This window comes from Rutidosis leptorrhynchoides, chromosome 10, assembly GCF_046630445.1.
Source record: "Rutidosis leptorrhynchoides isolate AG116_Rl617_1_P2 chromosome 10, CSIRO_AGI_Rlap_v1, whole genome shotgun sequence".
Lineage (NCBI taxonomy): Eukaryota > Viridiplantae > Streptophyta > Magnoliopsida > Asterales > Asteraceae > Rutidosis > Rutidosis leptorrhynchoides.
In genome coordinates this window covers 115,494,524-115,566,612 of record NC_092342.1, presented here as the reverse complement: position 1 = coordinate 115,566,612, position 72,089 = coordinate 115,494,524, and the positions used below count along the sequence as shown (strand labels likewise).

The following is a 72,089-nucleotide window of genomic DNA, read 5'->3' as shown; positions in this document are numbered from 1 at the left end:
AGCTTGAGAAGCTAACGTAGATCTCACACCACCACCCCTAGTTGAAATGTTCACCGTTAGAAATTCTCCATCTACTCCTATCTCCCCCTCATGGCTATTCTGAGGATCAGAATCGTCATGTTCATCATCACGGTGAGGGCTTAGAGGAGAAGAGCAGGAAGTAAGCGGATGTCGTACTCGAGCGGAAACATTGCTTGAAGCGAAGTTCATCGAAGAACATCAAGATTGACTCTAGAAAACATACGACTGAAATATTCTTGCTCCAAAGCATCATAAAAATTTGGTGAACGCGAGGGTGATGGCGGTAAAGTAACAATAGGAACAGCAGCAGTAACATCGGTTGAAGGCGATGTCGGTGGAAGTGTTTGATTTACCGTGAGGGTAGCTAAGGATAAATGTGATGTATTATTCTTATATGTAGGGATGTACGTAATACTAGTCAGATTCGTGATATCCCCTTCTGATGGAGGTTGGGCAACAACCGGAGCTATAGCCGGCGAAGATTCTTTCGAATCACCCGCCTCCATGACTTTAGTCTCATGGGACTCTGACAAAGTAGCAGAACTACCCGTCAGTTTAGTTCTCGCAGAGATATTGCTATCTCCGACTCCTGAAGTCATTGACATACCATGAGGTGGCACATCTCTTTCAGTTAAAGACTCATTCCCCAAACCTTAAGATTCAGAATCCGGAGAAGAAGTGGTTTGAACCAATGGATCAACTTCTTGAACTAAAGGAACAGTCTGCTGGAAGTCTGATAAATATCCCGAAGGATTGTCATGTTGACTCGTTTCCATGGGACGTGGCAGATCTCCCTCATCAAGATAAGCCGGACCTCCAGACCCTGTTGTACGTTGAGGCACGAGAGGATTTCCAGCCGATACGCGGGGTGCCTTTTCAAGATTTTTCGGCTCCCCTTCGGCCGTTCTGGACTTCAATGATTAAGTTTCCTCAATCGATTAAGTCAACGCAGACTTTACTGCAGAGGAAGACTTTACTTCCTTAGATGCTGAAGCACCTTGCTTAGTAGGATTTATTATTAAGTCCTGTTTAGATTGGATGGGCTGATTGGTCTTTTTACCATCCGTGCGTTTAGATCTCTTGCCTACCGAAGCTTGCGCTTCATTTAGTGTAGGGCATACTGTTATTGTTGGATGTGATAAGGAGATGGGTGAGGGTGACCTAATAGGCTCTAGGTCTTGGTCCATATCACCAATGGTTGGAGTAACTGTTTGGCATACAATAGGAGTCGCAGTCCTAGATCTAGTTACTCGTAGGGTTGGCGGAGTCTGAATCATCTCATCAGGCATATATTGTGTTCTCTTAGGAGAATGTTCAGGAGATGATTAAATTGCTGATGAATTGGTGTCACTACTCTCAGGTGTAGTTGATAGGGTAGGTTCAATCCTAAGAGGACTAGGTTCCCTAATACTCACGGGTTGAGCTTGTTGTGCTACCCTGGGGCGTTTGAGGTTTATACTAAGTGGAGGATTAGTTGGCCCGGGTGGTTGTACTACAGGTTCTTCTACAACCTATGGGGCTGGAACCGCGGCTATTTCAACTTGTTCTTGTTGTACCGGGTTCGGAAGAGGTATTCCTACAGCCTCAAAGTAAGAACGTATTCGAGCGTCTTGAGGTTCAGCTAATCTCACTAACCAATTTGGAATTGGTTCAGTGAATCTATTGTCAGAAATCACCAGGGTATTCATCTTTAACTCCCCAAATCTCTTCATCTGTAATCCATGTGTACCTGGTACAAAAATATTTTCATTTCTGCAAGCAGTTATAGCATCATGGATAAAGATACAGAAAAACCTTTCACACGGGATGTAGGAACCCCTTGGTTTGTCTACTTGTGCTTGAACCAAATCCCACAAAAGTTCTGCATAATCCGGAGTTTCCACTCTTGTGAATGAGTAGAACAGCTTGAGCATTGGCACAGTTAAGCTGTCGGATCTACTCCTTGTTATCAACAATCATCTGTTGATGATCGAGAAGATCACATACCACCGAGAGTGCAAGTACTTCTTTTGGAACTTAGCTGGTGGAACATTGGTAGCTCCACTATAACTAAGCTGGAAGATTGAGTTCATCATCTGCTGAGTAGCAGGAAAAGCAGGAGCATTCTGTACAAGAGGAAGCTTAAAGATCCTCCTGAAGTCAGCTTTAGTGATACTCCTGAATCCTTGTACCCCTCTCAGCTCAAATTCAAATTTAGCTGGTTCTCCCTGTGGATTGGCAGCTGTAGGTTGTGTAGCCTCTACAAATCTTATTTTTCTATTAAAAAGCTCTAAGTCTGTGATTGGAACAGTAACTGTTGAGCTTAGAGCAGGCCATAAAGTATGCCTCTCTAGAATAGCAGTCCAGTAATTGCAAGAGATGTTGGTTTCAAAATTGATGAAGTGATTGTTCGCCATTTAGCTGTATAAATAAGAAATAGAAGACTACAAGATGTTATCATAAAGCACATATCTCTATTCTTATTTCCTTTGATAACCTTTGTATTTTTCATATTTTATAATTTTTATGGTATTTCTAAGTTATAAAAATCATTTATTCCATATATGTACTAACATTTGACAAACATGATATACATACGATATTCATCACATTACACCCTATCATTGTAGCGACCCGATAAAATCATCATTGACGGCGCCGTCTACGGTCCCGTTGCGTGGTCATAAGTCTTTAAAACAACGTTTGACCAAAATATGTCGCATTCATTTCAAATGTAAGGATGTTTCAAGGTTTACAAAAGTAGTTCAACGACTAGTTACATTACAATGTTTAATGTACAAATGAAACCTATGCGACACAATTTAAAAGTAAGTCAAAAGACGCTCCAAATATGCATGTATACTCGACATCCAAGCAAGTATCAAAAATAGAGTGCGGAAGCATGTATCACTTAGCGTTCAAGGACCTGAGAAAACATATAGAAAACTGTCAACGAAAAACGTTGGTGAAATCATAGGTTTAGTAAGTGAGTATGTAAGTTGAATCACAAGATTTATAATGTTGAAATAATAGTAAACCATTCTAAATTTTTTTATCAGCACCCAATTATCAAGGCTTAACTAACGTTACCCCATCACATAGTGTTAGAACATACACTTATTCTCAAAAATATATTTCATCCGCATAACGGTAGCGAAGCGTCCGAATGAGGGTTTGTCAAACCCATATGGCCATACAACATAAGTTCTCGCTTACACCCGGCAAGTGTAACTAATGATAATCAAATTGAGGATTTTTGTTCTAACTCGTACGTAGAATGTTTGTTTCCGTACTTGTGTTCACTTTGTAAAACGAAATGTTTATGTTTTCTCATCCCAAATGTAAGTTTAAAAGAGTAAAAGTGGGACTCTGATCTCACCCTGATTGCACGAATGTAATTGTACTTCACAAGTAAACGTGGGCAAGAACGTATGTTAGTGTCGACCTAAACAATAGGTTGTATCAATATCGGTAAAGCATGAAGTCGGTCAAAGTGTTCAATTAGTCCTATGGCTCGTTACGACTCGATTAATATAGCATGTGAGTCAATTTGTCAAGTTTCATGCAAGATATAAGTATAAACGCAAGTTAGAACGATTGCATAAGTGTTTGGTTAAGTTTGACTAAAAGTCAAACTTGGTCAAAGTAAAAGTCAACGGGGTCGGGTCGGGTTTCCGACCATTACACATAAAAACGTAGTCATATATAAGCATGTTGGCAAAATTTCATGTTAAACGGAGTTGCGAGTAAGCAGGAACGAAAGTGCAAAAATCAAAAATTGAGTTTGGTCAGGGGTTTTCTCGCTATAGAGAGATTTTGTACACACCAGGGCTCGCTATAGCGAGGCACCTGGTTTCAGGTGCTGTTGCTGAATTTTCAAGTGCACGAACCAAGCTTCTTTCAAACAAAACTAATGAACCGTAAACATTCAAAACACGTATCTTATATCATTGGAAAGGTAATTTAATGAGGAATACAACTAAAAACATTTCATCAAACAAAAATATCATTTTCAATAACCGAATTCTCGTCGAATGATCATTTAAAGCTCATTATCAAAGTTTCAAGTTCATAAAATGCATAAGATGATTCTTGAACTTAATACACACATATAATACGCCGTTTCGTAGGTAATTACACATACAATACTACTAAACACTTATAAACAACATTGCAAGGCTTTTAATGCATCAAAAATCACATTAAAGGCTACCAAACCCTAACTAACAATCATAAAATCCTTAATCATGTTAATGAGGCTTTTCCAAGTCAACTTGCATACCAAATTGAAGCTAGTAATGCTAGTAACACATTTAATACATGCACTTTTAACATATAACAACATATGATCAACCAAATCTCAAGATTAATCAAGCCACTTTTCAAGTTTAAGCTAGTTACATCAAAATGACAAGAACAAGCATATAAATCACATAATCATGTTAGACTTGAGCCATAGACACTAATTAACACACTTTTAAGTTTTAAAGATCAAGAACAAGAAATTTAGTGTTTTTAGAAAGTTACCCAAACGAGATGAAGTTGGTATGGATTCGAAGAGGAAGATGCAAGGATTCCGAATATGTAATTTGTTTTTATGTTGGCTTGCTAGATCGAAAATGGATGATGATTCTTTGAATTGGGTGTTGAGAGAAAAAGGGTGGAAGTATTAAAGTGGGGAGGTGAAATGAATGGAGGAGATGGAGCTTGACTAGTTGACCTAGTCAACTAGTTTGGCTCCTTGGCGAGTTTAGTCCCTCGAGTTTAAAAGCGGATGCGTGAATTACCTAAATGAAATATTTTTAAATACGCGTATTAACGGAAGATGTTATAATTATATAACGGACTTTAAAATAATAAAACGAAAAGTAGACAGAAAAAGGCGGGATGTTACAATCATGTAATATCAAATATATACCATAAGGAATCAGAACAACACTTAGTCAATTTTTTAACACAGTCCAAGAAGATTCGGTATTCATGAAAACTTTAGATTCAGTAACCAAATAAGCTTGAGTTTTCAATTCAAAGACAAGAATCAAATTATTTCAAAGTACCAAATAGTAGACTCGGTATCAAGCCAAGAACATATTCGATATCTTCAAAATTCACAGATAATCAGTCAAACATGTATATTCAGTCTCATATCATGCAAATTCATAACCATAATCAATTAACATCTCAATTAACATAGAAAAACATGTCAATCAATTGAACAGACTCGGTACTGTAGCAAGAACACATTCGATATGTACAGAATCCATCAAACAATCAATTAAACATGTAATCAGACTTGGTCAATTGATAGATCAATCAACTTAACACAGATTAGACTAGATTTCATGTCAATCAACCTAATCATTTGAGTTTAATCAAAGATTTAAGAACTCGGACTTCAGATATGGTATAATCAACAATTTCAAAATTAAATGTCATAATCTTGTTTTTATTGATCTTTTCTGGTTAATAATCATGTATTTATCTCAGATCTACATCATGTGAAACTTAAATTTGATTAAAACAACGAAATTTTAAAGATTTGAAGATAGAGAAGGACGGACTCGGTAGATTTGGCAGATTCGGTATGTTTAATCAGACTCGGTATGTAATTAAGAACAGTGAGAGAGAAAGTTTGACTTTGACCCTCCTTTTATAGATATTGAAGATTTTCAATTATTGGACTTTACCGAATGGGCCTATTTTACCGAAAGCAGTCCATTTTCAAATTTTAATCCATTTGACTTCAAATTTTGATAAATCTTTAACAAGATTTTTCAAGTTTATCACATTTTCAATGAAGAACATTTTTGAGACAATTTTTGAAAACTTTGAACTTACCGAATCTGCACTGTTGGTTGTCAGATTCGATAAAATGCTAAAAATAGCATTTATTCAGTGAAAACAATTCTTTTTATATTTTAACTTTTCCAATTTTTAAGAATTTTCTAAAAAACAAGATTTGTACTTAGAAAAACTTTGAATTATGTACAAAGTACAAATCTTCAGTGGTACCAAATGTTGAAACTGGTTGCATACTGAGATGTATACAAGCCTTAGTGAAATATTTCAGATATAAAACAAAGAATTTATGAATTCACTTTTGAAAAATCAATTTTATTTTCATTTTCTCCCTTTCTCCCCCTCAAAATGTGATATACAATAAAGTTTATCACCATTTTGACCTTTTGCAAGAAAAGTTAATAACCCCCCCCCCCCTCTTGAAATATGACATCAATCAGTTATCTCCCCCTTTCGTAACCATTGAAAAATAAACCCAGGAAGTTATCAGAAATCTAAAGGCTCCCCCTTGAAAGATAATATCTAAAGCAGAAGGTATCCGTTGCTCCCCCTAGAAAAGTATTACTCCCCCTAAACACATGATTCCAGGTATAAGTCCCAATGTAACTAAGAAAAGTTAAGCACTATACTCTACCATGCCAATCTCTTTGATCAAGAACTTTAGCCTAAGTTCATCTAAGGGTTTAGTGAACATATCAGCTAATTGCACTTTGGTAGGCACAAAGTATAACTCTACATCTCCTTTTTCAACATGGTCCTTAATGAAATGTTTAGTCTTAGAATGCTGAACTGGGTTGCTAGTTATGGAATTTGCGCTCTGTGAATCAAAGTATATCGGGGTCTTAGTTATCTTAAAGCCATAGTCCAAAAGTTGAGTTTGCATCTACAAAACTTGTGAACAACAGTGAGCTGCAGCAATATACTCAGACTCAGTTGTTGATAGTGAAACACAGTTTTGTTTCTTGGATAACCAACAAACTAACCTATTCCCCAACATCTGAATTGATTTAGATGTGCTTTTTCTATCAACATGGCAACCGCCATGATCTGCATCAGTATAAGCAGTGAGATTGAAATCATATCCATGTGGATACCAGATTCCAAGATTAGGAGTACCTTTCAGGTATTGAAAAATCCTAACCACCGCTTTGGAATGGGATTTATTAGGGTTCTACTGAAAGCGGGCACAAACAGTTACAGCAAGTGTAATGTCTGGTCTACTTGCAGTCAGATACATTAAAGAGCCAACCATGCTTCGATAAAGCATAACATCAAAGGGTTCCCATTAGCATCAGCATCCAGTAATGTCCTCATTGGGGTTTGTTATTGGTTTTATAGCAGTCATTTTAAAATATTTTAGCATATCATTGATATACTTTGTTTGACTGATAAAAATCCCGTTTGGTAACTGTTTTACTTGTAATCCCAAGAAGAAATTAAGCTGGTCAAGCATGCTCATTTTGAATTTGTTGGCCATAAGGTCACCAAATTCTTTTCATAGGGTCGGGGATGTGGAACCAAAAATAATATCATCAACGTAAATTTGAACCAAAAGAATGTGACCGTGGTTTTTACGGATGAAGAGCGTTGTATCAATCGTTCCATGAGAGAAGCCATTATCCAGCAAGTACTTTGTTAAGGTCTCGTACCATGCACGCGGTGCTTACTTCAGACCGTACAAAGCTTTCTCCAAGTAGTAGAACTAATCGCAATATTTAAAACGATCAAACTGATTGATCTCCTCTTGCATTGCTACCACCCAGTTCGGATCTTGTAAAGCTTGAGCAACCGTTGTTGGTTCAATCTTACTAAGAAAAGCAGTATACAGACACATATTTCGAGTAGCCCTTCGAGTTGAAACTGGAGCAGATGCATCTGAAAGGACCCGTTCATATACATTATAAACGATTCACAATAGTTGATTACATCATGAGGTATTTGACCTCTATATGATAAATTTTACAAAAATTGCATTTGTTTTTAAAAGACAAACTTTATTCACATCAAAAGTTGACGGCATGCATACCATTTTATAATATCCAACTATAAATGATCTAATCTGTCATTTACTTAATCATAATCTTTATTGAACTCAATGACTTGAATGAAACGTCTTTTGAAATATACCATGAATGACTCCAAGTAATATCTCTAAAATGAGCAAATGCACAGCGGAAGATTTCTTTCATACCTGAGAATAAACATGCTTTCAAGTGTTAACCAAAAGGTTGGTGAGTTCATTAGTTTATCATAAACGATCATTTTCATCATTTTAATAGACCACAAGATTTTCATTTCTCATAAATACACATCTCATATCAGGCATTTCGCAAATTGTATAGAGTTAAAAATCATTCATATGGATTGAACACCTGGCAACCGACGTTAACTTAATGCATATAATATCCCCAAAACAGAACCTCTCGTCTGTATAATAATCTCGAAGTACTAAAGCATTCGTACCCCGAATGGGACTTGTCAAGGTCCATAGATCTATCTTTAGGATTCGCGTCAACTAGGGGCCATTTCCCTAAATTCTTAGGTTACCAGACTTGAAGGGCGATATTCGGTTTAATAATCCAACCATAGAATGTAATTTTAAGTACTTGTGTCTATTTCGTAAAACATTTATAAAAGCAGTGCATGTATTCTCAGTCCCAAAAATATATATTGCAAAAGCATTTAAAAAAGGGAGCAAATAAAACTCACAATACTGTATTTTGTAGTAAAAATACATATGACGTCATTGAACAAGTGCAATGTTGGCCTTGGATTCACGAACCTATATTAATTATATATATTTATATGTTTGATCAATATCTGTCTAATAATTTAGGTCAAGTCGTAGTGTATCACAATCCTAATGCTCGAGACTAAATATGCAAAAGTCAACAAAATCATATTGACCAAAATGTCTTCCAAAATTTATACATGATTATTATATAGTTTAAATATAGTCGTTTTACTTATTTAAATATTTTTAATAGATTTTATTAAAGTAAATAATATAGTTCTTTTATTAATAAATAAAATTTTATATTAAAATTTATATAATAAAAATATACTTTTATATATCTTAAGTAATAAAATTTATAAAGTTCATTTAATATCATAAAAATAATATAATAGGTATTATTAATGTAATTATATTATACGTAGTAAAATATCTTTGTATCACATATTTATTTGATAAAATAATATTGATATTGATAATAATAATAATAATAATAATAAGTAAAAGTTGTATTATTTTGTAATAATTATTATTATTCTACTAATAAAAATAACAATAATTATATTTTCTAAAAATGATAAAATGATATTTTTTTTATTAAGAATAGTACTAAAATGATAATAATAATAATGATGTTTCATATTAATAATGATATTTTTATTAAAAATAATAATTTTAGTAAAAATGATAGTTTTAATATTAATAATACTTTTAATAATAATAATAGTAAAATTATGAAAATTATATTTTTCCTTTAAATCAATATCTTACAATATCATAATTTCATCATGATACTCATACTCATTATTTCCTAATCGCTTCGTTTAATAGCTTTTAGTCGTCTTTAATATCGCGTTCATATTAATAATAATAATAGTAATCATAATAATTAGATGTTACTAATATTAGTTTTAATTATAATAATACTAATAATAATAATATTAATGATAATACTAATAACTATTTGAATGATAATAATAATAATAATAATAATAATAATTATTATTATTATTATTATTATTATTATTATTATTATTATTATTATTATTATTATTATAATTATAACCTTAACGATAATAACGATAGTAATAATAATAAAAATAACAATTATATATTTTATTAATAACGACAATGATGATAATAATAATTATAATAATTAGATTATAACGACGATAATAACGATGATAATAATAATCATTTTTAATAATAATACAAAAATTCAATTGACTTTAACTTCTAAACCGTTCATCGAAACCATTCGATATCTAAATGAAAAGTTCTCAATTTTTCGATAGCTTTCCAATGACATGCATATCAAATACCTTATCTTAATAGCATATGTATTTAATTCAAGATTCGACATAACCTATCTAACGACAATAACGAATGTATAAGCATGCATAATCCTATATACTCGAGCACTAGTCAGGGATACACTAATAATATATAAAAGTTAAGTTATGAGTGCTCACGTATCAATATTGAGATTCAATATTGCAGGAAAAGTACGTAGACGCAACGAAGATGATAAACACTAGTTTGACTCACGAGCAATACTCCCGAACCATACCCATAACCTCCATAGCTATAACCCATAATTTCCTTAGCTCTGTCTCGCTCGAAAAAAAATTTCGAAATCACTCAGACAGCACTCCATCGTAATATTTTATGTATACTAATAATATATTAAAATAATACGGAGTAAATATATATGTAAATCGATTGAAAGAGTTTATAGAAAAATATTTTCAAGTTTCTATGAAATAATGAAACCTATTGAATTCTATTTATAATAGATTTTTGAATTATTAAAGTGAATTATTAAAGTATGAATTATTAAAGTGAATTATTAAAGTATGAATTATTAAAGTGAATTATTAAAGTATGAATTATTAAAGTGAATTATTAAAGTATGAATTATTAAAGTGAATTATTAAAGTATGAATTATTAAAGTGAATTATAAAAGTTAAAGTAAAGTAAAAATAAAGTAAAGGTAAAGTTTAAGTATAGTAAAAGTATAAAACTATGTACGTATAATACGCATATAAATATATATAATATTAATTTAAATCGTTATATATATTTAATATAAATATCGTTATCTTTATCATACTGGTTAAGTAATGAGTTGTCAAAAGTGGTTCTAGATATTTATAAAAGTTATATATGTTTTAATAATAATGTTCTTTTTAAACTGAAAACGTTTTTGTACGTTTGAAACTAAATCAAATAAATATGATAATTTTGTTTTTCCAAAACTAAATATATTTAAGAATCATTTTGTTTAAAGGTTAAAATAATGGAAATCGTTATATCATAAAATATTTTAGAAAAGTAGAATCATATATATTCATAATAGGTTTCAAGTTTTTAAATTACAGTCTGTTGGTGAAGCATGCGATAAAGTTCAAAGGTTAAATAAACGTATGAAATCATCTTAATGAAAAATGTCGAGTTACTTAACTTGTCGATATCCAACATCTAAGTTATTTACACTCAACGTTCTTACTTATAAATCACTTTACCATTTTCCGAATGTTGTCAAAAAGAATAGATTTCTTAAATCACAGTGGACCTCATAACATAGACCCGTAATCATATCACAATGTATCTGATAAATCAATCATTTGATATTATCTTCTAATTCCATCGATAAACATATTGAAACAAATATATTCATATAAAGTATTATACGTTTAATACTTTATTAATATTCTCAAGTTATAATATATATATATATATATATACATATTTATTTATATAAAACGGTTCTTGAATCATTGAAATTTGGCCGAGGTTATAATGAATGTATGAACACAATTTAAAATTCTTGAAATTTAACTTAACAAACTTTGCTTATCGTGTCAGAATAATATAAAGATAAAGTTTAAATTTGGTTGGAAATTTCCGGGTTGTCACAGTACCTACCTGTTAAAGAAATTTCGTACCGAAATTTGAATGGGATGGTCATGGCTGACAATAAGTATGTTTTCATGACGTATACGAGTTGGAAATTAGAGTTTTATTATCATCAAGTAATATAGATAAAGCAATTTGATTTTTGTGAAGAGTACGAGTGAAGTTATCACAAAAGAATGAAATAAGTAAATGCACGTTCTTTTCAACCATTGACATAGTCACGGTTGATTTTCGAAATTCAAGGAATTTAGAGAAAATCTTCGTAATAATATTTGGTTCTTCGGTAATTAAGGAAGTTAGGATCAGCTTTGATTGAATGCGATAATCTGTTTTGATTGCTCTGTCGGATATTTTACTATATAGCTACCCCCTTCGTTTCCTTATTTCCACAACTCACACCTTTTATTCTTTCTCCCTCAATTCATACTTTATAGCATTCGCTAATATGCTCCATCCAGTTCTGATTCTTGATATACTCCTAACTTTAATATCTGTCATTCTTCTTTTTCATTTGCCGCCGGAAGAATCTATTTACTTCTACTATACTCTTAGTTTTATAGTGTTTTTAGTTCTCCTTTGTCTTTATATTGCTATATGCATCGATATATATGATTTGTAATTTCTGGGTTGTTGTTGGGTTTTATATCTTCCCTTATACTTCAAAGTCCCTGCTTCTGTCTTCAATAATCATTGTCATCCACAGTTAATACTCCCTCCGATTTGCTGCGATTTATACTCCAATTTCTATTTTGGGGCTTTATCCTTTCGTTTCTTCTTCTTGCGATTAAGCATCGCTTGTAATGGTCCATAATTCGTAGATATAGATTTTGGAATGAACATTGTTAATGTTCTAAGAAGGAAATGGTAATGGCACGGTCTTGATTTGTTAAATTACTAGAATACCCTGGAAAACATCGAATCATCAAGAAATATTTTCTTAATATTTTAGAGGTTAAATAGAATACAAGAGTTGTGTAACATGGCACATGATGATGTTATGATCTGTGAATCATCACGTTTCATTTAAAAACTCAGCATGACTTACTGTAATATAATCACGTTGATCAAGTGTCATTATATTATACTAACTCATACTTCAGTTTCCAACACTACTTCAATAGTATACATATTTTAAATTCGAATTTTTCAGAATTTAGAAACTAAAATAGTTTCTTTTATGATGTAACACAGATAGCGCAAAGAGGTAAATGATTTCGAATAACAATAGTTATGAAGATATCTTCAGAAACATTAAAGATATTAATAATGAAAGATATGATGATATCTTAGAATATCTAAGATCAGAGGATGACGAAGAATATTATTCACAAGGGTTTGGAGTTAGGAGTAAGGTATTTGATAATAATTTCAGTAGACACTGAATCATTTGGATTCTTTGAAGGCAGGTTTAGTCTTTGTGATTTGTCCATAACCTCCTTCATGGTTTGCTTAATCCGTTTTCCAGTTCCAAACCTTCTCTTTTTCTGAGCTTTTCCAACACACTATCCTTTATTATCAAACTTTTGACTGTTAAGGTCGTTTACAGTTTTTGCTGCTTTATCAGCATTTTCCAAACTTCGGAGAACTAGTTCGCAGTTTAGGGTGTTTTTCAGAAACTTCACATTCAAAGTATATAAGTCTAGGAGATAGACGTTATATATACACCTATAACCGTTGGCGGAGACATGCTGCAAGATTTCAAAATACTGATTGCTGATTCCCAGTAATTAGCATGACAATTCTTGTTACAAGATGCGGATGAGTAAATGATGGGGTTTCGATAAATATAATGACTTTTTGAAAAGTCAAAGATCAGTGAATTTGTTGGTAAGTTTATTTCTAATGTGGTGAGACATAAAAGGTTCTCCGGTAACGATGACGAAAGGGCAACGTCTATATCAAGGTTATAATAAGACTGTTTCAACTGAAAAGTCGAAGTTGACTTGCTGAAGCTGTGACAAAACTGACTAATTTGAAAAGGAATCGCAAAGTCATTTTTGCTAATAAATTCCAAAGGGTCTGACACGGATACGTGTTAAATTATGACTCTGGTTTCGAGAGCTTTTCAGATGCAAGACTGTGGTTAATATGTGGTTGGATCATCATCTCGATTGTTCATTATTTGAAGTGTCTTCGGGAATTTCTAAGGGTTTTGAACGCAGATTGTAATAGTTAATATACATATGATGTTCTAGCACAGTTTTGAAGTCAAAGTATAGCTTGTGAAAGATGTAAGGATCTAAGAGTGATGATTTTGGTCATATCTCGAGTTGAATTTTGAGATTTTAAAATCATAATATGTAATTAAATTTTGAATGAGTATGGTTGTTTTGATTTCTATAAAAGAATGTATATTGTTGTGAAAGTAGGGAGTATAATGGATGATTTGCTGAATCAGATTCGAAGAATGTAACATATTAATTGTGAATTTACATATCTCTAGGGTATTACCTACCCGTTAAAAAAAATTTCACAACTAATATTTTGTACAAAAGAATTTTATTACAGTCTTTATGAAAATATATATATGTATATTTTCTTCAGGTGTAACATAGATTTAATGAGTTAATGTTAAATTAAACTCATTTGATTTACGGTTGTAACTAGAATTGAATATCCCTAAAGGCTTTAAAAATTACATAACTTTTACGGAGTATTTCTTTAATGACATTGAAATTATGAATCAATACTTCGTTATTTGTTGATGTATGATGTTCGGTTCGTGGAATTCTTGTGAATTTCGCAAAGTACAAATGATGTTATTTGAAAAGTTTCGAGTACATCGATGATGAAAGTGTAAAATCAAACATATATTTGAATAATACACTTGATTTATTATGAGATGAAATTTATTAAATTAAAACAGAGATTGTAGTTAACGATGGTTAAGTTGTTAAGGAAGGGTGTACATCTTAGCATATTAGTAATATGAATTTAATCGAGTAGTATCTACCCTTATTTAATTCATACATAATAGCTTAGTACGAAAGATTTATTTTGATCTCAAAATTTATATATATATATATATATATATATATATATATATATATATATATATATATATATATATATATATATATATATATATAATATACATATAATTTCTTCAGAGGAAATGAGTTAATACTTCATAACTCGTTGATACAATATACGCGTCATTGATTCGTAATGATGTCCACGGTGATTCTTGAACTGACGGAGTTTGTAATGTTACAGGTGCTGATGACACTGACGACACTGACTGTGATAGTGATGCTACGGTATTGTTGATGATGTTGGTAAAACAAGTCTAGCTTATAAATCACGCATCATTCTTGTCAGGGTTTCTACTCTTCCTTCTATCATTTCGATTCACTCATCTGATTTATGGTTAGGGTTAGAATAGATAATCTCTAAGACTTTAGAGATTACATAATCGCCGCGGAGTGTTTCTCCAATGAAGTTATGAATAAATACTTCATCGTTTGTTGTTGTTGGTATTCCTTGGTATCTACAGGGCATATGACATTGGTGCTCGTGGGACAGATTATAAAGTTGAGGTTTACGACGCGGTTGTGGTTGGGGGTGTAATGGTACTGTTGGCGTTGATGATGGTAGTACTGGTTATGCTGCTGGTGCTGCTTCTGGTGTTTGTAACCTTTGCACCATATTCTCCAAAGCCACTACCCGAGCGCGAAGCTCGTTGACTTCTTCTATTACACCGGGGTGATTGTCGGTTCGGACGAGCGGATAAATAAAATCTAAAATTTGATGTAGTATATAATCATGACGAGATACTCTGGAGATGAGAGAGAAAATGGTGTTTTGGACAGGTTCACCAGTAAGTGCTTCAGGTTCTTCGCCAAGAGGGCAATGTGGTGAATGGAAAGGATCGTCTTCTTCTTGTCGCCAATGATTGAGGAGGCTACGAACCCATCCTCAATTCATCCAAAATAGATGATGGTTGATTGGTTGATCCAATCCAGTCACACTGCTTTCGGAGCTTGAGTGGGATTCCATATCGGAATTCGAGGGACTTGAACTAATGACGAATTCCATTTCGTTCGATTTGAATAAAGGATTTTTCGATATGAAATGATTTTTCGGCTATCGGGTGGTATTCTAATTACATAGAATAACTATATATATAGCGCAAAAGATTTCGTAGATTACGGAGGAATTTACGGGATATGTTAGGCAAAGTTTACAGTAACAGAGATATGCTAAGATATGAATTTTGTCTATACAATATTCATGCAATCAATGCAGTAAGACGTGTCTAGACTAAGAATGATAAGCAGGCAATTTTCGACAAAAATGATAAGTAAAACTTTTGACAATGCAGACACGGTCGAAGTCCATACTCACTAATGCATCCTAACGACTATCAGTTAGATACACTAATGCAGACCTGGTTCGCTAAGACCACCGCTCTGATATCAACTGAAAGGACCCGTTCATATACATTATAAACGATTCACAATAGTTGATTACATCGCGAGGTATTTGACCTCTATATGATACATTTTACAAACATTGCATTTGTTTTTAAAAGACAAACTTTATTCACATCAAAAGTTGACGGCATGCATACCATTTCATAATATCCAACTATAAATGATCTAATCTGTAATTTACTTATTCATAATCTTTATTGAACTCAATGACTTGAATGCAACGTCTTTAGAAATATGTCATGAATGACTCCAAGTAATATCTCTAAAATGAGCAAATGCACAGCGGAAGATTTCTTTCATACCTGAGAATAAACATGCTTTCAAGTGTCAACCAAAAGGTTGGTGAGTTCATTAGTTTATCATAAACGATCATTTTCATCATTTTAATAGACCACAAGATTTTCATTTTTCATAAATACACATCTCATATCAGGCATTTCGCAAACTGCATAGAGTTAAAAATCATTCATATGGATTGAACACCTGGTAACCGACGTTAACTTAATGCATAGAATATCCCCAAAACAGAACCTCTCGTCTGTATAATAATCTCGAAGTACTAAAGCATTCTTACCCTGAATGGGACTTGTCAAGGTCCATAGATCTATCTTTAGGATTCGCGTCAACTAGGGGCCATTTCCCTAAATTCTTAGGTTACCAGACTTGAAGGGCGATATTCGGTTTAATAATCTAACCATAGAATGTAATTTTAAGTACTTGTGTCTATTTCGTAAAACATTTATAAAAGCAGCGCATGTATTCTCAGTCCCAAAAATATATATTGCAAAAGCATTTAAAAAGGGAGCAAATGAAACTCACAATACTGTATTTTGTAGTAAAAATACATATGACGTCATTGAACAAGTGCAATGTTGGCCTTGGATTCACGAACCTATATTAATTATATATATTTATATGTTTGATCAATATCTGTCTAACAATTTAGGTCAAGTCATAGTGTATCACAATCCTAATGCTCGAGACTAAATATGCAAAAGTCAACAAAATCATATTGACCAAAATGTCTTCCAAAATTTATACATGATTATTATATAGTTTAAATATAGTCGTTTTACTTATTTAAATATTTTTAATAGATTTTATTAAAGTAAATAATATAGTTCTTTTATTAATAAATAAAATTTTATATTAAAATTTATATAATAAAAATATACTTTTATATATCTTAAGTAATAAAATTTATAAAGTTCATTTAATATCATAAAAATAATATAATAGGTATTATTAATGTAATTATATTATACGTAGTAAAATATCTTTGTATCACATATTTATTTGATAAAATAATATTGATATTGATAATAATAATAATAATAATAATAAGTAAAAGTTGTATTATTTTGTAATAATTATTATTATTCTACTAATAAAAATAACAATAATTATATTTTCTAAAAATGATAAAATGATATTTTTTTTATTAAGAATAGTACTAAAATGATAATAATAATAATAATAATAATAATAATGTTTCATATTTATAATGATATTTTTATTAAAAATAATAAATTTAGTAAAAATGATAGTTTTAATATTAATAATACTTTTAATAATAATAATAGTAAAATAATGAAAATGATATTTTTCCTTTAAATCAATATCTTACAATATCCTAATTTTATCATGATACTCATACTCATTATTTCCTAATCACTTCATTTAATAGCTTTTAGTCGTCTTTTATATCGCGTTCATATTAATAATAATAATAATAATAATAGTAATCATAATAATTAGATGTTACTAATATTAGTTTTAATTATAAAAATACTAATAATAATAATATTAATGATAATACTAATAACTATTTGAATGATAATAATAATAATAATAATAATAATAATAATAATAATAATAATAATATAATAATAATAATATAATAATAATAATAATAATAATTATTATTATTATTATTATTATAATAATTATTATAACCTTAACGATAGTAATAATAATAAAAATAAAAATAATATCTTTTATTAATAACGACAATGATAATAATAATAATAATAATTATAATAATTAGATTATAACGAAGATAATAACGACGATAATAATAATCATTTTTAATAATAATACAAAAATTCAATTGACTTTAACTTCTAAACCGTTCATCGAAACCATTCGATATCTAAATGAAAAGTTCTTAATTTTTCTCTAGCTTTCCAATGACATGCATATCATATACCTTATCTTAATAGCATATGTATTTAATTCAAGATTCGACATAACCTATCTAACGACAATAACGAACGTATAAGCATGCATAATCCTATATACTCGAGCACTAGTCAGGGATACACTAATAATATATAAAAGTTAAGTTATGAGTGCTCACGTATCAATATTGAGATTCAATATTGCAGGAAAAGTACGTAGACGCAACGAAGATGATAAACACTAGTTTGACTCACGAGCAATACTCCCGAACCATACCCATAACCTCCATAGCTATAACCCATAATTTCCTTAGCTCTATCCTGCTCGAAAAACAATTTCGAAATAACTCGGACAGCACTCCGTCGTAATATTTTATGTATACTAATAATATCTTGAAATAATACGGAGTAAATATATATATGTAAATCGATTGAGAGAGTTTAGAGAAAAATATTTTCAAGTTTCTATGAAATAATGAAACCTATTGAATTCTATTTATAATAGATTTTTGAATTATTAAAGTGAATTATTAAAGTATGAATTATTAAGGTGAAGTATTAAAGTATGAATTATTAAAGTATAAATTATTAAAGTGAATTATTAAAGTATGAATTATTAAAGTGAATTATTAAAGTATATATATTAGTAAAGTGAATTATTAAAGTTAAAGTAAAGTAAAAATAAAGTAAAGGTAAAGTTTAAGTATAGTAAAAGTATAAAATTATGTACGTATAATACTCGTATAAATATATATAATATTAATTTAAATCGTTATATATATTTAATATAAATATCGTTATCTTTACCATACTGGTTAAGTAATGAATTATTAAAAGTGGTTTTAGATATTTATAAAAGTTATATATGTTTTAATAATAATGTTCTTTTTAAACTGAAAACGTTTTTGTACGTTTGAAACTAAATCAAATAAATATGATAATTTTGTTTTTCCAAAACTAAATATATTTAAGAATCATTTTGTTTAAAGGTTAAAATAATGGAAATCGTTATATCATAAAACGTTTTAGAAAAGTAGAATCATATATATTCATAATAAGTTTCAAGTTTTTAAATTACAGTCTGTTGGTGAAGCATGCGATAAAGTTCAAAGGTTAAATAAACGTATGAAATCATCTTAATGAAAAATGTCGAGTTACTTAACTTGTCGATATCCAACATCTAAGTTATTTACACTCCACATTCTTACTTATAAATCACTTTACCATTTTCCGAATGTTGTCAAAAAGAATAGATTTCTTAAATCACAGTGGACCTCATAACATAGACCCGTAATCATATCACAATGTATTTGATAAATCAATCATTTGATATTATCTTCTAATTCCATCGATAAACATATTGAAACAAATACATTCATATAAAGTATTATACGTTTAATACTTTATTAATATTCTCAAGTTATAATATATATATATATATATATACACATATATACATATATATACATATTTATTTATATAAAACGGTTCGTGAATCATTGAAATTTGGCCGAGGTTATAATGAATGTACAAACACAATTTAAAATTCTTGAGATTTAACTTAACAAACTTTGCTTATCGTGTCGGAATAATATAAAGATAAAGTTTAAATTTGGTTAGAAATTTTCGGGTTGTCACAGTATCACCAATGATAAGATCAATTGGATGACTTTTAGTCCATCGGTTATGATGTGGAAGAGGTTGTTCATTAGTGGTATCCATTGAAACATCAACCGTTGTTAACGTTGAGCCTTGATTCGCTTGTGCTGATGTAACACTTTCTAATGGATTCATTTGAGTATCTGGAGAAACAACTGGAGTTGTATCAATGGATGAATCTTGAATTGGTTCAAGATTATCAGCAGTAGGAGGTGGGAGGGAAGATGATGTAGCAACAGGTGAATCAATTGGTGTTGAATCTTCATCAAAGAGACTTGGTTGAGTCTCCACAGTAGTTGACTTTGATGGTGTAACCGTTACGGCTTGAACATTTGAATTCCGTTGAGGAGCATAAAGACTATCAAACAAGATATCCAGTTCCTTTGTGGTAACCATCGAAACACCTTCTTCAAGAATATTGAATTGTGCACGGAAGAAGTAGTAGCCAGGTTAGGATTGGGTTTTGAACCGAGTTGTTCAAAAGCCATTCCCGAAAATTCATCGAACTTGACATTGATGCTTTCCTTGATCGTCTTTGTCCGTTTGTGATAGACACGATAAGCAACTTTGTTAGAAGAATAACCGAGAAATATGGCCTGATCGCCATGAGGATCAAACTTTCCGAGGCTGTCAAAATCGTTAAGCACATAGCATATACAACTAAAGACACGGAAATATTTGGCATTCGGGCGTCTACCATATAATAACTCATAAGGAGTTTTGTCAAAACGTTTATTAACGATACAACGATTTTGGGTATAACATGCAGTTGAAATGGCCTCCCCCCAAATTTTTGGAGGTAGTTTGGAGTAGGCAAGCATCGTCCGAGCTTCCTCGCACAACGTACGATTACGTCATTCGACTACTCCATTCTGTTGAGGGGTCCGTACAGCAGAGAACTGATGTTCAATGTCTTGGTCTTTCAAATAACTATCAAGCAAGTCATTCTTAAATTCCGTCCCATTATAAGTTCTAATGCTCTTAACATGTTTGTTAAAAGAGCGTTGAGTCTTTTTGATGAACTCAATGATAATGGCGGGGGTTTCAGATTTGATCCTCAAAAGAAAAATCCATGTAAATCGTATATAGTCATCTACAATGACAAGCACATGTTTCCGGCCACCGAGGCTAGAAATTCTCATGGGTCCACATAAGTCCATATGCAATCAATGCAAAGACGATGAAGTACTGGGGTTTTGCTTAAGCGAATGATTGGTCCGTTTCAGCTTACCCATCGCACATGATGGACACACATGATGCTTATAATACTGAAAGCTAGGAATACCATCAACTAAGTCTTTAGAGACCAGTCGATTAATACCCTTGTAATTCAGGTGTAACATCCGGTGATTCCATAACCATGAATTTTCTTTTGTCGAACGGGTAGTTAAACACATGTTTCCATGTGATGGTGCATCATTGAGGTCAATAGTATAAAGTGAAGCACAATGTTTAACAACAAGGAGATCATTTCCATCGGTGGATTGCACTGAGCATTGACGATGTTCAAATAGAACTTTGAGATCTCCATCGCAGAATTGGCTGACACTAAACAAACTGCACCCCAAACCCTCAACATATGAGACCCGTTTGATCGTTATGCCATTTTTCACATAATATCCATATCCCGTTATCGTTGCAATCTAATCATTTCCGAATGTAACCGTTCCTAGAAATTTTTCAACGAAATTGACAAGCAAAGATTTATCGCTCATCATGTGTCGAGAGCAACCGGAATCGATATACCAAACACATACGTCGAAACCCTGTAAACATTAATTTCCTAGAGTTTAGGTACCCAAAGTTTCTTGGGTCCTCTACGATTAGTACCAGCAATAAACTTTGGATCAACAATGAGATAATCACGTACAACATAATGTAATTTAGACAATAAAGCATCATTTAAAACCACATTACATGAAGCATCATATGCAATATCAAGTTTTACATCATTATCAAAAGTCTTAACACACAGCTTATTCCATGTAGATGTTTTGTTCACAGAAGAAAATTGAAATACATGTGATGACTTCCTAGGTCGACTAGCAGATTTCTTTAGTTTGTTTGCTACTTTCTTAGTCGTTGACTTAGGAACCCATACAGACTTGTAAGTCAAGTTTGAATTATGGCCTGTGACACGAAAAACACATCTGTTAGTTAGACGTCCAAACTTTTTAGTTGACACATGAGATGATTGATTTTGCAAAATTTCCAATTTGATTTTACGTTCCTTTGTATCATACTCACTTAAATCAGGTTTAGGACTTGTGTGTTGTTTAGACTTGACTGATTTCTTTAAAAGACTCTCCTTTGATTTATTTGACATTGGAATCATAGGAATCTTTTCAGTTGACACAGAACCATCTTGAGAATGAACTTTCTTTACAACAAATTATGTTGAAGGTACAACTTTTGAAATACGGTTACCAAATTGAGAACGTAGAGGATTTTTAAGAATAGTAATAGGTTTAGCATCCTTAGATGTTGTTGACCCTTTCCCATTCTTAGAAATCTCACCAACACATTCAGACACATTGGTTTTAACAGTAGATGGTTGCTTAAGTGTGTTAGCCTGTTTTAGTTGAATTATCTTTTGTTTTAAGCTTTTAATCTCAAGACATAATTCCTCAGCAAAAACTATCACTTCTCCTTCCTTAAAATCATAAGTACATTCTTTCTTAGGAAGTGGGGGTAATTTATCACACAAAGCAAACATTTTTTCTAAAGAGTTACACTTAAGTTGCAATTCAACATTCTCCTTTTCAAGTATATCTACTATACGACTCAAATTACGTATAGCAGGTATGTTTGCATAAAATGCATTCATAGGATCAATTGTTGCATTAAAATCTATCAAAGGTTCAACAGTTGGTTCATCTCGAGGTTCTATCTTTTCATCTAAAGAATTTTGACCTAGGGATTATGTCTCAAAGAAGACGGTTAGTTCATGTGCTAGGTCTTCATAAAAAACATCATCAGAAACAAAACATGCAGGTAAGGCCGGTAGTATTGGTTTCACATCAAAAGTTGGTTCATCAAACACTTCATCTATGGTAATAATGCTAGAACTAGGTTTGTTAAACACTTCATTCTCAAGCATTAAAATGCATTTCTCTAGCATGAGTGTAGGGATATAAACCAGTCAACGCTTAGGCACATAATTATCACGTTGCATATTCTTTTCAGTTTCAACAAGTTCTTGCAAGAAATCGGGATTTGATTTACCCATTTTAGCATTGATTTTCTCATACATTAAGCTAATTTGATGATATTTTCTAGATTTACGATTAACAATAATATCATCAAAATTAGCATCAGAAGCATGCACAAAATGAGATGGTAAACCAGCTTGAAAATAATCAAAATGATATAATCCTGGAATCTTTTTGGAAGCATCATCTAAAATCCTAGGATCTTCATAACCCAACCCCCACTTTTCACCATGAATTGTTTTTGGTCTATTCATGAAAATTGTTTGTTTTGAAAGTTCCATATCAATGATAGCTTTAGATTGCTCTGTGCGATAGAGTTTTTCCTCATATCGAGCAAGTTGAGGTTTCATTTGAAGAGACTCTTTTGACAATGAAGAAATTTCAGTGTTCTTTTCAATTATGGTGTTTTCCAATTGAATAATTTTCTTGTTTAGCTTTGTAAGTGTGGGTTCATGTTGGTTTTTCAAATCAGAAAGATCTTTTTCTAAGAATTGGACTTTTTCCGCAAGTTGTTCCGATTTTAGACGATAATCAGTCCTTTCGACTTTAATCGGATGAATTGTCATTTTGAGATCTTCCAACTCAGTTTCCGTAGAGCTGAGTTGGACTTTCAATCTTTGCAACTCTGATAGTAATTTAGATGATGAAGGTTTGGTCTCATTTAGTTTGATTTTATCTTTCAAAACCTTGTTTTCAGATTTTAAACCTTTAACTTCTTTTGACATTGAGATCAAGTTCTTCATCAGGTCATTTTACATTTTGATAAAATCAGTTGAGATTTTAGTAGATTGTACCTCATCATCATCAGATGCTGAGTCAGAATTCTCCATTGCTTCCTTTGCTTTGATGAGCTTGGTCACCTTGCAAACATTTGCTCTGATACCAAATGATAGGTCAAATTATGGTGAGATTAGAAGATGTGATGAGTTAGAGTGAGACTCGGTAAGTGAAGAACAGATTCGGTATTAGAGAGAATCGGTAAAATTTACATTCCATAGCTTCTAGAACACAGTTACAATACAATGACTATCTAATTAGGACTACATAGGTTCCTTATATAGCCCTTTTCTAAGGAACATTCATTTAAGCATGTTTCACATTAACACTATACAACTTCGGGGTCCTAACATCTGCTAAATTCATATAAAAACACATCAAAAGCTCGTTTGTGCAAATTAAAAATCTATAAGAAAGATTCGATTACGATTTAAAACATGAACATACCTGACAAAGATTTTGATTTAATTGAGATTGTAACCAAATCAATTCTGAGAAGCTATAGAAAATGAGAAAATCGATCGTGGTGAGAAAAACCGGTATTTATACATCGATCATCATCATTATCATCTAAAAACTAATAAATCGCAAAAAAATCACCAGGAGCCCTAAAGTTTTGAAAGTAGAAGAAGATAAAGAAACTAAAGATGATTAATGAAGAAGATGGTAAATGGTTACCTGATTTTGAGATAATGAATCTTTTATCAATTTGAAAGTGAGATAGTGTTGATGAATGAAGAAAAATTGTTTAAATTTTCTGGCCGTGGTATTGTTCCAGTCAGAGAAAAGACGTGATATGTGCTGCAAACCCTAAAGCTTCTGATGTGAAGAGGAAGATGAGAGTCATGTGCAGTTTGGAAGATAAAAACCCTAAAGTTTGGTAGAGCGTGAGTGATTTAGGAGTTTTTTTGAGATAAGAAAGTGTATGGATGAAGATAAAGCAGGCGAGTAATGATTTTTTGTCAGGCAAGCGTGCAAGCTTGTGGAGTTTCCAAGAGAAGCATGCTCTTTATTTATTTGTATCCGTATCTTTAATTTACAGATAACTTTATGAATTACTTTAATATTTATTTTTTATTTCAGTATCTTATTTATTTTTTTTCTTAAATTTCTCAAATGGTTAAATAAAATTGTAAAATAAAACCCTTTATGACATCAGCATCATGGCCTCTCCTTTTTTTTTTTTTTTTTAAGCTTTGGTAAACCAATTTAATGACATCATTTTTTTAGTCTAATATAAGATTAGATTAGATTATGACGTAAACATGATTTTTGGAAATGTCAAATGTCATTTTTAGAGATTGTGAGTTAGAATTATGGTGATCCTTCCACCACTAAAGTTTTACCATTCACCATTAAAATATTATTTTGACTATATTACCCTTAATATCCTAAATTTATTTTTTATTTTTAATTACCCCAAAATTAATACCCTGACTCCAATTCTTGTATAACGGTTGCCTCACAATTGTTGTATGAAGGCTGCACTTCTCAAATTCCTCAATTTCAATCATATATATGCGATCCTCCGATACTCCGATGGATACACGGATACTATATTCACCTCTCAATTATTGCTATTTTTTATTCATACTTATTTACTAGTTATTGGTATATTTTTTTTCAATACTATTCTATTTGTAGTTTTATTCAACTTCTTCTAATAAAACATGTTAATTAGGTATTTTATAATTCAACATTAACATCTTGATATTCAATTATCATTATAGGTTTTGTAAAGTAAATACAGAATATATATGAGTGTGATGAATTTTTGTATGCATGAGCATTTATATGTATATGGAGTTTTGTGATGTAAAAGTTATAGAACATAATGTTGTGTAACCATTAACCGATTAATAATATGCACTCATTACTTTTTTATATAGTGATTTATTATATGTAACAGGCTTCAATTGACCGACGAGGTTAGCATTATCCATCGTGAAAGTAATGTCATCGATTTAAATGTTTTTCTTAATTTTTCAAGTGACATATTTTGAAAGTATTGTGATGAAACTTTGTTTCTTAGGTGTTATGTATTTTGGTATTTTTTTTTCCTTTGTAAACAATTGAGACAGTAGCTTCAGAGTTCAAACAACTTATTTCAGTTTTTGTATTGTTCAATTTCATGACTACTTTGAATGGATGTTGGTCTTATATTTAAAAGTTATATTTAATTTTTTTTAAATATTTACAATGTTGTACTTTTGATTTATGGATGATTTTCTATATAAAAAAACAATATTGACCAACATATACTCTGTAATAAAGAGGATACAAATTAAAATGATAAATTATAGGACATTTTAAAAGACTAACATATACTCCCCAATGTTGTACTGAGTCAACATTAATTTCAGAATATTACATGCATTTTAATTATAGGACATTTAAAAATATAAAATTAATTTAGGTTGATAAGGGTAAAATTGTCAAAAATATATATTAGTGGTGTATGGTAAAATTTTGGTGGTGGATGTAGTGCCACGACCAAATCCATATGGATGAGAACATTACATATGATTACATCACGAGGTACTTGACCTCTATATGATACATTTTACAAACATTGCATTCGTTTTTAAAAGAAAATCTTTCATTTCATCGAAAGTTGACAGGTATGCATATCATTTCATAATATTCAACTATAAATGACCTAATCTGTCATTTACTTAATAATAATCTCTAATGAACTTCAACAACTCGAATGCAACGTCTTTTGAAATATGTCATAAATGACTCCAAGTAATATCCCTAAAATGAGCTAATGCACAGCGGAAGATTTCTTTCAAACCTGAGAATAAATATGCTTTCAAGTGTCAACCAAAAGGTTGGTGAGTTCATCAGTTTATAGTAATCATTTTATTTTCATCATTTTAATAGACCACAAGATTTTTAAATATTATAAAAAGTGCAGAAGTCCCATTCCAACTGCACAAAAATATCTTTCATATGAAGAACACCTGGTGAGGATTCAAAATATAATAGTAACCATCTGTGCCGGACTTTCACCCCACGGCTGAATACATGTGCCTTCAAAATATAGAACCTCTGTGCCGGTCTTTACACCCCACGGCTGAACACATGTTTATAAAATATAGGACAACCGGTGCCAAAATGTCATAAATAATAAACCATCCACCCGGCTCGGGAGCTCATACGCTCTAACGGAAACCGGGGGCTAATGCGTGTCATAATAATCAACCCCAATCCCAGATAATTCTATCATAGAATGCAGTTAAGGTACTTGTGTCTATTTCGTAAAACAGTTATAAAAGTTGCGCATGTATTCTCAGCCCAAAAATGTAAAGGGTAAAAAGGGAATCAAATGAAACTCACCTAATGTATTTTGTAGTAAAAATACATATGACGATATTTAACAATGCAGGGTTGACCTCGGATTCTCGAACCTATATTAATTGCATATCTATTAAATCATATAATCGTAATCGAACAAGTTTATATATATTACATATTAAATTATATATTATACATATTTAGTTTGTGTATATATATATTCAAAATGTTTAATATCTATATATCTAGTTATATTAATATATCTATATATCTATATATATATATATATATATATATATATATATATATATATATATATATATATATATATATATACGATTAGTATTAGATTTAAGAATAAATAGTTTGTTATATGTATGCATTTATATAAAAATGTTAATATGTTTGATATATATAGTTATATAAAATGTTAATAAAAATTATAGTATATATAATAAGTATATTTTATGTGCAAAAATCCTTATTTGTTGTAATATAATAGTAATAATAATAATAATAATAATAATAATAATAATAATGATACTTGTAGCAAAATGATATTAATAATATTATAGTTGTAAAAATAATAATTTTTAATAATAACAATACTAATAATGATAATAATAATGTTTATTAATAATAATAATAATACTTGAAATAATAATTGTAATGATAATAAAGATAAAAATACCTGATACTTAATAATAATACTAATCATAATTGTAACCATAATCATAATCATAATAATAAATGATACTTAATACATATATTATTAATGATAATAATAATAGTTATAATACTAATAATATTAACAATAACAATAATAATAACAATCATAGCTACCTCAAGAAAGAGCTTCCAAAAATAAAGAACACAAAAATGCCTCCATGCAGACTCGAACTCGTGACCTCCCACAACACACTAACACCTTAACCACCCTTCCGTTTCTGATTTTCTGTCATATAATCGGACTTAACCCTATTTAACTTGTTAATACCTGAGGCCCAATACTAAGTCTTGAGATCTCGGCCCAAGTTAACTCATAAGCCCACTGCTCAATGAGGTTTTTAGTATGTAAACGAAAAGAAAAACGAACAGAAGCTGGAGGAGACAAGTGTAATATTAAATTTGTAGGAGGTTCGCTGAAAGTATAAAGCAATTCGAATGGGGTTCGGTTTTTGCTGGGTACAAGAACAGAATGATATAATAATGTCAATTGATGAATGGAGTTAGTTGCTCAAGCTTTTTGTCTGTCATCTAAATCTAATCCCACATGTTCATGACCCACTTGACTACATCAATTTTCCCCAAGTTTGAATGTCCTAATCCTAATATCTAACCTGAATCTTTCGACCCACTACACCACTAATACAGCCCAAACTAGCAGGTTCATCAATATATATATCTTCTAAAATATCGGCTTTATCATGTACCCAAATACAAACAAGTGAATTATAGTAATAGGGATAGTGGGTGGTGGGGTTATTTGATTTGTAAACGTTGGCCAAGGAAAAAGAGTATGCCAAGTGGTTCAATTCGTTACCCATCATCAACTTTTGCATCACCTTTCATTATTATACTTCCATAATCACGACATCATTATCACCCTTACCGTTTTCTTGTTTTAAACATCTCAAATAAAGACCATAAGTAGTAGCAGAAACAACTCGTGGCTTCCCTCATGAAGTGTGCAAAAGAAAATTTTAGATCATACAGCGATATTTCATTTCATTATTATAATCACATATCATTTATCATCATGCATATCACCATGCATCAACACCTTGTTTACATAGAACGGATTCGAAGGGTAGCAGTAGCAGAAGCCACTGTTTTCGAGCAGAGAAAAAATGCAATAACAATGATGGTTTGGGGAATATTCAACGGTAGCAACTAGATGACGAGTGGTGGTGATTATGGTGACCTCCGGTGGTGGTGCTCAGAGTTGTAGGGTGGTGTTGGGTTTCGAGGATGGTGGTGTTGTTTATTCAAATGAAATTTCAACAAGTATGAGGTGGTCGATTGTCTTGTCGCCAAATGAAATCGTTAAGGATCACCATTCGTACAGAAATAAAATAAATAACGTAAAGTGTGATAAGGATTGAATGAATTGCTAACTAATTCTTGGATTGTTGTATGGCCAGCTAATGTCGACAGATGATTCTTGCTCATACAGAAAATATAAAAAAATATAAAAGCTTTTCATGATGTGAATCGATTCTTGTTTGGATTATAAACTGACATTGACCTGTAACAACTTAGAGACAGCAACAAGAATTATCTACAGTTCGATAGCTACACACAACAGAATCTGCTTCTGAAATTTGATGCGTACACTTTTATCCAATTAATTAATAATTAATATTAATAATTATATTAATAATTAATAATTAATATTAATAATTATATGATGCATGCTTGCCTTTCAAAAAAAATATTAATAATTATAGTTATATAAATAATAATAATCCAATTAAAATTAATAATAATAATAATATTATTATTAGTAATAGTAATATATTATTGATAAGGATACTAATAAAAATAAATAAATAATGTCAAGGTTAATAATAAAAATACTAATAATAAATAAATGATAATAATTATACTATTAATTTTAATAATCATAAAATGTATTATTTTCTAATAATAATAATGATCATATTTGTAATTGTAAATATATAGATAAAAATAATAACAATAATAATAGAATTAATTATATCATTAATAATAATATCAAATAATAAAGTGTAATAGAAAATATTGATAATACTATATTAATTAGCAAATATGAAAGAAATAATAATTTTACTAATACGATTATATTTTCAACTTGTAATTACATATATTAATATTACATTTTATTAATTATGTAATATTTGATAATTATATAATATATATTATATATACATAATATCCGTACATTTTAAATAATATACATATAGTAATGGTTATATACTTTCAAACTACTATGCATAATTATGTTTTATATTGAAACAAATAAACCCACAGTATAACATTTAATACTTTGTTAATATAGACAAATTATATATACATTCAAATTATTTCTATATTTTTAAATAACAGTTTTAAATAACATGTTTAAGTTATCTTTCGAAATAACCAAATCGCATAATACTTCATTAATATATTTAATTTATAATATTTAATTATTTACATGTATAGTTATTTATATCTACATTTCTATTTACGATTTAAGGTTCGTGAATCGTCGGGAATAGTCAAAGGTCAAATGTTTACATGAACATAGTTCAAAGTTTTTGAGACTTTCACATTATAGACTTTGCTTATCGTGTCGATTATAGATTAAGATTAAAAGTTTAAATTTGGTCGGAAATTCCCGGGTCATCACAGTACCTACCCGTTAAAGAAATTTTATCTCGAAATTTGATCGAGGTCGTCATGGCTAACTATAAGAATGTTTTCATGACGAATATGAGCTGAGAAATAGAGTTTTATCATTATTGAATAATACATATAAAATAATTCGATTATTCGAAGAGCACGAATGAAGCTATCACAAAAGAGTGAAATGAATAAATGAAGTTTCATTTTAACTTTTGACGTTGCCTTGATTGAATTCCGGAATTCAAGGGATTTAGAGGAAATCTTCAAAAACTAAAATATTTGATTCTTCAGCGAATAAGGAAATTAAGATCTCTATAACTAAATACGGTGATCCGCCTCGATTATTCTGTCTGATATTTCCATTATAAATTAAGCTCTTTCGTTCCATTATTCTCACCATTCCTATACTTTCTTTCTTAGTACATACATCCAAAAGATTGTAAAAATGCTTAATCCAATTCTAATCCTTGATATTTTCCTAATTATCATTTCTGTCATTCTTCTTTTCCATTTACCCCCGGAGGAATCTATTCACTTCTATTATTACCTTGGGTTAATACTATTCTTAATTATACCGTGCCTTTATATTGCTATTCGTATTAATATCCATGGTCTGTAACCTCCGTGTTATTATTGAGCTTTATATTTTCTCTTATATTTTGGAGCTCTTTGCCTTTTTATTCTCTTCTCGTCCTCTAGTAAAGCGAGTATCGGTCCAGAATTCGTAAGTATGGAATTTCGAATAGACTTAATGTTCCAAACAAGAGAGAACATAATCGCATGATTTGATTTGTCAAATTACCAGAATTACTGAGAATAGAACTATCAAGAATATACTTTCTTGATATGTTCAGAAGTTAAACAAAATGAAAGAGTTATGTAACATGGCACATGATGACGGTATGTTCTGTGAATCATCACGTTCCATTAGAAACTCAGCATGAATTACTGTAATATAATCACATTGATCAAGTGTCATTATATTATACTAACTCATGCATCAGTTCCCAACACTACTTCAAAAACATTCATATTTTAAATTCGAAGGTTCGCAGAATATAGAAACTAAAACAGTTTCCTTTTATGATATAATACGCATAGCGCAGAGAGATAGTTAATATCGAACGAGAATATTTATGAAGATATCTTCAGAAATATTGAGGATATTAATAAAGAAATGTACGATGATATCTTAAGAATTCAGAATCAAATTGTGATGAAGAAATTTATTCACGATGATTTAGAGTGGTTAAGGAGTAAGGTATTCGCTAAAAATTTCATCAGAAACAGAATCATCTGGATTCTTTATGTACAAGTTTAGTCCTTGTAATTTGTTCGGAGTCTCCTTCATGTTTGTTCGATTCATTTTCCAGAACTCAGAGATCTGATTCGTAAGCTAGAGTGCTTTTCAGAATTTCAGAATGAAAGTTCATAATTCTATGAGATAAATGTTATATATATACATATAAATGTTGATGTAGAAATGCTACGAGATTCAAAATACAGATTGCTGATTTCCTGTAATTGGTATGGCAATTCTCGTTATAAGATATGGATGAGTATATGGTAAGGTTTTAATGAACAACCATAATGGTTCTTCGGAGAGACTTAAGTCAATGAGTAATGAAGTTACTGCTAAGTTTTCTGATAATGTGATGTAATGTAAACAGTTCTCCGGTAACGATGACAAAAGGCAATTTATGTATCAAGGTTATGATAAGGTTAATCCAGATGAAAGTCGAAGTTGATTTGTTGGAGCTGTGACAAAATTGGCTACTTTGGAAAGAGATTGCAAGGTTATTTTCGGTAATAACAACACCAAAGGAGCTAACACAGATACGTGTTAAACGTTTATTCAGGTTCCTAGTGTTTTCAGGTGCATAACTATGTGCATCAATCTTTTCTTCCGTAGATGAAGTGCGGTTGGTTCATTTTCTCGATTGAGGTGTTTTCAAGAATCATGAAAGGTTTGAACGCATATTGTAATCGTCAAAATACAAATGAGGTTTAACATGAAATCAAGTGGCAAACTTGAAGAGATGTTTAGTTTCATATGTTATAATTAATATTTTAATTCATTTTAATTGTCCATTGTTGGTAGTCCTCAGTTGATTAGTCCACAGTTTGCTAGGATTTTGTTAGCGTGGATTCTTAACAAAATTTCTCATAGTTAATTTGTTTGTTTCTAACAAATTTTATTCCGTCAAATGTTTTCTTCATTATGCCACTTGTTAGATTCTGATAGGTCAAAATCCAAATATGAAATTTGAATGAAAATGATTATTCTGTGGTGAACGGATTCGTATATGTGTGAATTTGAGCAGTGTTGTTAACGACTGCTGAATCTGAATTGAAGAATGTACAATGTAACTTATTAATGTGAAATATAAATATACCTCGGGTATTACCTACCCGTTAAAATATTTTCACCATTAACAGTTTGTACAAAAGAATTTTAATCACAATCTTTATGAAAATATATATACATATATATTTTTTTCAAATGTAATCATGGATTTAATGAGTCAATATAATATTAGACTCATTTGATTTTTGATTTGAGCTAGAATAAGTAATCTCTAAAACTATTAGGATCCACATATTCTTCGCAGAATATTGATGAAGTTATGGATCAATACTTCAACGTTAATTGCTGTTGGTACTCCTTTGTATCCATGGTGTGTATGATGTTGATGTTCATGGAACAGATTGTGATGTTGAGGTGTGGGATGCGGATGTTGTTGTTGGTGGTACTGTTGATGCCGATAATGTTGCTGAAGCTGGTACATTTTGCACCATATTTTTCATGGTTAGAACTCGGGTACGAAGCTCGTTGACTTATTACTCCGGGATGATTGTCGGTAGGAACGGGTGAGTGAATAAGGTTTTAAATTTGAGATAGTATATAATCATAACGAGATATTCGGAAAGTGAGGGTGAAAATGGTGTTTCTAATAGGTTCACTGGTAATTGCTTCAGTTTCTTCGCCAAGAGGGAAATTTGGTTGGTGGAAAGTATCGCCTTCTTCTCGTCTCCTATTGATTGAGTCGACAACGAACTCAGCAGATGAATTGGGGATGGCTGATTGATTGATTCATTCTGGTGACGCTGCTTTCGGAGCTGGAGTGGGACTCCATATCGGAATCCGAGGGACTTGAACTAGTTGTGAGTTCCATTGCGTACGATTGAATAAAGGATTTTTCGATATGAAATGATTTTTGAATATCGGATGATATTCTAATTACATAGAATATCTATATGTATAGAGCAAAAGATTTCGTAGATTACGGAGGAATTTATGAAATATATCAGGCAAAATTTATAGTGACAGATACACTAATATATGGATTAGCAGAGACACTAAGATATGAATTTTTGTCTATACACTATTCATGCAATCAATGCAGTAACATGTGTCTAGACTAAGAATGATAAGCAGGTAATTTTTGACAAGAAATGATAAGCAAAACTTTTGACATGCGGACCAGGTTCAAGTCCAGACTCATTAATATAACTTAACAACTACTAGGTCGAAGTCCAGACTTCACTAATGCATCCTAACAACTCCTAGTTAGACACACTAATGTCGACCTGGTTCGCTACGACCATCGCTCTGATACCACCTGTAGTGCCCCGACCAAATCCATATGGACGAGAACATTACATATGATTACATTGCGAGGTACTTGACCTCTATATGATACATTTTACAAACATTGCATTCGTTTTTAAAAGAAAATCTTTCATTTCATCGAAAGTTGACAGGTATGCATACCATTTCATAATATTCAACTATAAATGACCTAATCCGTCATTTACTTAATAATAATCTCTAATGAACTTCAACGACTCGAATGCAACGTCTTTTGAAATATGTCATAAATGACTCCAAGTAATATCCCTAAAATGAGCTAATGCACAGCGGAAGATTTCTTTCAAACCTGAGAATAAACATGCTTTCAAGTGTCAACCAAAAGGTTGGTGAGTTCATCAGTTTATAGTAATCATTTCATTTTCATCATTTTAATAGACCACAAAATTTTTAAATATTATAAAACGTGCAGAAGTCCCATTCCAACTGCACAAAAATATCTTTCATATGAAGAACACCTGGTGAGGATTCAAAATATAATAGTAACCATCTGTGTCGGTCTTTCACCCCACGGCTGAATACATGTGCCTTCAAAATATAGAACCTCTGTGCTGGCCTTTACACCCCACGGCTGAACACATGTTTATAAAATATAGGACAACCGGTGCCAAAATGTCATAAATAATAAACTATCCACCCGGTTCGGGAGCTCATACGCTCTAACGGAAACTGGGGGCTAATGCGTGTCATAATAATCAACCCCAATCCCAGATAATTCTATCATAGAATGCAGTTAAGGTACTTGTGTCTATTTCGTAAAACAGTTATAAAAGTTGCGCATGTATTCTCAGCCCAAAAATGTAAAGGGTAAAAAGGGAATCAAATGAAACTCACCTAATGTATTTTGTAGTAAAAATACATATGACGATATTTAACAATGCAGGGTTGACCTCGGATTCACGAACCTATATTAATTGCATATCTATTAAATTATATAATCGTAATCGAACAAGTTTATATATATTACATCTTAAATTATATATTATACATATTTAGTTTGTGTATATATATATTCAAAATATTTAATATCTATATATCTAGTTATATTAATATATCTATATATATATATATTAATATATCTATCTATCTATATATATATATATATATATATATATATATATATATATATATATATATATATATATACGATTAGTATTAGATTTAAGAATAAATAGTTTGTTATATGTATGCATTTATATAAAAATATTAATATGTTTGATATATATAGTTATATAAAATATTAATAAAAATTATAGTATATATAATAAGTATATTTTATGTGCAAAAATCCTTATTTGTTGTAATATAATAGTAATAATAATAATAATAATGATGATACTTGTAGCAAAATGATATTAATAATATTATAGTTGTAAAAATAATAATTTTTAATAATAACAATACTAATAATGATAATAATAATGTTTATTAATAATAATAATAATACTTGAAATAATAATTGTAATGATAATAAAGATAATAATACCTGATACTTAATAATAATACTAATCATAATTGTAACCATAATAATAATCATAATAATAAATGATACTTAATACATATATTATTAATGATAATAATAATAGTTATAATACTAATAATATTAACAATAACAATAATAATAACAATCATAGCTACCTCAAGAAAGAGCTTCCAAAAATAAAGAACACAAAAATGCCTCCGTGCAGACTCGAACTCGTGACCTCCCACAACACACTAACACCTTTAACCACCCTTCCGTTTCTGATTTTCTGTCATATAATCGGACTTAACCCTATTTAACTTGTTAATACCTGAGGCCGAATACTAACTCTTGAGATCTCGGCCCAAGTTAACTCATAAGCCCACTACCCAATGAGGTTTTTAGTATGTAAACGAACAGAAGCTGGAGGAGACAAGCGTAATATTAAATTTGCAGGAGGTTCGCTGAAAGTATAAAGCAATTCGAATGGGGTTCGGTTTTTGCTGGGTACACGAACAGAATGATATAATAATGTCAATTGATGAATGGAGTTAGTTGCTCAAGCTTTTTGTTTGTCATCTAAATCTAATCCTACATGTTCATGACCCACTTGACTACATCAATTTTCCCCAAGTTTGAATGTCCTAATCCTAATATCTAACCTGAATCTTTAGACCCACTACACCACTAATACGGCCCAAACTAGCAGGTTCATCAATATATATATCTTCTAAAATATCAGCTTTATCATGTACCCAAATACAAACAAGTGAATGATAGTAATAGGGATAGTGGGTGGTGGGGTTATTTGATTTGTAAACGTTGGCCAAGGAAAAAGAGTATGCCAAGTGGTTCAATTCATTACCCATCATCAACTTTTACATCACCTTTCATTATTATACTTCCATAATCACGACATCATTATCACCCTTACCTTTTTCTTGTTTTAAACATCTCAAATAAAGACCATAAGTAGTAGCAGAAACAACTCGTGGCTTCCCTCATGAAGTGTGCAAAAGAAAATTTTAGATCATACAGCGATATTTCATTTCATTATTATAATCACATATCATTTATCATCATGCATATCACCATGCATCAACACCTTGTTTACATAGAACGGATTCGAAGGGTAGCAGTAGCAGAAGCCACTGTTTTCGAGCAGAGAAAAAAATGCAATAACAATGATGGTTTGGGTAATATTCAACGGTAGCAACTAGGTGACGAGTGGTGGTGATTATGGTGACCTCCGGTGGTGGTGCTCAGAGTTGTAGGGTGGTGTTGGGTTTCGAGGATGGTGGTGTTGTCTATTCAAATGAAATTTCAACAAGTATGAGGTGGTCGATTGTCTTGTCGCCAAATGAAATCGTTAAGGATCACCATTCGTACAGAAATAAAATAAATAACGTAAAGTGTGATAAGGATTGAATGGATTGCTAACTAATTCTTGGATTGTTGTATGGCCAGCTAATGTCGACAGATGATTCTTGCTCGTACAAAAAATGTAAAAAACTATAAAAGCTTTTCATGATGTAAATCGATTCTTGTTTGGATTATAAACTGACATTGACCTGTAACAACTTAGAGACAACAACAAGAATTATCTATAGTTCGATAGCTACACACAACAGAATCTGCTTCTGAAATTTGATGCGTACACTTTTATCCAATTAATTAATAATTAATATTAATAATTATATTAATAATTAATAATTAATATTAATAATTATATGATGCATGCTTGCCTTTTAAAAAAATATATTAATAATTATAATTATATAAATAATAATAATCCAATTAAAATTAATAATAATAATAATATTATTATTATTAATAGTAATATATTATTGATAAGGATACTAATAAAAATAAATAAATAATGTCAAGGTTAATAATAAAAATACTAATAATAAATAAATGATAATAATTATATTATTAATTTTAATAATAATAAAATGTATTATTTTCTAATAATAATAATGATCATATTTGTAATTGTAAATATATAGATAAAAATAATAACAATAATAATAGAATTAATTATATCATTAATAATAATATCAAATAATAAAGTGTAATAGAAAATATTGATAATACTATATTAATTAGCAAATATGAAAGAAATAATAATTTTACTAATACAATTATATTTTCAACTTGTAATTACATATATTAATATTACATTTTATTAATTATGTAATATTTGATAATTATATAATATATATTATATATACATAATATCCGTACATTTTAAATAATATACATATAGTAATGGTTATATACTTTCAAACTACTATGCATAATTATGTTTTATATTGAAACAAATAAACCCACAGTATAACATTTAATACTTTGTTAATATAGACAAATTATATATACATTCAAATTATTTCTCTATTTTTAAATAACAATTTTAAATAACATGTTTAAGTTATCTTTCGAAATAACCAAATCGCATAATACTTCATTAATATATTTAATTTATAATATTTAATTATTTACATGTATAGTTATTTATATCTACATTTCTATTTACGATTTAAGGTTCGTGAATCGTCGGGAATAGTCAAAGGTCAAATGTTTACATGAACATAGTTCAAAGTTTTTGAGACTTTCACATTATAGACTTTGCTTATCGTGTCGATTATAGATTAAGATTAAAGTTTAAATTTGGTCAGAAATTTCCGAGTCATCACAGTGGAGGATCACCGCCCTTATTTAAGATGCACCGTAGTAAAGTATAGAAAGTTAGCTCTTTAAATACATTTTATTTTAAGATATTTAATTAACACACAATTATACCAAAGAGTTAAAAAAAAAAAAAAAATTATAGTAACATTTCAAAGTTTAGAAGCCACCAAAGCATCTTTTAACAAACCCAAAAAAAAAATTCAACTAATACTTTCCTAACCTCATTTTGAGGTCATCAATTTTCTATTTGACTCGTTAAACAACTCAAAGCCACAACCAACAGGATAAGAACCCCTTTTTCTTTGCCTTTTCTTCCAAGCCTTTTTCCCCCTTCTTATTCAAGTCATCTTTAATTTAATACACTTGATAACCCATCTATCTGGGATTGATTTTAATTTTTTGTGAAGGATCAAAGGAAGAACCCTTTAAGAACATAGACTTCAATTCTCACTCTAATTTCATAAATAAATAAATAAAAAAAATTTGTGAAGAAATTATAGAAGATGGAAATGATGTATTACCCACTTGGGAGGTCTTCTTATGAAGATTCTTTGAAGGTTATTGAGGCTGATATACAACATGCTAATGCTTTGTAAGTCAAATTATCAATCTTTTTTCATATGGGTCTTTTTTAAGGGTTTGTTTTGTATAATTGAACTTCTTGTTTCTGGATTATGGTCTTTGATATTTAATATAAATTAATTAAAGATTGAAACTTTTGTGTTTGGGGAGCTTAAAAGTTTCAATCTTTCATTGGATTTAGAGGATTAGTTCTTAAAGTTGGAATCTTTGATACGAAGATGATGAAATAAACTGATTTTTGGGTGATTAAATTGAAATGGAAATTTTTATTCAAATTTGCCGGCTTCCATGAAAATTTGATTTTAGATTACTGAAGAATAGGGTTTTTTTCTGTAAAAAAAAATCCTAAGTATCGAACACCTAAGTTTTTTTTTTTTTCCTTTTTGTTTTTTGTTTTTTTTTTTTTTTTCCGGTAAGCGAGGAAACCCTCCTATGAACGAGCACATTGGCTCCCCATAGAAGGTAAAACCTCGGGTAATCAAGCCCTCGAGCGCGAGACCTGGTACCGGGTGAACTAAGTTGTGCTTGGCTCCTTTGGCTTGAGGCATTACATAGCAAATTAGCAATACTTATAGTTTAGAATCTTATGTTGATTGTGTGTGTGTGTGTGGGAACTGTGGTTGCATTGAAGTGGAAAGTATGATGTTTAGAATGCGGTTGTCCTTGCAGTTGCTGTATAACAAATCAACAATGGTTCCATTTGCTATGAAATTGGCAAATATGATGGGTTGAAAAGTCAATCACTCATGTTTTTATACATAATAGCACAACTATATATAGTTTTAGTGATTAAAGCTATTATTTTGTAGTTTCAGTTTCACATGATTTTTTAGTAGAAGTTAAAACCTTTTGCTATAACAGAAGAAAATAATATTGTCAAAAATCAGGGTTAAGCATAACTTATTATTGCTCTTAGAAGTCAAAGTTAGATTTCTTGATGGACTTGGTTAGAGCACGAGGTGCCCCTAGTCCTCCTCAGTGTCCATTTTGGACACTGAGATTGACTGATTGGTTGTTAGGTGTTGGTGTCCGTGTCCATTTCAGTGTCCATTTTCAGTGTCCTTTTTTTTTAATTTATTTTGTATATTTTTTAATTGTGTAAATATTAAAAAAACTTCAAATAATAATAAAAAAACCTTACATTAATAAAAAAAACATTACATTTATTCTTGAAATATTGAAAAACGATTAATTTAATTCTCGAAGAGCCCATAAATGTTCAACCAAATCCAATCGTAAGCCTTCGTGCACTTTTCTATCACGTAGCTCCCTTGTTCGTCTAGCACGAGCGTCACACCTTTCGATCCAAAAACGGCGTTTGAATTGATCTTCCGTATAACCCTCATCAAAATAATCGTCCATCAAACGATTATGAGCATCATAATGATCACGACGAACGTAACGACGAGAATTAACACCATCGTCCGAAGAATCATCAACTTGATCAAGTAAGTTGAGCGTATAATTTGTGAAACCGTCGTGCAAACTACTCGAAGATGAAGACATTTTTTTAAATTAAAAGAGATATATATATATTTCTTTTTTTTTGTATTTTAGAAATTTTGTATAAAATGAAGTGCGAGTTGAAATGAAATGAAAATGTATAGTATTTATATAGAAAAAGAAAAAGAAAAAGAAAAAAAAAATCAAACCGTTTGAATTTTAACGGTAAAATCACAAAATCCAACACTTCAACGGCTCTATTTCACACCGTCCATGGCTCGAAATTGAATTTCGACGCCGAAAAATAACGTCGGGGACGTCGAATCGGTGTCGGCCGACGGTGGGCCGGCGTCGATTTTGCTTGGACGGCGAGGTGAGGAACGGGGGACACCCTGTGCTCTTATATGTTGACAATGACTTGAATATTTTAACATATGGAAAAAAAGAAATTTTTTTTCCTTCCTAGAAGTAGGGTACGTTTTGTGATTCGCATTTCAATATAATGAACTAACTGATGGATAAATGTTATCAATATAATCAGATTTTACTCGCTTCATTTCGAATTTAATGTTCTCGAACATAGAATTTTAAGTGGTTTTGGTACTCTCTAGCATTATATTTGTTTTAGTTATTTGACAATTTTGTGACTCTCAAATATAAAGTACGGTTGGTTGTGGGTAGAGATAGTGAATTTCGCCCTTTTGTGTATGAAATGGAATGAGTCAATTCGGGTCGCTTTCCATCTCTTACTTGTAAAATCGAAAGCGTTGGCTAATGTTTAAACATTTCAAATGAGTTGAAAGTCAACTTAAGTGTGCATCTAATCTCCTAAATCATTTTATTGAAAGGTTATATTAATCAAATCCCATTAGTTTTATTCTATATGCTAATTCTTCTTTCCCAATGATTATGATTATACAGAGCTGCAGCAATTCCTCGAGCCAAAGATGGTGCACGATTTCAGATGAAATTAGTTCATGATCAATTAACACCTCTAATTATGTTCTTGCTACAATGGATTGATTCTTCTTGCATGTGTCTCGTGCCTAGATACTTGAATCTATTCAACGTTATCATCTATAAGGTAAGTTATATAATTTTGCTCATTCACTAGTTCATAATTCATATGCATATGTCAACATGATAATAAATTACTTCCCCCCATCTCAAAATAATTGTCCCATTTTGACTTTGAAAGCCTTTCTTTTTCAACTTTGACTTTAGATAACTGTCCCATTTTAACTTTAAAGCCAAAGTTGAGAAAGCAAGATTTTCAATAGTCATATTGGGACAGTTATGTTGGGACCGAGGGAGTACTAAACAGGCTAATGAATATAACTTAATTTAGTATCCTTAAATAGCACACCACCTAAGTTATCAATTACGGAGTACATTATTTTTCTTATAGGTATATACTGATGGGAGACCGAAAATCTCAAGACATGCAAGGAAGACAACTGTGAATGACTTTTACGGTTGTCAAATATATCTTTACCATCTTTTACATTGTTAAAATGCCTTGAAAAATACCCTACCCAACCATTTTTTATATCCGTACAAACAATAAAATCATGTGTGTTTGTGATTGACTCTATCTTTGTTTGTATGTAGCCATCATACTTCCATCTCTTAGAAGGTTGCATTGCGATTTGGTGGAGCTGGACAACGGGTCGAAAGCAGAGAGCTCGGTATTGATGATATCGGGCCAAAAGAAATTAGAAAAAGAAGACGGGTTCACTAATATTGATCTGGAACGTGAAAATGAATGTGGGATATGTTTAGAACCTTGCACCAAGATGGTATTGCCTAATTGCTGCCATGCAATGTGCATCAACTGTTACCGCGATTGGTAATATACCGAACCTTGTGCAACAATGTGTTTTGTAATACAGAAGTACAACACATGAAGCTTATGTTACTACTACTAATCTTGTATTCAAATTTTCAGGAACGCAAGAGCAGCGTCATGCCCGTTTTGTAGGGGTAACATAAAGAGAGTAATGTCACGAGATTTATGGGTTCTCACGTGTGATGATGAAGTCATCGACACCAATCTTGTCGTGAAGGAGGATTTGGTGCGTTTCTATCTATACATAAATAATCTCCCTAAAGATTCATCGGATGCCCTTTTCTTCATGTTTTACGAGTACTGAAGAAACTATAGTATTTATTGTATAGAGGGCGACATTTGAGAAAATTACATAAAAAAGCCGACCCTTGAAATGTAAATAGCGGCCGGTTGTAACTATATTTCCTTCAAATTTGTTACATGGAATAAAAAGAAAAATCTAACTTGTTTATTACTTACATTAATCTGCCCTCTGAATTTGATGATTCGGGGCTCTGCATATTGGGTCGGACCTAAACGGGTGGGTTTTTCATTAGTTTTTCGAACGGTGGATCACAACATCCTTGATTTATGAATTGATCGGTCATGTGATAGTTCATATTTTCGGTAGGATGAATCCCATCCCAACTAATATATTGGCTTGGATCATCACATACTGAAGTACCTGAAGACCCGCACAACGATTGAATATCGAAATTCGTGCCGTCTTTTTTACCGGGAGAACCACAACAAGTTTTAACAGTTTCTCGAATCTTGCATTTTTGTGGGTTGTTTCTAATGGCGTAGTATGCTTTCCAAGAATCTGCATATATGATTGTAACATCTGGGTGCAGTTTTCGGTACATTTCTAGTTTGGCTCGCAGGATTTGGTTGTGAACTACTACTGCAGCGTTTACAATCTGTGAACACCCCGATCTGTCACGGATGCTTATCGGAGTAATGGAGATGTCTAGCGGAAGACAACCGATTGGCGGTAAGCCTTGTACGACTATGTTTTTCGCCCCGTTTCGTATCAATGTCTGTGTTGCAATATATATTAGCAAGTGAAAACCTTAAGATGAAAAAGGAAATCAAATTATAATCTAGTACTACCTACCCGAACACCAAAGCTTTTATGTTTTATTTAAAAAAGAAAAAGAAAAAATATACATACCTTGACAAGTTCTGTTGTATAAGCAACCGAGGACCTGGCTATGGTTGGGAGTGGAATCGTTGATCCAACCGCACGAGAATAATCGTTAAGCCCAATCTCCCCGACCCAAAACAACGCAGTTTTCAGTTTTTCCGAGCATGCTTTTTCATCTAGCCCTTTACATAGCTCTCCTTGATACTTTTTGTACCAATCTAATTGAGTCCATATACCTAATGGTGTGCCTTTCCATAGAAAAAGTCGAGCGAACTTTGACAAAAGGTCATTGGCTAGAGTTGTGGCTCCGGCAATAGCAAAGTTTACGCCATTTGTGAAGTTAGCCGAGGTTGATTGGTAAGGAGGTAAGGAGGGCAAGCCTAGAGAGTCGGTAATAAAATCAAGAACTAAGCGGCCATCACATAGGCGGTTTGAGGACTTGCCATATGTGGTGGAACCATACGGCGAGCTCAAAGAGCCCGAAAATGATAAAGTTAGTTTACCCATGAATTGAGCGTTCCCTGTGTCGGTATATGAGTCGCCAAAAGCATACACGGTGGAGAAACGACCTTTGTATTTATCATGAAATGGAGTTGGTTTTGGCGGCTCATCTGATGGTGGCTTTGGTGTCGGGTACTTTGGAGGGGTTAGTTTCCAGTCCTGTGGTGGACCAGTTGGAGGGTCTTGTGGTGGCGGTGTTTTTTCTTTTGGATCTTGTGGTGGTGGAGTTTTTTCTTTCGGGTCTTGTGGTGGTGGAGTTTTTTCTTTCGTGTCTTCTGGGGGTGGTGGAGTTTTTTCTTTTGGTTCTTGCGGTGGAGGCTTTGGTTTGGGGTCCTGTGGTGGAGGCTTTGGTTTGGGGTCTTGCGGTGGAGGCTTTGGGTTTGGGTCTTGCGGTGGAGGCTTTGGTTGTGGGTCTTGGGGTGGGGGTTTTGGTTGCGGATCTTGGGGTGGAGGCTTTGGTTTCGGGTCTTGTGGTGGAGGCTTTGGTTTTCGGTCGTGTGGAGGTACACAATCTTCTGGTTTCCTATGTGCAAATGCAGGATTAAAAAGTAAGGATATGAAAATTATCATAAGAGAAACATATATCAATCTAAATTTCGTCATAATGTTGGAATCAAACTTGAACTTTAGATTAGATTCTAGATAAAGAAGATCATAAACCATATTTATAGGAGTTATAATCTTGCTTTTCGGAGCAAATAAGGTCTAAATTGGATTTAAAATGGTTGATCATTATAAACGGAGATTTCATATATGGATGGTCTAAGCTAAATAAAGGTTACCATTTTTTAAAGGAGTAATTATGTTTCCTCTAGATTTGAGGATGATCTTATTTGAAGTGTACGCTTTATTAATAATGTTAAATGTTAAATACTGAATGGTGTGAAAAAATGATATTCTGAAGATGCAACTTGTGAGCAATAAATAATTTGATGGTATGAATGAATCATAACCTTTTAGGTGGTGATATTTGCAATAACTTGTACATATTTCCAGTAACTTTTTACGATACACGTGGTTTTTGAATGAATAATCAAGAAATGACATTATTTAATAGGTCCTAGAAAATAAGTTATATTAATTAAAAATTGATTACAAATAAGTTATATTAATTAAAAATTGATTACAAACATAATTTAGTTAGTGTTATTGGTTATTACTGAACTAGCATGTTAGTATGGAACGACATGGCGTCTCTCGCGTTGCGGCGGAAAAATGTTTGTTAAATTTGATTGTTAAAGGCAGTGTTGCAAAAATCGAAAAACTCGGCCGATTTCTCGGGGAGAAATCGGTTTGACTTCCCTGCCGAGAATTCGTTTTGGAATCGGCCAAAAATCGGTCAATTCTCGGAAAAATCGGTCAAATCTCGAAAAAATCGGTCAAATCTCGGTAAAATCGGTAAAATCTCAGAAGTCAACGAAAGTCAACCGCCGATAACTCCCCGAGTTCTCCGATTTCTCGTTTTGGAGCCCGAGAACCAATTTCTGCAACCTTGGTTAAAGGGGATGAAAAAAATTAGAAATAAAGAAAATAAATTGAAGTGGATACAAAATTCAAAGTATACATTAAAAAAGTCAAAATTTTCGGATAAAAGGAATATCGCTTTTCACTTTGTTCAAAAAAGTAACATGATTTCAATTTAGTACAGAGAAAAGATTATAATTTGGAAAAAAAAATATTAATAAAAGTAATATACGTCCACATGTGCATCCACATAAACGTCACGGTATCAAATCTATTGACGTGACACCACGTCATCAAATCTGATGAGGTGGTGCCACGCCATCAAATACTCGATGATGTGTCGCTAGAAAATGAGTTTTTGTCTGAAAGACTCAAAAATTATTTTTGCATGACATGGCGTTGGAAAATTCAATGATGTGGTGCCAGTTCATTAGATTCGTTGATGTGACGCATATGTGAATGTACATATTTTTTTTTTTTGTTTTTTTTTTTTTTTTTGAAAAGCAGGGAATTTTATAACTCAAAAGTACATGTACAACCAAGCCAACCCACAACTGGGTCAACACATAAACACGACAATTACATAATTGGTTGCAAAGTAAGCAAACCAATACACTATTTACATTAAATTACAATAACTTCAAGTACACACTCGGGTCATTTATCCGCGTTAGCTAATCGATTTTCTTCTTTTATAGACGATGTGAAATCCACTCGAAAGACTTAATTTGCACTTCATTGAAAGCCACCGGTGTATTCTAACTCTTTCCACGAAATACTTTGTTATTCCTATTCTTCCAAATTAAATACGAACATACCCATTCAACCGCCTGCCAGATTTTCCTACCCAAACTTGTGCTTGAAGCCGAAATATTCCCACGTAGGATCTCGGTCATGCTAAGATTAGAAACATGTAACGACCCCAAATCCGTTTATCAAAAATGAAGCACTATTTTTTTTATAAGTTAGGTCCCATTAAAGCGTTCATAATACATAATATTTTCAACTCTGTATTAATCAAAAATATAATATCATATCGATATGTTTAACAATTTATAATGACCCTTGGTACACAAATGACACATTACAAAAGCATTTGTAATAACGACCGAATCACACAAAATACGGGTTAATACTCAATAACCCGACCCGATACCAAGAGCATAATCCTAGGAACTACCAAATTCCAATCTGCGTCCAAATATCCAAAAACTACCCCATCGAGCCCAAGCGCTCCTACGCAACTAGTCTAACAACTAGCTAGCTTCACAATCACAATATCTGTAAAAAGGTAAACAACGAGAGGGGTAAGCATAAATCTTAGTGAATGCAATAATTATACATATACATATATAATCTACTTACTTACAATCACTTACACAAATACTGCATACATGCTAGCAATCTAATTAGCATACCATCGCAAAGTATAAAGCTAATAATCTCCAATACCGCAAGCTAGCATAACCAATAGTATATATTCATCACAATATTAAATGCTAAATAAACGACACCTACACCATATGGTTAACCATACTCGCGTCATGGTGCTACCGGCTCCGTGGTTCACACCATACGCATTTGTCATTGATAACTCCTAAATTATACAGTTTTTTGATAACATTTTGAGGAGTTATCTTAGTATTTTTGAGTCATTTTGATACCAAAACACACTAAAATGGGTAAAAATGGGAAAAAGATATTTCTAATGATTATGTCCAAGTTATGTATTAAACAGGATCAAAAATGAAGAAAATTGCAGAGCGGCTGTATGAAGCCGCCGGCATGGTTCTAAGGAAGCCGCCGGCTTTGAAGGAAAGATACCAGAATGTTCCAGAATCGATAATAATTGAAAGAACTTGTTGGTCAATAAAAAGGCAAAGGAAGCCGCCGGCTTCCCAATGAAGCCGTCGGCCTGGTTTACACGTTTTCTCAACTTATTGATCAAGTTCAAGTAAAAATGGAAACAAAATCAAGATAAAATCAGAAAGATCCGGCGAATCAAGTGAAGCCGCCGGCATGGCTATGAAGCCGCCGGCTTCAGTATGACGGTTATAAGGATTGACTTGATAATCAAGATTAACTTGCACGAGGAGTCACCGACTCAAGGCAAGCCACCGGCTTCCCAATGAAGCCGCCGGCTTGGCAAACCGCCCCAAAATACTATAAATTGAAGCCCCTGGTCTCAGTTTTCATATGTTCATAAATTCAGAAGTTTGTAGAAGTAGATAGTTCCTTTTTTAGGGGTTTTCTCTAAACCCTTAGGTTAGATTTACTCTTTTGTAATCAAGATTCAAGATTTTATTCAAGTAATTTTACATCTACCTTCTTTACAAGGTATGATTCTATCTTTAATTTATTGTTTTGTCTATTTTATTTTCTGTAATTGTTTCTGTTCGTCTTTTATCATGAACTAAATGTTCATAGTGATTACGTGGACGAAAGTCAAACTTCATCTGGAATTCAGATGAAGCCGCCGGCTTGGTGTGAAGGAAGCCGCCGGCTTGCTTCGTCCTGTGCAGTTTCTGGTTCTTTTCCAGATCTGTATGGTTGAGTTTCTGTGATGATTTTTAAACTGTTTTGAATTTGTTTTGCTTGATTACACTTGTTTGCCATGCTTAATGTTTAATTAACATGATTTTAAGGTTGATTAGTCCTTGATCTGATAAATCTATTATTTGATTCATGCTACTTGTTTAGATCTGGTCCATCAAACTTGTTAAATTGAATTGCATGCAACTAAGTTAAAGGGTTTAATAGTGATAAACTTATTTGATTTGAATTACGCTTATATAATAGAGGTTGATATTGTTAGGTTTAATCGAAGATCCTTCGTTTGGATTTGTTTAATTAATGATTGCATGAAATCTTAGTAGTAATTGGCTTTCAGCTAGTAACTTGAGTTGATCTACTTGGTGTTTAATAGCTTATATAATTTGTCAGTCTATTTGCATATTGATCCTCATCACAAGATTGGTATGTATCATGTAATTGAATTGAACATGAAGAATTAAGATGTTAGTTATGCACATCACATATCTAGCATATGCTTTAAATCCTACTTATTGATTGATATGCAACACTTAGTTTAACCTATTAAGGGATAATAATTGGTCTATGATTGTTATTCTACTTTGTGTTAATATAAGTCATGAAACTTATTTAATATGAATCCCGTATGAATTGATTGTCCATGTAATCACTTGTATATTGTATAATCACTTGTATACTTATTTGTATCTTTATCTTTATTTTTGAATCTTCAATTCCTTATGTTATTATGTTTATCTTTTAAAAAGCAAACTCTTTCCTAAGAGAAATCTATCATATAAAAGACATAAAAATATATCTTTAATTCTTTAATAAGAATTAAATAATAAAAACAACTCTTATCGACACCGCCCGTCTCATGGGACGATGACCTTACATACTACCTCTGATCGGGTTTTGTTGCTCGTTAGGGTGTTAAAGTGTAATAATTAAAAGGTTTTATAAATTTAAAAGTTGAAGATTAAGCTAAGCACTACTGCACACACTTTCAACACATCAAGTTTTTGGCACCGCTGCCGGGGACTTGGCGTGGTAAATACGGAAATTTGATATACTTTAGTTGTTGATATTTCTTGAAAATGGGTGATGACTGTCTTCCTTTAGGAGAGGGTTGCTGGGGTTCCGATTTAAAGGCTCCTGCCCAAACCTAGACGCTGACGGGTCACTTAAGTATTAAAAGATTCAATAGGCCGTGTATGTTTGATTATTCGTTGTTATGCGATAAAAGTTGTTATTTAATATTTATATTATTAATTACGTCTCTAATATTTAATATATTTAATAATTTAAAATCTACTTATACTCTAAGATACTTCTTAAATAGAAAATCTAAATATATAAATCCTTTAAGGCTTAAAAGATTTTCTCCTAAAATATTTCTTTTCATGATTCTAGATCAAATGATTACTCGATCCAAGAAACCGGTCTTACAAAGAACGTTGTCAAATCCTGATATATTATTTAAACTTTCTAAGGATTTGAAAATAGCTAAGAAATTAGATTTCCAAGAAGGAACTACTTCTAGTGATGATTCGTTATCTAGCCCTCCATCTAGTCCTGATTCTAATTTGGGATGTCTTTTTGGTTCAGAAATTGAAATGACTGATTCAATGGAAGCGTTAATGAAAGCTGGTCGGGAAGGATTAGGTCATGCTATTACTCAGCCCGAAATTAAAAAGAATTTTGATATTAAGGGTCCTATTTTTCATTTGCTAAAAGATAATCAATTTAGGGGTACGGAGAAGGAAGATGCTAATGCCCACATTCGGAATTTTAAAGATATCTGTAATCTGTTTAACTTTAATAATGTGGAGAGTAATATTATTTATCTTCGTCTCTTCCCATGGTCACTAAAGGATGAAGCTAGAGAATGGTTGAACTCGTTACCTGAAGGAGTGATATTGCTCAAAATGAACATATATTTAGTCGCAATATCCCTCCTAAATAATTGGTTTTCATATGTAATTGTATCATATTTCTATTGTAATTGTATAAATTAATAAATAAAAGTGAAGACGGAATACAAAAATGAAGACTAAAGAAGAAAATGGTCAAAAACGCTCAACGTACAAGTAATGTTCCAAGAGGTACAAGATCTTAATGCTCAAGTGAAAGTGAACAAGTTAACAAACCAAAAGTACAAGTGTAAAAACTGTAAACAAGACCCATTTCAAGTGTACAAACCAACACAGCATGATGTGCAACAAAACAAAGCATGGCATTTAGGCTTCTGAGTCTCGCAATTTCAATGGGGTGTCTCACCAAAGAAAGTTAGTTGCAGCCATCAAATTAGTGGATGTTTAAAATATTCAGAAAACAAACACAAGAGCCAAATAGGCAAGGAATTATCTGCAAAATGGATGATGCTTTTTGAGTATTATATACTCTCATTTGGGGTACAGCTAAAAGGAGGCACACATGCAACAATAATTTAGTGTGTGGTCAAAATATTCACAAGTCTAAAAAGAAAATTCAGTTATCATTCGGAGGATACACGGTCAGTCACAAGGGTGTTACTCAGTTACGGAGTGTTTATCATTTTCAGTTTCAAGTTCTATTTTCACTTCAAGTAAATTAGTAGTTTGGGTATTGTAATTTATTATCGCACGGGTGATTTTCTATCAAGTTTCTACCACATCGAATTAATGGAAGCCAAGAACTTTTCTGTAAGTGTTATTTATTTTTCTACCATGTTTAGTAGCTAATTTGTTATTATGCTTATTTAATCCAAGTAGTTATGATGTTTGACTAAAAATAGGAAATGAGTTGGTTTAATTTGTACAACGGTTAATATTTAGATAAAGAACGACCTTAAGGGAGATTGGGGTTTTAACTATTAATGGGTATGGTAAAATAATTAAGTGACAACTTGTTAAATTACCACTACTTATAATTTACTATATGCATAAATAATCACATACGTTGACCGAACACGGAAGACGGGTTATTTATATATATGGTAAATTATTCATTGAAACGGACACGTGAATGGATTAACGGTTAAAAGGCTAGTTAAAATTAAGGTGGGTTACATTCAGTGACAACTGGTGTAATTATTGACATACGTGACAACCGCGTCAAACCATCTAAATAGTAATTAGTTAGAATATTTAACTGTAGTCACAAGATAAAATGACGAGGACACTCGCATTTGATGCTTGTAATTATAGGACTGCACTGGACAACTCCAGGTGGACATATTAAATATTCTACAGGTGCAAGGAAAATTAACCCAGGGTAAAAAAAAAGTAAAAAAGTAAAAGTCAAACATCGTAACTACGGAAGTTAAATAAGCATAATACTCTTTTATTGTATTTTCATCTCGTTTAGTTAAAATAATATTTATTTATCGCAGTAATTTTTATTTACTTCATTGTTATAATCTAGTTTAAATTTATTATCTTGTTGATTAAATTAAAAGGAAAAGCTAAAAAGACAAACCGGTCGTTAAACGGTAAATCCCCCAAAGTTACTAAAATTACTATATATTACTAAATCTAACTTAATTTACCTAGATAACCTAGTAAAGCACCCAATAAAAGTGTCCATGGATCGACCTCCCGGACTTTACCCTATTATATTACTATACGATAGGTATACTTTCCTATTGTGTTTTAGTTTAATTTAGGTAATTTCCTGTAGTAAATAATATAAAACTGATAACCGTTTCATACATCACTAGAAAACACATCAAGTTTTTTGCGCCGCTGCCGGGGACACTTTTTGTGTCTTCACAGAGTACATCAGTAGTTAAGTTAGAATATGTAATAAAAATAATTTTTAGATAATTTTAGTTAGTACTTAATAATTAAAACTGAAAAAAAAATTATTTTTGATTTTACATCAAGTAATTACAACAACTAACTACGTAATTACAAATGGTTGTAATTTAACCCAACTAATTAGGAGTTATCAACATCAAGTGTTTACATATGGCGATAAAATGAAAGTGTTGATATGTCGAGTAATTGTGGAAAATATTTTTGGCGTTAAAACGTAAATATTCTATAGAATTAATATACATAAAAAAAACAATTACTCTTTCCATTATAGTTTTCTTTTACGTGAAAAAAAATAAAAATAAAATAAAATAAAATACAATCTGTGTTGGAACTAGCTTTTTGGAAGTAATTGATGTCCATGGAATATGTTGACTTGTGACTAGCTCCTCATGTGACTTGGTATAAAAAAAATATTGATTTTTTTTCCTTCTCTCATTCTAAATATATATATATATATATATATATATATATATATATATATATATATATATATATATATATATATATATATATATATATGTATATATATATATATATATATATATATATATATATATATATATATATATATATATATGTATATATATATATATATGTAAATATATATGTGTATATATATATATATATATATATATATATATATATATATATATATATATATAAGATTTTGTCTATAAAATTAAAAAGTGTTTTTATTTTAAGTTTTATTACCTTTAGATTTTTAGACTATAGTCACAACTTTTAGTTTTAAGTTTTTAGACGCTAAGCTTTAGACGTAAAACTTTAATTTTAAATTGTTTTTCGACTTTTATTTTTCGAACTCTTATTTTTCGACGCGCTTTTTCTTTTTTTCATTTCGACGCTCTAGTTTTAGGACATAGAATTTTCTTTATTTTCTTTAAAATTCAACGAAAAATTATTATAAGCGGTTAAATTGATAGACATCCAAATTTTCTGGTTCGTAGTAATAGTTGGATTTGTTAGTGGCGAGTTGTTGGCTTCCGATTTAAAGGGTCCTGGCTACCTGCTGCATCTATTGGCTATTCGAAACGTGGGCAAAATCAGAAAAGTCTATTAATTTGATAACTTATATAATTTTTATTTTATAACTAATAGGATATTCAGTTAATGCACCGAGCAAGACGTTCACCACCTTTCATACGTTCACCACCTGTAACTCGATCAAGACATCTAGTCAATATTGTCGCCGTTGATTTTTCTTTAGAATCATCATCCAGTCACACAAGTACTCCAATTCAAATTTCCGATAATCCATTTTTTGAACCCGACCTCACAATTGAGAACCCGGAGGACATTCAAAGACAATTCAGAGATCCTGAACCACTAATCATTCCTCCTGAACCACTAATCATTCAACCAGAGGTTGTCGAGGAAAGAACCACTAAATCAGAATTCTCTAGTGATTCAGATTCAACAATTTCAATTATGGAAAATCAGGAACCTCTAAGTATGGAGGATCGAATGCGAGCCACACGCACTGGCCAAGGTCACGCCATTACTTAACCAGACATTAATGCGCCAGATTATGAAATCAAATGACAAATCCTACACATGGTAACTAATCAATGCCAATTTAGTGGTACGCCAAAAGAAGATCCAAACGAACATCTTCGAACCTTTAATAGGATTTGTACTCTATTTAAAATTAGAGAAATTGAGGATGAACAGATCTATCTCATGTTGTTTCCCTGGACTTTAAAGTGAGAAGCCAAAGATTGGTTAGAATAGTTACCTGAAGGAGCGATTGACACATGGGATGTTTTAGTTGAGAAATTTCTTAAACAATTCTTTCCGGCATCTAAAACCATGAGACTTCAAGAAGAAATTGTTACGTTCGCGCAAAAGCCAAATGAAACATTATATGAGGCGTGGACAAGATTTGAAATGTTGTTGAGAAGATGTCCTCAGCACGGTTTAGACACTTATCAAATAGTGCAAATATTCTACCAAGGATACGATGTTGCTACACGAAAAGACATCTACACAGCAGCTGGTGGTTCCATTATGAAGAAAACCGCAACTGAAGCTCACAAAATTATTGATAATACAGCATCCCACTCACATGAGTGGCACCAGGAAAAAGATATCTTTCGTTCATCTAAAGCGGCTAGAGCCGATTCTAGCCATGACTTTGATTCCATTTCCGCAAAGTTAGATGCTGTCGATAGACGAATGGAAAAAATGACTAAAGATATTCACGCGATACGAATCAGTTGTGAGCAGTGGGGGGGCCACATTTGACAAAAGATTGTTTCGGTGTAGAGCAAACGATGGAACAACGTGAGAATGTTTCCTACATGAACCAAAGATCGGGAAATAATTATCAAAATAATTATCAACCGCCAAGGAATAATTTCAACCGACCTTACAACACCCCATACAATCCAAATGGGCCCAACAATAACTCGTATAACCGACAAGGTACTAGCAATCAGCAAAGACCTGGTTTTCTTAATAAGCCACCATAAACCGACGAGAAAAAGCCAAACCTGGAGGAAATGATGACAAAGCTCATGGAATCCCAAGCACAGTTTGTTGCATCTCAAAAACAAACTAATGAACAAAACTCGCAATCATTCAGACACCAACAAGCTTCTATCCAAAACTTGGAACAAGAAGTAAGTAACTTAGCAAGGTTAATTGGTGAAAGAAAGCCAGGGAGTTTACCGAGCGACACGAATACCAACCCTCGAAACGAAACAGCCAAAGCGATTACCACTCGAAGTGGTTTGACGCTTACGCCACCTGTTATACCAGTCATTTCCGATTATCATGTTCCATCACCACAACCAGAACCAGAAAAGGCGACTAAACCAGTAATTGAGAAAGCTAATGAACAACAAGCTAAAATCCCAGAAGGTTCAGTACGACCTAAACCATACGTTAAACCATATCAACCACCGCTCCCTTACCCGAGCAAACAAAGAAAAGAAAGACTCGAAGCCGAACAGTCAAAGTTTCTTGACATGTTCAAACAAATAAACGTCAATCTTCCTTTCATCGATGTAATTTCAGGAATGCCAAGATATGCGAAGTTTTTGAAAGACCTGATCACAAACAGAAAGAAAATGGAAGAACTTTCAGCTGTCATAATGAATGATGCATGTTCGGCAGTATTATTGAACAAGATACCCGAAAAACTCTCCGACCCCGAACGTTTCACAATTCCATGTTTAATGGGTAGTCTTGATTCAATAAGACCATTAGCAGACTTAGGTGCTAGTATTAACTTAATGCCTTATTCATTATACGTTAAACTAGGCCTTGAAGAGTTAAAACCAACACGAATGAGCATACAACTAGCTGATCGATCAATCAAATATCGTAGAGGGATAATGGAGAATATGCTAGTTAAAGTTGGTACTTTAGTATTCCCAGCAGATTTTGTGATTCTGGATATGGAAGAAGATTCTCGAGTTCCTCTTATCTTAGGAAGACCATTCATAAACACGGCTAGAGCAATAATAGACGTGTTTGGTAAGAAATTGACCCTAAGTATAGATGACGAGAGTGTGACCTTTTCTGTTGATAAGGCCATGCAACAACCTCAATCTGCAGATGACGCGTGCTATTATATGCAAACTATATATGAACATCAAGAATTGTTACAAGAATTTCCAGAATTACAAGGAACGAAAAATTTTCTTTAGGAGAAGGAACAGAACCAATTAATGAAGCTGAATTATTAGCTATACTCATGGCTAATGAATACGAACCAACAACAGAAGAACTTCAAGTTCTGAAAGAGGAAGATAGATACATGTACAAATCATCGATTGAAGAACCACCAACATTGGAATTAAAGCCACTTCCAAACCATTTGGAATACGCATGTTTACATAGTGAATCTCAATTACCTGTAATCATCTTATCCTCCCTTTCGGAAGACGAAAAATCTCAATTGATTTCCGTGTTAAAAGCCCACAAATCAGCTATTGCATGGAAGATTCAAGATATCAAGGGTATAAGTCCTTCATATTGTACACACAAAATTCTCATGGAAGATGATTTTAAACCTTGTGTGCAACGTCAACGAAGACTAAACCCTAACATGCAAGATGTGGTGAAGAAAGAGATAATTAAATTACTTGATGCAGGTTTAATTTATCCCATATCTGATAGTCCATGGGTAAGCCCGGTGCAATGCGTACCTAAGAAAGGTGGCATTACCGTGATCACAAATGAAAAAGATGAGCTTATTCCTACTCGGACTGTAACTGGATGGCGTGTTTGCATTGATTATAGAAAATTAAATGACGCCACCAGAAAAGATCATTTTCCCTTACCTTTCATCGATCAAATGTTAGAAAGGTTAGCAGGAAACAGTTACTATTGTTTCCTTGATGGTTTTTCAGGGTATTTTCAAATCCCAATCGCACCCGAAGACCAAGAGAAAACCACCTTCACATGCCCATATGGCACTTTTGCGTACAAGCGCATGCCATTCGGACTTTGCAATGCCCCTGCAACCTTTCAAAGGTGCATGATGGCAATTTTCCATGATATGATAGAAGAATGCATGGAAATTTTCATGGATGACTTTTCAGTCTTCGGTGACTCTTTTGAGTTGTGTCTTTTAAATCTTGAAAGAATGCTTATTAGATGCGAGAAATCAAATCTAGTGCTAAATTGGGAGAAATGCCATTTCATGGTTAAAGAAGGCACTGTTCTAGGTCATAAAATCTCAAGTGAAGGAATTGAAGTGGATAAAGCAAAAGTTGATGTAATTGCTAAACTTCCACATCCTACCAATGTCAAAGGAGTTAGGAGTTTTCTAGGGCATGCCGGTTTTTACCGACGATTCATTAAAGATTTTTCTAAAATTGCCACTCCAATGAACAAACTCCTTGAAAAAGATGCTCCATTCATCTTCTCAGATGAATGCATAAAATCTTTTAATGTTCTCAAAGAAAAGCTCAACAATGCGCCAATCATGATAGCTCCAAACTGGGCCCTTCCATTTGAGCTCATGTGCGATGTAAGTGATTTTGCAATAGGAGACGTTTTAGGTCAAAGGATAGAAAAATATTTTAAACCTATTTACTATGCTAGTAAGACTTTACAAGGAGCACAAACGAACTACACAACCACTGAAAAGGAACTCCTTGCTATAGTCTTTGCTTTTGATAAATTCCGATCATATCTTGTTCTAGCAAAAATGGTTGTCTATACCGATCATTCTGCTCTTAAGTACTTGTTTTCAAAACAAGATGCTAAACCACGTTTAATTCGTTGGATCTTGCTCCTGCAAGAATTTGACATCGAAATCCGAGATAAAAAGGGAGCAGAAAATCTTACCGCCGATCATCTTTCACGCCTTGAGAACCCTGAGCTAGAAACTCTTGATGAATCCGCGATACATGATGACTTTCCTGATGAATATCTCATGAAGATCGAGAGTGATGAAATACCATGGTTCGCACCAATTGCGAACTATTTGGTATGTGAATTTTTTGAAAAGGGACTATCGTATCAAAAACGAAAGAAATTCTTTAGCGACATTAAATACTATTTTTGGGAGGATCCACATCTGTTTAAAAATTGTCTCGATGGAGTAATATGCAGGTGCGTATTCGGGAATGAAGCTAGACAAATCTTACTCCATTGTCACACAGGACCTTCAGGAAGGCATTACGGACCTCAACTCACGGGAAGAAAGGGGCTGGATTCTATTGGCCTTCTATTTTCAAGGATGACCATCTTCTCTGTATATCCTGTGATACATGTCAAAGGGTCGGGAGAATCAGTCAACGTGATGAGATGCCACAAAATGTCATTCAAGTCTGCGAAGTTTTTGACATTTGGGGCATTGACTTCATGGGACCTTTTCCAAAATCTCATAATAATCTCTACATACTCGTTGCTATTGATTATGTGTCTAAATGGGCGGAAGCGCAAGCTCTCCCAATAAATGATGCACGAGTTATAGTCAACTTTTTGAAACGTCTTTTTGCACGGTTCGGAACACCGAAAGCTTTGATAAGTGATCGGGGTACACATTTTTGCAACGCTCAACTTGAGAAAGTTCTTAAAAGATATGGGGTAACTCATAAGATATCGACGGCTTATCATCCACAAACAAGTGGACAAGTTGAGAACACTAACCGAGCATTAAAACGTATTCTAGAGAAAATTGTAGGTGCAAATCCGAAGGAGTGGTCCATGAAATTGGAGGATGCTCTTTGGGCCTTTCGAACAGCCTATAAAACTCCAATTAGAACCACACCTTTTCGACTCATTTACGGAAAAGCATGTCATCTCCCTGTTGAGATTGAGCATAAAGCATTTTGGGCTCTTAAGACATGCAATCTTGATTTGTAACAACCCGACATCTCAAATCCCAAAAAAAAAAAAAATTCTGGGCCTGACCATCTGGACGGCGTCCAGGTTTTGGGACGGCGTCCAACTTTTAAAACTGGGACGGCATCCAAGCAATTGGGATGGCATCCCAATGAACTGCCAGGGACTGACCTGGTGTCCCGTTTCACGTACGCGGAAAACCCGCTTCCCGACATTTTTAAACGAAAACCTTTTTACCACAAGTCAATATAAGTGAAACTAAGAGTTTTGCATAATTAAAACAAGTTTTACATCATCGGGCCCACGTCGCCTATTTTACGAGTTTCGTTCAAAAATACAAGTTTCGACCAAATACAAATTTAAGTTCCAAACGACACTAGAGCATGGTGTTTGGGGTTAAACTACCCAATCTCGGTCGAACTCCAAAAGCTAACACCCAAAAGCATCCCCTATCAAAACGAGCGGGAGACCACTAATCCAATTGAACGCTCTTACCCTTATCAACGCCCGAGCCTATAAAAAGGTAAACAACGAGAGGGTAAGTAAAGCTTAGTGAATGCAATAATTATACGAATACATATATAATATACCTACTTGTAATCACTTACACAAATACCGCAAACGTGCTAGCAAACACAATTAGCTTATCTTCACAAATACAAGCTATAACCTCTAATAATCAAGCTAGCATAACACAAGCATATATAACATGAACAAAGTAATATGCTTACACTACAACACAATGACCATGGTTAACCAATCGTACAAGGAACGGTGTTTAAAGACCGTCGGTGTTCACAACAACCATTAGTGCACTTAACACTTCGCACACTAACCCCACGGGTGGCATCTTAACACTTCGATGCTTCACCCCGGGTGGCACCTTAACACTTCGGCACTTCACCCCGAGTGGTGTTTTAACACTTCGACACTTCACTCTTCACCTTACTTGGAGTGGCATCTTAACACATCGATACTTCTCTCCTGAGTGGCGTCTTAACACATCGACACTTCACTTGCCATGTGGACGTGGTGTCTTAGCACATCGACACTTCACATCTCACACAACACAAATAAACACATTATATATCTACGCATATAATTATTCCACTCACCTTAGAGTCTTCGTGAAAGATAACCGAACTTGCAACTTCAATGTAACGTACATATTACATTTTAGCACATAATCAATTCACAACTCAAGTCAGTCAAGCAACTCACTCAAAAATCTAGAGTCTTTTGACCCAAGGTGCAATCCTGACCCATTTTGCACCCTTAACCCTAATAATGGGTTAACTTCACCAAAAACCCTAATTCTAGCCATTAAGGTCTTAACACATATTTAATCACCAAGTTGACTCGTTTTCATACATGCAAGACAACCTAGGTCATCAAAGACCCATTCGACCCATTTCAAGGTCAACACACCCATTTGGGTCACCCACATCCCAAATGACACCCACTAACATTAACTATAAGTGTACTAGTGATTTGCTAGGCCTTTAAGACCTATTTATCCTTTCAAAACCCTAGGTTAGTCACCATTTGGGTCTTCATGACCCAAACTTACCCAAAACCCCCAAATTACTCACAAATGGGTTTTATGTGCAACACTAACCCAAACCCTAACCCTTAAACACATTAAACTAAGGTAATCAAGTTTAGGGCTTACCACTACAATCAAAACGAAGCTAACGAGGAGATGAACAACTTTAATGCTCGAGCTAGAACCCGAAACAAGCTTCTTCCTCTCCTATTTGAGCTTTCTCACACTTAAATGCACTCTCACTCTAGAATTGAAGTGGATGAGGTTTGGTGGTTGGAAATGGAGTAATGAAGCTCAACAAAACTGATCTAGGGCCTTTAATTCGTCCACAAAGTGAAATTACCAAAATGCCCATCTAAAATTTAAAAAAAAACAAAAAAGGCTTGTCTGCCTGCTATTCTGGACGGCGTCCAGAAAGTTGGACGGCGTCCAGGCCTTTAATCTGGGACGGCGTCCCGCTCATTTGGACGGCGTCCCACCAGTCTGAGGAAACCGGATCTTACATGATTTGCATGAAGCAGGACGATTACGTTTAAGCCAGCTGAACTAATTAGATGAGTTAAGGCATGATGCATATGAAAACTCACTCATCTACAAAGAAAAAACAAAGAAATGGCACGATAAACGTTTAAACAAAAAAGTGTTTCATGAAGGAGACCGTGTCCTTTTATTCAATTCTAGATTTAAACTATTTCGTGGAAAGTTAAAATCTAGATGGTCAGGACCGTTCATAGTTACAAGAGTTTTACCTTATGGAACGGTCGAACTAGTGGACTCAAATGATAAACCATTCAAAGTAAATGGACACAGGATGAAACACTATTTTGATGGACCACGAGAGATTGAAAATGATCTTAATCATAAGTTCGACACCACAGCTAACTAAGTGTGGGGAGAGTCGAATGTTCCAAGAGAGAGAAAGATCTCGTGTTTGATATTCTATTCTTGTTTAGTTTTTTCAAGAATGGAATCCGATTGGTCTTTCCTTAGCAGACCCTAAAGAACTAGTCTTCTCCCCCATTCTAAATTTTTATTTTTCTTTCGTGTATTTTATTTTTGTTTCTATTTGTTTTCAGATGCATAAGTCGCGCACTTCGTTCGATAAAAACCATTCTCTTCTCATATACGCACTGATCTACACTTTACCAATTGATATGGTGTTGGAGATTAGAGAGAAAATGACTGCTATTAGAAAAGAGAAAAGGGCAGAACATAACAAAGTTAATTTCGTACAAGGTACATCTAAATCTGCTGCAAAATGAAGGGCAAAACAACTCGAGAAATGGTACAAGTGCGGAAAATGGTCTCACGAAGGGAAATGCCCCAAGAATCAAACTTATTCTAATTTCGAGTTTGTAACTTTATGCCGAGAAGGGCCAGTCAAGTGTTTCCAAGAAAAATTACTAAACCCGAGAGGGTACGCATATGAAGCTATGGAAAATCAACTTGGTCGACTCGCTTTCGAAGCAATTCGCTCAGGTCATTTTCAAGATGATAATTCTGTGAGATTCTGAAATTCTCACAAGTGTGCGAGTGTGCGAGTGTGCAAGTGTGCGAGTGTAATAGTTTGTTGTGTGATTTATTTTAGTGTGATATTGTGTGATAAACATGTATGATTGTTTGTAAAGAATAATGTATTTGTATTTTAAGTTTGTTTGTTTGTTTAAATGCATTCAATCTTCGGTTTTGAAGCGATAAATCTTCTAATTTAAGTGTTTAGATTGGTAGTTGGTAAAATTAAGTACCTAAAACCGAAATTACTGTTATCAAACAAAAGTTTAAATTTTGAATTAGGGAATATCGTTTATTGAGAAGATTTAAATATCTTAAGTCAAATACTTAATATAACGATTTCAAAATATTCGTGAGTGAAATTAAGTTCCTGCCGAAATCGCGTAGAACGAAAATTTTGTTATTTTTAGAAAAGATAATTTGATTTAAGTGGGATAAAAATATACTTTTAATTAATAACTTTAAAATGACGATTGCTATAAATTGGTCGCGAGTTAAGATTAAGTGTTTACACTGAAATTACTTTAACCAAGGGTGGGGCGAGAATTTTGTTATCGTTATTTTATCTTTATTAATTTAAAGTATGCCAAAAATAAATTTAATTCTTTTGTGTGATTTTATTTTCTATGTATCGACTTGAAATGATAATTATAATAATTTGTCGCGGGTAAGAATAGGTGATAAAATCGAAATTACCCTACCCAAGGACGGGGCGCAAATTTTATTATTATTATTGCAAGTTATTAATTTTAAGTATTGTAAAATAATAAAAAAAAATTGTGTCTTTGTGTGCATGTTTGTTTGTTTTGTTGTTGTGTGAAAATAGGTAAAACAAGACAATTTCATAAACTGGCAGTAAGTTCAGTAAAAGTAACCAATTTTTGACAAAACATGTGAATAAGAGACGATAAATTAGTAATAAAGAACAATTCAACACAAAACAACGCAAGTTAGGGCTTTCTAGCTCTAAGAGGTTTTAACACCCTTTCTATACTATTTGCCCTCGTGAATTCTAATTTTTGTCTGATTTCATTGCAAATGAGGGCATTGCATGATCTCAAGTGTGGGGAGGGGTTATAATTCTCTCGGTTTATACACTTGGCTTATTCTTTAAATTTTGTGAAAATTTTAAAAATTTCTAGCTAAATAAATTCAAATCATGTTTATATATATTTATGAACGGTAAAATTAAGTAAAATTTACTGAAACTATCGTCACCTAAAATGGACATAAATTGAGAAACAACACAAAGGTTGAATTTATTTAATAGAATAGAGGAGAATAAAAAGGCAAAGAAAAAGCCAAGTGTGGGGAGATTTACCAATCTATTTATTTAAAATTGCATATCACATGTTTGTGCGAAGTTTTTGCAGGTACTTTTGTTGTAATCCACAAAGAATGATGATTGACCAGCATGACTAAAATCGGGACATGGGCCAATTGGAGAATTAAAAAGGGCGATTTTCACTATAAGGGATAGTGTTGCGCCCGACTGACCCTTCATATAAAAATGTTTTTAAAAGATAAAAATCTGTTCATAAAATCTTATTATCCTTAAGAAAAACATTAATCTTTTAATACAAGAGGTCTTCAGGATGAATCAATTCCATCCTTAAAGGAAGTAAAGTCTTTCGAAAAAGAAACGCGCTTCTTGATTTAGGTCAAGAAGTTGTCGTCCAGACCCATTGTAGGTTGACGAAAAATCTAGAAAAGTCATCTCTAAAATCAGCAGGAAATCCACGGACCTCAGCATCAAACAGGGTCGTCAAGTGGTCAGACTTATCCTATCCATGAGAGGATCTGTCTCGTAAAATGGGGAGGACGCCTTGCAAATCAGCTGGATCATCTGTATGGTTGAGTTTCTGTGATGATCTTTAAACTGTTTTGAATCTGTTTTGCTTGATTACACTTGTTTGCCATGCTTAATGTTTAAATAACATGATTTTAAGGTTGATTAGTCCTTGATCTGATAAATCTATTATTTGATTCATGCTACTTGTTTAGATCTAGTCCATCAAACTTGTTAAATTGAATTGCATGCAACTAAGTTAAAGGGTTTAATAGTGATAAACTTATTTGATTTGAATTACGCTTATATAATAGAGGTTGATATTGTTAGGTTTAATTGAAGATCTTTTGTTTGGATTTGTTTAATTAATGATTGCATGAAAACTTAGTAGTAATTGGCTTTCAGCTAGTAACTTGAGTTGATCTACTTGGTGTTTAATAGCTTATATAATTTGTCAGTCTATTTGCAAATTGATCCTCATCACAAGATTGGTATGTATCATGTAATTGAATTGAACATGAAGAATTAAGATGTTAGTTATGCACATCACATATCTAGCATATGCTTTAAATCCTACTTATTGATTGATATGCAACACTTAGTTTTACCTATTAAGGGATAATAATTGGTCTATGATTGTTATTCTACTTTGTGTTAATATAAGTCATGAAACTTATTTAATATGAATCCTGTATGAATTGATTGTCCATGTAATCACTTGTATAATCACTTGTATACTTATTTGTATCTTTATCTTTATTTTTGAATCTTCAATTCCTTATGTTATTATGTTTATCTTTTAAAAAGCAAACTCTTTCCTAAGAGAAATCTATCCTATAAAAGACATAAAAATATATCTTTAATTCTTTAATAAGAATTAAATAATAAAAACAACTCTTATCGACACCATCCGTCTCATGGGACGATGACCTTACATACTACCTCTGATCGGGTTTTGTTGCTCGTTAGGGTGTTAAAGTGTAATAATTAAAAGGTTTTATAAATTTAAAAGTTGAAGATTAAGCTAAGCACTACTGCACACACTTTCAACACATCAACTTTTTGGCACCGCTGCCGGGGACTTGGCGTGGTAAATACGGAAATTGGATATACGTTGGTTATTGATATTTTTTGAAAACGGGTGATGACTGTCTTCCTTTAGGAGAGGGTTGCTGGGGTTCCGATTTAAAAGCTCCTGCCAAAACCTAGACGCTGACGGGCCACTTAAGTATTGAAAGATTCAATAGGCCGTGTATGTTTGATTATTCATTGTTATGCGATAAAAGTTGTTATTTAATATTTATATTATTAATTATGTCTTTAATATTTAATATATTTAATAATTTAAAATCTACTTATACTCTAAGATACTTCTTAAATAGAAAATCTAAATATATAAATCCTTTAAGGCTTAAAAGATTTTCTCCTAAAACATTTCTTTTCATGATTCTAGATCAAATGATTACTCGATCCAAGAAACCGGTCTTACAAAGAACGTTGTCAAATCCTGATATATTATTTAAACTTTCTAAGGATTCAAAAATAGTTAAGAAATTAGATTTCCAAGAAGGAACTACTTCTAGTGGTGATTCGTTATCTAGCCCTCCATCTAGTCCTGATTCTAATTTGGGATGTCTTTTAGGTTCAGAAATTGAAATGACTGATTCAATGGAAGCGTTAATGAAAGCTGGTCGGGAAGGATTAGGTCATGCTATTACTCAGCCCAAAATTAAAGAGAATTTTGATATTAAGGGTCCTATTTTTCATTTGCTAAAAGATAATCAATTTAGGGGTACGGAGAAGGAAGATGCTAATGCCCACATTCGGAATTTTAAAGATATCTGTAATCTGTTTAACATTAATAATGTGGAGAGTAATATTATTTATCTTCGTCTCTTCCCATGGTCACTAAAGGATGAAGCTAGGGAATGGTTGAACTCGTTACCTGAAGGAGATATTACTAGTTGGGATACAATGGTTGAGAAGTTTCTCACTCGATTCTTTCCTGCGTCTAAAACTGTCACCCTCTAAACTGAAATTGCTAATTTTTGTCAGAAAACTAGTGAGTCTCTTTATTCTGCGTGGGTTCGATTGGGTCAAATGCTTAGAGGTTGTCCGTAACATGGTTTAGATAAGTTTAAAAAGGTAACTACTTTCTATAAGGGTTGTGATATTGCTACAAGAAGAGAAATTGATACATCTTCCGGAGGAAACATTATGAGCAAAACTGCCGAAGAAGCCGAAACTCTTATTAACAAGTTGGCTGCTCATTCCCATGAATGGCACCAAGACTTAGATATTTCTCGTTCGGTGAAATCTGTTAGTTATGATTCTGAAGATATGGTTAAAGCTATGAATGTGCAATTGGGTAATTTAGGAAGGCAGATTGAAAAGCTTACTAAGGAAATGCATATGATTAAGGTAGGTTGTGAAAAATGCCAAGGTCCTCATGCTACTAAAGATTGTGTTGCTAGTCTTACCATGGAGCAAGTCGAGAATGTTTTGTATGTTAATCAATTTCAAGGAAACCCGAATTATCGAAATAATTATAATACGCCTTATCCTGCTAATAATAATAAAAACCTACCTGGTTTCTTTCCTGTTAGAGCACCCTTCATTCCAAATTCTTCTAATGCTCAAAAATCTAATCTTGAAGAAAGCATCCTCACTTTTATCAAAAATCAAAATGAAGCTAATGATAACATAAATGCTCAACTTTCCCAAGTACAAAATAATCATCAAGCGTCCAATCAAAACTTAGAACGCAATGTTACTAAGTTATTCAAACTTGTCGAGGGAAAAGTTCCAGTTGAATCTGAAGTTTCTAAGGAAGTTCGTTTTGAGAAGGTGAATGTTATTAGGGAAGTAAATTGGGTTGATGTTTATGAACCTGGTTTGAAGTATTTATGGGAGTTTGATATGGTTGAGGAAGAATATGATCAGGAAATAAAGAAGTTAACTGCTATCGAAGAAGATAAGTCAAAAGATGATAAGGTTCGAGGTCTTGATCGTGATGAGGTAATTTTCATGCATGAGTTGTTTGATGAGAAGGAAGAAGAAGTTAATAAAAAGGTTGATGAAAATAATGAAGTTAATAGTGAAAAATATGAAAAATCGGAATGTGAAGATAAAGATGATTGGTTAGCTGATACTAGGAGACAGTTGGAAGAAAGGAAAAATGAAGGTTTCCGCCCTCTTTATTCCTTCACAATTAATCTGATAGATCCATATTCATTACCTGACGTTCCTGCTGCTATGTGCACTGATCCTGGGGAATTTCAAATCCCTTGTTTAATTCGTGGTCCAATACCAATTATGGGATTAGCTGATACTGGTTCTAGTATTAATGTTATGCCATTTTCTGTCTATAATCGTTTAGGATTATCGTCGTTGGAACCAATCAAAGGAAATGTTTGTTTTGCTGATAGTCGTCTACATGAGCCGTTGGGGATTGTTAAATAAGTTGAAGTTATTGTCGGTTATGCTTTCTACAAAATTGATTTTGTTGTGATGGACATGAAAGAAGATCCGATAACTCCTTTAATCTTAGGATCTCTGTTTTTTGCTACTGCTCGTGCTACCATTAACTATGCTGATAATTCATTAACTATTCGTTATGGTGCAATATTTGAGTCTATTCCGTTAATTCCAAGATCCAAAGTTCCTCGCTCTAATGTTAAAATGGTTAAGGTTGATAAAGAGGATGATGATGACTTTACCGTGGATAAAATTGTTACTGAATTCATAAAATATCAATATAAACTTAGCACTGAAGTGAAAAAACATATCCATGAGTTAAGTGTTTCATTCGAAATGTCTTTTCGTAGGGGTCTTGACATCACATTGAATTTCTTGCAACAAATTAAAGCGTTGAATGAGTATGAAAAAAGCAAGTGTGAAGAGAATAAGCCTAAGGAGTAATTTCGTGAGAAGAAAAGAGACGCGCAAACGACTCTATAATCAAAACTACCTATCTCTATATGTTTGTTTATTAGGACTATATTATGTCCAAGTGTTTTAATTGTTTTATTACTTTATTATGAATGTAAGAGCAATATAGCTCCTAAGTGTTTAAATGTTTAAGTGATAAAAAATTATTAATAAAATATTATGTTTACATTATGTTTGTGTTATTTAATATTCTTGTCAAGTTATTTATTCAATTCAAAAGAAGTCCGCAAAAGTGCTCGCAAATCATATTATGATCCTACAAATCGAGTAACATCACTTTTTCCCTTATTTTTTTTATTATGTCCTTTGTTTATTTATTTCATTCTTTTATTTATAAATGCAATGAGGACATTGCATAATCTAAGTGTGAGGAGGGAAGTGATTAATCACTTGAAAAAGTATAAAAGATACTATCAAATTTTCCCGAAAAGGTTGAAAAATGGGTATAATTTTAATTTTTTTTTAAAATTTTTTTCAATTTTTCGAAAGCATAAATTCTTAGTCAAACTTATGTCTTTCTACTAACTTAATCTTAATGCTAATAAAAGAATTACTCTCAATTTCGAGATCAGATTACTTGTTTAAGATAAGGAAGTTAAAAGCCAAAAATTGTGAAACGAGTGCAAGCTTATAGCCACTACCATATGGCATAAGAAACAATGGACGATTGAGGCAGCAAAAGAGTCCCAAATAAAGGCCAATTTAGAAAATTGCCAAATGTAAAGCAAATGCTAAGCATGAAAGCAAAAGAAATGAAAAGGAAAAAGAGCCCAATGAAGGCCAACAAAAGAAAAGAGTTCCAATGAGAACCATATATTTATAAAACTTAGAAAACAAAAGAGTCCAATGATGACCAAACTGTATAAATCTGACTTAATAAACCTTTAGGACTACTTGTAATCCTTGGTCTGGTTCAGGCTAGTTCTTATGAATAATAAATACTAACTTCTTATTAAGACATACTTTTGACTTTGCAATTTTACTTTAATACCCATGATATAATTTATAAGGTTTACTTGAGGACAAGTAAAGGTTTAAGTGTGGGAAATTTGATAACTCCAAAATTATACAGTTTTTTGATAACATTTTGAGGAGTTATCTTAGTATTTTTGAGTCATTTTGATACCAAAACACACTAAAATGGGTAAAAATGGGAAAAAGATATTTTTAATGATTATGTCTAAGTTATGTATTAAACAGGATCAAAAATGAAGAAAATTGCAGATCTGCTGTATGAAGCCGCCGGCATGGTTCTAAGGAAGCCGCCGGCTTTGAAGGAAAAATACCAGAATGTTCCAGAATCGATAATAATTGAAAGAACTTGTTGATCAAGAAAAAGGCAAAGGAAGCCGCCGGCTTCCCAATGAAGCCGCCGGCCTGGTTTACACGTTTTCTCAACTTATTGATCAAGTTCAAGTAAAAATGGAAACAAAATCAAGATAAAATCAGAAAGATCCGGCGAATCAAGTGAAGCCGCCGGCATGGCTATGAAGCCGCCGGCTTCAGTATGACGGTTATAAGGATTGACTTGCTAATCAAGTTTAACTTGCACGAAGAGTCACCGACTCAAGGCAAGCCGCCGGCTTCCCAGTGAAGCCGCCGGCTTGGCAAACCGCCCCTGAATACTATAAATTGAAGCCCCTGGTCTCAGTTTTCATATGTTCAAAAATTCAGAAGTTTGTAGAAGTAGATAGTTCGTTTTTTAGGGGTTTTCTCTAAACCCTTAGGTTAGATTTACTCTTTTGTAATCAAGATTCAAGATTTTATTCAAGTAATTTTACAACTACCTTCTTTACAAGGTATGATTCTATCTTTAATTTATTGTTTTGTCTATTTTATTTTCTGTAATTGTTTCCGTTCGTCTTTTATCATGAACTAAACGTTCATAGTGATTATGTGGACGAAAGTCAAACTTCATCTAGAATTCAGATGAAGCCGTCGGCTTGGTATGAAGGAAGCCGCTGGTTTTGTGCTTCGTCCTGTGCAGTTTCTGGTTCTTTTCCAGATCTATATGGTTGAGTTTCTGTGATGATCTTTAAACTGTTTTGAATTTGTTTTGCTTGATTACACTTGTTTGCCATGCTTAATGTTTAAATAACATGATTTTAAGGTTGATTAGTCCTTGATATGATAAATCTATTATTTGATTCATGCCACTTGTTTAGATCTAGTCCATCAAACTTGTTAAATTGAATTGCATGCAACTAAGTTAAAGGGTTTAATAGTGATAAACTTATTTGATTTGAATTACGCTTATATAATAGAGGTTGATATTGTTAGGTTTAATCGAAGATCCTTCGTTTGGATTTGTTTAATTAATGATTGCATGAAAACTTAGTAGTAATTGGCTTTCAGCTATTAACTTGAGTTGATCTACTTGGTGTTTAATAGCTTATATAATTTGTCAGTCTATTTGCATATTGATCCTCATCACAAGATTGGTATGTATCATGTAATTGAATTGAACATGAAGAATTAAGATGTTAGTTATGCACATCACATATCTAGCATATGCTTTAAATCCTACTTATTGATTGATATGTAACACTTAGTTTAACCTATTAAGGGATAATAATTGGTCTATGATTGTTATTCTACCTTGTGTTAATATAATTCATGAAACTTATTTAATATGAATCCCGTATGAATTGATTGTCCATGTAATCACTTGTATATTGTATAATCACTTGTATACTTATTTGTATCTTTATCTTTATTTTTGAATCTTCAATTCCTTATGTTATTATGTTTATCTTTTAAAAAGCAAACTCTTTCCTAAGAGAAATCTATCCTATAAAAGACATAAAAATATATCTTTAATTCTTTAATAAGAATTAAATAATAAAAACAACTCTTATCGACACCACCCGTCTCATGGGACGATGACCTTACATACTACCTCTGATCGGGTTTTGTTGCTCGTTAGGGTGTTAAAGTGTAATAATTAAAAGGTTTTATAAATTTAAAAGTTGAAGATTAAGCTAAGCACTACTGCACACACTTTCAACACATCAACTTTTTGACGCCGCTGTCGGGAACTTGGCGTGGTAAATAAGGAAATTGGATATACTTTGGTTATTGATATTTCTTGAAAATGCGTGATGACTGTCTTCCTTTAGGAGAGGGTTGCTGGGGTTCCGATTTAAAGGCTCCTGCCCAAACCTAGACGCTGACGGGTCACTTAAGTATTGAAAGATTCAATAGACCGTGTATGTTTGATTATTCGTTGTTATACGATAAAAGTTGTTATTTAATATTTATATTATTAATTATGTCTCTAATATTTAATATATTTAATAATTTAAAATCTACTTATACTCTAAGATACTTCTTAAATAGAAAATCTAAATATATAAATCCTTTAAGGCTTAAAAGATTTTCTCCTAAAACATTTCTTTTCATGATTCTAGATCAAATGATTACTCAATCCAAGAAACCGGTCTTACAAAGAACGTTGTCAAATCCTGATATATTATTTAAACTTTCTAAGGATTCGAAAATAGTTAAGAAATTAGATTTCCAAGAAGGAACTACTTCTAGTGATGATTCGTTATCTAGCCCTCCATCTAGTCCTGATTCTAATTTGGGATGTCTTTTTGGTTCAGAAATTGAAATGACTGATTCAATGGAAGCGTTAAAGCTGGTCGGGAAGGATTAGGTCATGCTATTACTCAGCCCAAAATTAAAGAGAATTTTGATATTAAGGGTCCTATTTTTCATTTGCTAAAAGATAATCAATTTAGGGATACGGAGAAGGAAGATGCTAATGCCCACATTCGGAATTTTAAAGATATCTGTAATCTGTTTAACATTAATAATGTGGAGAGTAATATTATTTATCTTCGTCTCTTCCCATGGTCACTAAAGGATGAAGCTAGGGAATGGTTGAACTCGTTACCTGAAGGAGATATTACTAGTTGGGATACAATGGTTGAGAAGTTACTCACTCGATTCTTTCCTGCGTCTATGTGATGACCCGGAAATTTCGACTAAATTTAAACTTAATCTTAAATGATTAATGATTTCGACATGATAAGTAAAGTCTGTAAAACTGAATCTCAAAAATTTTAAACTATTCAAATGCCCTTCAGTTGCTCTCAACGATTCGCGAACCATTATATGTAAATAGATACATATATATACTATAACTTGAAAACGTAACAAAGTTTTAATTGCATGTTACCGTACATTAAACTTATTGGTTTATATATCTATTTGAATATATATGATTTCAAGTTATTTAGTAAACGATAGTAACATTCGATTATTGATTCGATTGATATTTAGATAAGTTAACTAAAACGTTTAAGATGAACAAGTAAAACACTAATTTGCTACAGTATTTTCAAATTGCTACAGTACCCAAAATGCTACAGTGTTTTCGAAAATCACTATTTGCTACAGTAAAATTTACTTTGCTACAGTGAATTGCTACAGTGAACAAGTAAAATACTTCGAATGTGAAGTTTTCGAAAAACACCCCAAACTATGAAACTAGTTCTCTGAAATTGGAACAATGCTGATGAAGCAGCAAAAACTGTAAACGACCTTAACAGTCAAAAGTTTGATGATAAAGAATAGTAAGGTGGTAAAGCTGAGAAAAAGAGAAGGTTTGAAACTGGAAAACGGATTGAGCAAAGTATGAAGGAGGGCTGTGGATAAATCACAAAGACTAAACCTGCCCTCAAAGAATACAAATGATTCAGTATCTGCTGAAGTCATTAACGAATACCTTGCTACTAACTCAAAATCCGTTACGAACAAATCTTCTTCATCATTCTTCGATATTAGAAATTCTAAGATATCATCGTATCTTTTATTATAAATATCCTCGATATTTCTGAAGATATTTTCATAAGCATTCTTATCTGAAATCATTCATCTCTTCGCGCTATCTGTATTACATCATAAAAGAAACTATTTTAGTTTCTAAATTCTGAAGCCTTCAAGTTTAAAATTTGAATGTTTTGAAGTAGTGTTGGGAACTGAAGCATGAATTAGTATAATATAATGACACTTGATCAACGTGATTATATTACAGTAAGTCATGCTGAGTTTCTAATGGAACGTGATAAAGGTTCACAGATCCCACCCTCATAATGAACCATGTTACATAACTCTTTTATTCTATTTAACCTCTAAACATATCAAGAAAATATTTTCTTGATGATTCGGTCTTTTCCGGATATTCTGGTAATTTGACAAATCAAGATCGTACCATTACGATTACCTTCTTAGAACATTAACTATGTTCATTCTGAAATGTATAGCTACGAATTATGGACCAGTATCCGCTTGACTTAAGGTCGGGAAGAGAAAACGAAAGCATGAAGCTCCGAAATTTAATGGAAAATAAAAGCCAGATAAAAATACATAAATTTACAAACCGTGTATATCAATGCGTATAGCAATATAAAGACACGGGAGAATGATAAATACAACTATCCCTAGAGCATAATAGAAATAAACAGATTCTTCTGGT

At 32.4% G+C, this 72,089-nt stretch overlaps 1 protein-coding gene and 1 non-coding gene across 2 annotated transcripts; one reads left to right on the top strand and one right to left on the bottom strand.

Annotated features, from left to right (window-relative positions):
• The first annotated feature begins 38,480 nt into the window (after nucleotides 1-38,480).
• Nucleotides 38,481-42,369, top strand: LOC139872638 (E3 ubiquitin-protein ligase AIRP2-like). Its single transcript, XM_071860551.1, has 5 exons — nucleotides 38,481-38,783; nucleotides 41,138-41,300; nucleotides 41,625-41,691; nucleotides 41,828-42,065; nucleotides 42,165-42,369. The coding sequence occupies exons 1-5, from the start codon at nucleotides 38,695-38,697 to the stop codon at nucleotides 42,367-42,369; spliced, it is 762 nt and encodes a 253-aa protein (XP_071716652.1). The 5' UTR covers nucleotides 38,481-38,694.
• A 10,949-nt stretch (nucleotides 42,370-53,318) lies between these two features.
• On the bottom strand, nucleotides 53,319-53,425 carry LOC139874052 (small nucleolar RNA R71). Its single transcript, XR_011767755.1, has one exon. It is a non-coding gene; the product is annotated as a small nucleolar RNA R71 (small nucleolar RNA).
• Nucleotides 53,426-72,089: the final 18,664 nt, after the last annotated feature.

Excerpts from the sequence above, each read along its gene's own strand:
- LOC139872638 (XM_071860551.1), top strand. The coding sequence starts at position 38,695 with ATGGAAATGATGTATTACCCACTTGGGAGGTCTTCTTATGAAGATTCT. Across the intron at positions 41,301-41,624 it reads TCAACGTTATCATCTATAAG|GTATATACTGATGGGAGACC; the intron begins GTAAGTTATATA and ends TTTTTCTTATAG. Across the intron at positions 41,692-41,827 it reads AACTGTGAATGACTTTTACG|CCATCATACTTCCATCTCTT; the intron begins GTTGTCAAATAT and ends GTTTGTATGTAG.